At 47.6% G+C, this 62645-nt stretch overlaps 1 protein-coding gene across 1 annotated transcript; it reads left to right on the forward strand.

Annotated features, from left to right (window-relative positions):
* Positions 1 to 10742: 10742 nt before the first annotated feature.
* On the forward strand, positions 10743 to 53132 carry LOC132836136 (solute carrier family 22 member 6-A-like). The gene is made up of 10 exons (XM_060855446.1): positions 10743 to 11144; positions 21797 to 21900; positions 24873 to 25027; positions 26902 to 27070; positions 32946 to 33069; positions 35395 to 35510; positions 41087 to 41301; positions 46975 to 47083; positions 48797 to 49000; positions 52064 to 53132. The coding sequence occupies exons 1-10, from the start codon at positions 10743 to 10745 to the stop codon at positions 52155 to 52157; spliced, it is 1692 nt and encodes a 563-aa protein (XP_060711429.1). The 3' UTR covers positions 52158 to 53132.
* The last annotated feature ends 9513 nt before the right edge of the window (positions 53133 to 62645 follow it).

The following is a 62645-nucleotide window of genomic DNA, read 5'->3' on the forward strand; positions in this document are numbered from 1 at the left end:
TCTTTATTTTCCTGGCCTATAAACTGTGCTATAATGACATTCCTTTATCCAGAGGCCCCCAAGCTATGCTGTAAAGGTATTTAGATTCTGTTGCAATTCTTTCACCATTTGAAGGCGTGGCTGGCCCAGTCGGCATGTCCTTGGGGAATGGCTGATGAGTCACCTTCTTCGGTCCATCTGGAAGATGTTTGCAATCCTAACCGCCCTTCAAACAGCCCAGGTTTCCCAAAATGGGAACTCCATTGCTGTCTGGAATTAGGATGCATTACACTTAGCTGAACACTTATCCCTGAATGTGGAGTCGGTACTTGAGACTAACGACTCCGTAGCACAGGGTTTTAGGCACGACCTCTGCTCCCAGAGGTGACTTATTTAACTTATCGGTAATTTTCCAGGGCACTTTATCACAATCTTCACTGAGATTCTATCAACGTTTATTCTGGAACAACTTTGAAGGCCTCACCTATTGAGTACGTCATCAAACCATACAGCATGGAAACAGACCCTTCAGTCCAACTTGTCCATGCTGACCACATATCCTAAATTAATCTAGTCCCAACTGCCAGCATTTGGCCCATATCACTCTGAACCCTTCCTATTCATATACCCATCCAGGTGCCTTTTAAGTGTTGTCTTTGCACCAACCTCTACCACTTCCTCTGGCAGCTCATTCCATTCGTTCCCTCTGTGTGAAAAAGTTGCCCCTCAGGCCTCTTTAAAATCTTCGCCCCTCTCGCCTTAAATCTATACCTTCTAGTTTTGAACCCCCGACCCTGGGAAAAAGCCTGTGGCTATTCACCTTGGGCACATCCCTTTAAGGTCACCCCTCAACCTCTGATGCTCCAGGGAAAATAGCCCCAGCCTACTCAGCCTTTCCTTTATAGCTCAAACCCTCCAATCCCGGCAACACCCTGTATATATCTGTAAAATCCTTTCAAGTTTCACAACATCCCTCCTATAGCAGGGAGACCAGAATTGAATGCAGTATTCCAAAAGTGGCCAAACCAATGTCCTGTACAGCCACAGCGTGCTGCCCCAACTCCTATACTCGATGCACTGACCAAAGAAGGAAAGCATACCTTCTTCACCACCCTGTCTACCTGCGACTCCACCTTCAATGAACTCTGCATCCACACCCCTACAGCTCTCTTTATTCACCAACACTCCCCAAGGCCCTACCGTTAGCTATGTAAGTTCTGCCCTGGTTTTGCCTTCCCAAAATGCGCCATGTTACTTTGTTGGATGTTCCACAGCATTGACCAGAAGAAGGTAACCGCTTGGTTATCACCATCTTACTTGAGGATTGCAGGAGGTGTGGGAGGAGGACAGGACTGGGCAAGGACCTAGACAGTGGAGGAGACACCTGCTTGCCTATGGATCCAGCTCTCCTCTACTGGGTCACCTCTCTGGCAGACCTACGGTATCATTACTGGCAATCTGTATGGCCCCTCGCTCCTGAAACACCGCGAGTCCCACCGCACACTCCTCACCTTCAAACGACTCGAGTATCGCTGGAGCCTTTCATTTTGCACTCACAATTCCCAAGAATACCAATCTAAAGCGACACAATATTTTATACTGTCTGAGAAGAGTCATAGAGTCATACTGCACGGAAATAGACCCTTCGGTCCAACTTGTCCATGCCAACCACACATCCTAAATTAATCTAGTCCCAATTGCCAGCTTGTGGCCCATATTCCTCCCAACCTTTGGTCCAAACAGTCCACATCAACCATAATCCCAGACTAAACTAGACTCATTCACCTGCGTTTGGCACATATCTCTCTCAACTTTTCCGATTCATGAATTTATCCAAATGTCTTTTAAACATTGTAAGTGTACCCACATCCTCCAGAAGTTCATTCCACACACGAACCTCCACTACATTGCTCAGTTGAGTGCAGGATGGAGCCATTATGGACAATCTCACATAAAGCCCGCAAATTCAAATCTAACCTGAGCCTTTGAGACGGGGCAGTCAACCCCTTTCCTTTATATTGGCTTGAAGAAGGGCTTATGCCCGAAACGTCGAATCTCCTGCTCCTTGGATGCTGCCTGACCTGCTGCGCTTTTCCAGCAACACATTTTCAGCTCTGATCTCCTGTATCTGCAGTCCTCACTTTCTCCTTTATATTGGCATCTCTGGCAAATGTCCTGATGCGTTCAAACTGAAAATCCTTGACGAAATGGGTCTTTCTTTCAGCAAATGTCCTCAAAGCCAATGGCTGATGGAGCCGAGATATACCATTCCACCACATTGCGTCTGATCAGTATTACGCTTTCACTTCTCGGGTCTTGAATTCAAAGCAAAATCCAGTGTTGAAAAGGGTCAAGCCTTCCTGAATCGATCGCACTGCAACCATTTAGTGCCGGATCTCATCTGTGGCCCAAATCAGCTCTTGTGATCTTTCTTAAAGGGGACACGGGGAGGCTACTCATAGAGGTGGGACATTATTGCAGAACAGAGGATCAATGCTGGTGCACTTGGGGAATTACACACCGGACAGGACTTGGACAATAAGACAGAACACTGGCATATAAAAATATACATATTTTTATGGACCAGGCCAGACCCCCTCAGAACATTTCAAGAAAGGAGCCTGAACCCTAACTTTGCTAGTTGTTTGAAGCAAATATAAAGTGAATATTCCAGGAGGGTTTATTTGTAAGAAACACAAACAAAGGAAAACAAAATACAGCATAACTTAACCTATCCAAAAACCCAACAGATTATCCTAACTTAATGATGCTGTTACAAATACTTGCAACAAACCTCATAAACATCTCATTGCGAAAAAAAAGAGGATAACTCCAACACAGGCTCTTTCAGGAGAGATAGTGGAGACAGGGAGGATCAGCACGGACCTGTTTCTCTAGGTCCAGCTGCTTCACAACGGACTGCCTGCTTTCAGTGAACAACCAGACAGTGAAGACCAAACCAAACCAGAGAAAAGCTGAGCTGGGAGAACTGGCCACAACCCTTTCAATGTACAAGCGTTTTTTTTCAAAAACTTGAAAACATTCTCAAATAGTTGGTGGGCGGCACAGTGGCTCAGTGGTTAGCACTGTTGCCTCACAGCGCCAGGGACCCGGGTTCAATTCCTGCCTCGGGCGACTGACTGTGTGGAGTTTGCACATTCTCCCCGTGTCTGTGTGGGTTTGCCCCGGTTTCCTCCCACAGTCCAAAAATGTGCCAGTCAGGTAAATTGGCCATGCTAAATTGCCCGTAGTGTTAGGTGTCGGGGAATGGGTCTGGGTGGGTTGCGGGTCGGTGTGGACTTGTTGGGCCGAAGGGCCTGTTTCCACACTGTAAGTAATCTAATCTAGTTCAACCAAGATTTCTCGGAATTGCTGTTTTAATGACCTAGAGTCATAGAGATGTACGGCACGGAAACAGACCCTTCGGTCCAACCCGTCCATGCCGACCAGATATCCTAACCCAATCTAGTCCCACTTGCCAGCACCCGGCCCATATCCCTCCAAACCCCTTCCTATTCATAAAACCATCCAAATGCCTTTTAAATGTTGCAATTGTACCACCACATCCTCTGGCAGCTCATTCCACACACGTACCACCCTCTGCATGAAAAAGTTGCCCCTTAGGTCCCTAATCTCTCTGCAAAAAAAAAAAGCCAAGCACAGCATAACCTTGTTAAAGGAGCAATATTCTGTTGTTGTCACGTGTTCTATGACTGGAATACAGAAAATTAATTTAATAAAGTGCAATTTACCAAAGCTGGTGTTTGTGTGCTGTGATGGACACATTGTAGAGATGGAGTTACAGTTCAGCCAACATACCTCCATGTGCTTAGATTAGATTACTTACAGTGTGGAAACAGGCCCTTCGGCCCAACAAGTCCACACCGACCCGCCGAAGCGCAACCCACCCATACCCCTACATTTACCCCTTTACCTAACACTATGGGACAATTTAGCATGGCTAATCCACCCTGACCCGCACACCGTTGTGACTGTGGGAGGAAACCGGAGCACCCGGAGGAAACCCACGCAGACACGGGGAGAACGTGCAAACTCCACACAGTCAGTCGCCTGAGGCGGGAATTGAACACGGGTCTCTGGCGCTGTGAGGCAGCAGTGCTAACCACAGTGCCACCGTGCCGCCCACCGTGCTGTGCCCTCCAAGATGGAGTCTTAAGAAGGCTGAGGTCATTCAGCCAGACAGTATGGGAACAGACCCTTGGGTCCAACCCATCCATGCTGACCACATATCCTAGATTAATTAAGCTCCATTTGCCAGCATTTGGCCCACATCGCTCTAAACCCATCCTGCCCATTCAATTGCCTTTTCACTGTTGCAATTGTACTCGCCTCCTCTTGCAGTTCATGCCATACGCACGTCACCTTCTGTGTGAAAATGTTACCCCTCAGGTCCTTTTTAAATCTTTCCCCTCTCACCTTGAACCTAATGCCCTCTAGTTTTGGACTTTCCCAATCCTGGGGAAAACACCTCGGCTCCTCACTCTATCCACACCCCTCGTGATTTTATAAACTCCTATAAGGTCACCCCTCATTCTCCAATGGTCCAGGGAAGAAAAAGCCCTATCCTATTCAGTCTGGTTGCTCAGTGGTTAGCATCACTTCCCCACAGCGCCAGGGACATGAATTTGATTCCACCCTCGGGGGACTGGTCTGTGTGGAGTTTGCACATTCTCCCCGTGTCTGCGTGGGGTTTCCTCTCGGTGCTCCGGTTTCCTCCTACAGTCCAAAGATGTGCAGGTTATGGTGGACTGGCTGTGCTAAATTGCCCATCGTGTCTGGGGATGTGCAGGTTAGGGTGGATTGGCTGTGCTGGGGATATGTAGGCTATGTGGGTTACCCATGAGAGAAGTCAAGGGTTACAGGGATAGGATGTGACTGGTTGGGATGCTTTTTGGAGGGTTGGTTTCGAACTAATGGGCTGAATGGCCTGCTTCTATACTATCGGGATTCAATTCAGCCCTCCCTTATAGTTCAAACCCTCCAATCTCAGCAACGTCCTGATAAATCTTTCCTGCACCCTTTCAAGTTTAACAGCATCTTTCCTGTAGCAGGGAGACCAGAATTGAACGCGGTATTCCAAAAGTGGCCTAACTATTGTCCTGTACAGCCACGACATGACATCCCAGATCTTATACTCAATGCACTGACCAATAAAGGCAAGCGTACCAAATGCCTTCTTCACTGCCCTGTCTACCCGCAACTCCACTCTCAAGTTGCCACCCAGGTAAATAGTGCTGTGAGGAAGGCATATGGTGTACTGGGCTTTATTGGCAGAGGAATTGAGTTCCGGAGTCCTGAGGTCATGTTGCAGTTGTATAAGACTCTGGTGCGGCCTCATCTGGAGTATTGTGTGCAGTTTTGGTCGCCATACTATAGGAAGGATGTGGAAGCTTTAGAACGAGTGCAGAGGAGGTTTACCAGGATGTTGCCTGGAATGGTAGGAAAATCTTATGAGGAAAGGCTGAGGCACTTGGGGCTGTTCTCATTGGAGAAGAGAAGGTTTAGGGGAGATCTGATAGAAGTGTATAAGATGATTAGGGGTTTAGATAGGGTAGATACTAAGAACCTTTTACCGCTAATGGAGTCAGGTGTTACTAGGGGACATAGCTTTAAATTAAGGGGTGGTAGGTATAGGACAGATGTTAGGGGTAGATTCTTCACACAGCGGGTTGTGAGTTCATGGAATGCCCTGCCCGTATCAGTGGTGAACTCTCCTTCTTTATGGTCATTTAAGCGGGCATTGGATAGGCATTTGGAAGTTATTGGGCTAGTGTAGGTTAGGTAGGATTCGGTCGGCGCAACATCGAGGGCCGAAGGGCCTGTACTGCGCTGTATCCTTCTATGTTCTATGTTCTATATCTGGAACATTCAGGCATCACTGAAAATCTGAAACAAAGAACAGAAATACTGATCAGGTTTGTCCAGGGATGTGCAGGTTAGGGTGGATTGGCCGTGCTAAATTGTCCCATAGTGCCCAGGGATGTGCAGGTTAGTGTGGATTGGCCGTGCTGCATTGTCCCATAGTGCCCAGGGATGTGCAGGTTAGTGTGGATTGGCCGTGCTGCATTGTCCCATAGTGCCCAGGGATGTGCAGGTTAGGGTGGATTGGCCATGCTAAAGTGTCCCATAGTGCCCAGGGATGTGCAGGTTAGGGTGGATTGGCCGTGCTAAATTGTCCCATAGTGCCCGGGGATGTGCAGGTTAGGGTGGATAAGCCACAGCAAATACCGAATGGATGGGTAGCCTGGCTGGGATGTTTTCGGAGAGTTGATGTGGACTAGTTGGGCCAAATGGCCTGTTTCCACAGTGGAATAATTCTATGATGTTATGAGGGATTAGACTCTTCAGATAAACAATTATAAGCTATTGGTGTATAAGCCTCCAAATTAAATCTGTAGTCTATATAAACATCCCTCTGACACAGACAGACAAAGCACTATTGGTTATGGGTGGAGGATAATCAAGAAGGTATTTCAGTGGTTCCTACTCACAGATTACACTGATGCTGTTCCGAACATCTTTCTCTCGATTTTTCCCCTGGCTTGCAAGACAGACAAGGTGGCTGGTTTGTATTTTGTTCGGTGTTCCATTTGCCTTTCCATACCTTTGAGCATTAAGGCATTGTGGGATATGTTAGCTACATCATCTTGTCTAATATAGAACTCTGCATGTGTGCAATAAATCAAATGGTGCACTCCACTCCCTACCTCCTGGATCCCTCCTGTTTTATGGGCAAGATTGCCACGGTGGCACGGTGGTTAGCACTGCTGCCTCACAGCGCCAGAGACCCGGGTTCAATTCCCACCTCAGGCGACTGACTGTGTGGAGTTTGCATGTTCTCCCCGTGTCTGCGTGGATTTCCTCCGGGTGCTCCAGTTTCCTCCCACAGTCACAAAGATATGCGGGTCAGGTGAATTGGCCATGCTAAATTGATCCTAGTGTTAGGTAAGGGGTAAATGTAGGGGTATGGATGGATGGCGGGTCGGTGTGGACGTGTTGGGCCGAAAGGCCTGTTTCCACATTGTAAGTGATGTAATCTAATCTAATTGATGGACCAAAATGTAACAGTTTGCCCTTAAAAGGACTTATTAATTAAAAGGAACAGCTTACACCGACTGCAGAAAGAAAGATGAACTGGTATTTTTCAGGTTTTGACTGCAGAGAACAGAGAGACAGCTTTGGGGCTGGGTGTAGATGTAATCACATGTAGTTCCCATCCCCAAGCTGTTCCATCACACTGTTATGGGCTGACAAAAGGCTTTTGGCTTTTGTCACCAATAACTGGCCAGTTGTCCATAGACCAATAAACCTCTTGCTACCACTCTGAACTGCATCTGTACACACACTCCACAGCTCCATTTTGTTTACGATCCCAAATGCCAACTATGCTTAGTTGTGAGCCATGACTGTCAGATCACTTGCTTTACAAAACATGCAGCAATTCTTTCAAACTCTCCTCTTAAAAGCAGTCCTTCTCTTCCAGTTCTGAAAGCACAGAAATAGACACAATCTCTGCAGAACTTCCAACCAGGTTTCAATCTCACTCGCGACAGTGACACCTCAATTTGCCATGCTATTAGTTTGATATTATGACCTAATCTCCCCTCATTCAGCTTCCCACTCTCCCGTCTGTCAGATAGAAACTACATGTTGAGATTTCACAACATGACAAGCTAAGCTTGGAATCTGGCTGTATGGTTCTTCAGTCTAAACGATTTGGATGAGAATATGATTAGATTACTGACAATGTGGAAACAGGCCCTTCGGCCCAACAAGTCCACACCGACCCTCCGAAGAGCAACCCACCCAGATCCATTCCCCTACATTTACCCTTTTACCTAACACTAGGGGCAATTTAGCATGGCCAATTCACCTAACCCGCACATCTTTGGACTGTGGGAGGAAAGCAAGCACCCGGAGGAAACCCACGCAGACGCGGGGAGAATGTGCAAACTCCACACAGACAGTTGTCTGAGGTGGGAATTGAACCCAGGTCTCTGGCACTGTGAGGTAGCACTGCTAACCACTGTGTCACCATGCCACCTGGATAGTCCAGGCACCATCTCCAAATGACTGACCTCCCACCCTCTCTCTCTCTCCCCCCACACTTTCTCTGGAGTTCTCCACAGGGGTGAACCCTAAACCCACCTTCCCCAGATAAGCTTTCCAACATTGTCCTGTATAAGGCAATGTGTGTGTGTGTGTGTGTGTCTGTCTGTCTGTCTGTCTGTCTGTGTGTGTATGTGTCTGTGTGCATGTGTGTGTGTCTGTGTATGTTAGTCTGTGTGTGTGTGCATGTCTGCGTGTGTTTGTGTGTACGTCTGTGTGTGTATGTCTGTGTATGTGTGCGTATATGTATCTGTGTATGTGTCTATGTGTGTATGTCTATGTGTGTGTCTGGGTGTGTGTGTCTGTGTGTATGTCTGTGTGTGTGTCTATGTGTGCGTATGTCTGTGTGTGCGTGTGTATGTCTCTGTGTGTGTATGTGTGTCTTTGTACATGTCTGTGTGTGTGTGTATCTGAGTCTGTGTGCGTGTGTGTGTGTCTGTGTGTATGTCTGTGTGTGCGTGTGTGTATGTCTTTGTGTGTGTATGTGTCTGTATGTCTGTGTGTGTGCATGTATGTCTGTGTGTGTGCGTGTGTGTCTGTGTGTGCGCGCGTGTGTGTATGTGCATGTGCGTGTGTGTATGTCTGTCTGTGTGTGTGTCTGTATGTGTGTATATCTGTTTCTGTGTGTATGTGTGTGTGTATGAACCCTAAACCCACCTTCCCCAGATAAGCTTTCCAACATTGTCCTGTATAAGGCAAAGGTGGAACATGTGTGTGTGTGTGTGTGTGTGTGTCTGTGTGTGTATGTGTCTATGTGTGTCTGTCTGTGTGTGTGTGTCTGTGTGTGTGCGTCTGTGTGTGTGTATGTCTGCGTGTGTGCATGTGTGTGTCTGTGTGTGCGTGTGTATATATGTCTGTGTGTGTATGTGTGTGTATGTATGTATGTGTGTATGTGTGTGTCTGTATGTATGTGTGTATCTGTGTGTGTGTGTGTCTGTGTGTATGTGTGTATGTGTGCATGTGTGTGTATGTCTGTGTGTGTGCACGTGTCTGTGGGCAATTTGTTCACACAGAGGGTGTTGAGTGTCTGGAACGGGCTGCCAGAGGTAGTGGTGGAGGTGAGTACAGTTTCGTCATTTAAGAAACATTCGGACAGGTCCATGGATGGGATAGGACAGCAGGTCAGGCAGCATCCGAGGAGCAGGAAATTCGACGTCTCGGGCAAAGGCCCTTCATCAGGACCTCCATAAGGTCACCCCTCTCAACCTCCTACACTCCAGGGAAAGAATTCCCAGCTTAATCCAGGGCTTTGTCGAATTTCCTGTTCCTCGGATGCTACCTGACCTGCTGTGCTTTTCCAGCACCACTCTAATCTTGGCTATGATGGCCAGCCAATGCAGTTTTGCCCTGTGTGGATGGGACAGCTATGGAGGGATATGGGCCAAACACAAAGCAAATAGTTTAAATTGTGAAAACTCTGCTGCATGGACAAGTTGGACTGAGGGGGGTCTGTCTCCATGGCTGTAGACCTCTATGATTCTGTGAGGGTGTCTACAAATCGCACTTTGTGAAAGAGACAACAGAAAGAACTAACAAACTGCAGTAAGTCAATGGTCAGTGGCAACTATTTAACAGTCAAATAGATTGCAGGAGGAGTGGATGCAGGTAAAAAGTTTTACAATTTGTACACCCTTCTGGATCTTGTGGATGGACCCTCAATCTCTTTTCCTTATTTATTCAGTTGTGGGATATGGGTTGGCCAGCATTTATTGCCTCTGTCCCTAGTTGCCCCCTTGTGAAGGTGGGGGGTGAGCCGCCATCTTGAACTGCTGCAGCCCACCTGCTGTGAGTTGACCCACAATGCCCTGAGGGAGGGAATTCCAAGATTCTGCCCCAGGACAGCAAAGGAATGGCCGATATATTCCCAAGTTGGGATGGGGAGTGGAGGGAAACCCGAAAGCGGTGGTGTTCCCACGAATCTGCTGCCCCTTGTCCTCCTAGATGGAAGTGGTCGTGGGTTTGGAAGGTGCTGTCCAAGGAGCCTTGGTGAATTACTGCAGCGCACCTTGTAGATGGTACACACTGTTGCGACTGATGGCAATGGTGGAGGAAGTGGACATATGTGGTAAAAATTCCTGAAGAAGGGCTTATGCCCGAAACGTCGAATCTCCTGTTCCTTGGATGCTGCCTGACCTGCTGCGCTTTTCCAGCAACACATTTTCAGCTCTGATCTCCAGCATCTGCAGTCCTCACTTTCTCCTCCTACATGTGGTAAAAATGCCAATTATTATAATTTGATTTGAAATGCTTCTAAAAAGACAGGGGGGGGGGTTGCTGCGTACACCACTGCTAGAGAAAACTGAGAAGATTGTACCCCCTAAATATAAGGGACTGTTTAGCCAGACTTTTCAAATGTTGATGACTAATATAACATTGAGCAATAAACTCACCCAAGCCCCCACCAACCACAACTCCGTGGCCTTCCTTAGGCAGTGTTTAGACTTGTTCAACCAGGTTAGAGAGAAAAAGCAAGGTCTGTTATCACCAGCTTAAACATTACTTAAATTTATGCATTAATGATCAGTTCAGCCTCAAAGGCATTCCATCGCTGCTACAGCTTCTCTGTCAGTGTCATGATCTCTCCCTCGGCCACAGTCCGTCTCCTTCAGTGCTGACATCCCTAAGCCGCAACCATGGGGTTCGGAGATATCCTGGAGGATGTCGGAAGTATGGGCAAGTTCCAAATCATCCACGTTTTGTTGCTGGTGTTGCCATCGTTTCTCTCACCGAGTCACAACCTGCTTCAGAACTTTGTGGCTGTTGTTCCTGACCATCACTGCAGGATCCCTTTGGAAGTGAATGACTCGAGGTACGCCAACGTCGTGGGGAGGCTGCAGACGGAGGAACTTCTCCGGGTTTTCATCCCTCTGGACAGGAACCAAGAGCCGGAGAAATGCCTGATGTACTCCTCGCCTCAATGGCACCTTCTGGATCTCAACGGGACGCACGGAAACGTGACTGAGTACCACACGCAGAAGTGCACTGACGGGTGGACCTATGACAACTCTAAGTTCAAAGGCACAATTGTCACAGAGGTAACGCCTGAGGATTTCTATCTATTGAAGGTTTCAATGCCTCTGAATATGTTGTGAAATGGAAGGAAGGGATTTATCTGTGTGTGTACACACCTTTTCTCGATGAACGGTTTTTAACTCAATCAGCGGGTAGTGTTTGCAGGAGATGGACCACAGATAAAGGTGTGCCTTTGTCTGGTCTGAAGGGCAAAGTAATCCTGATAAAGGAGTGAAGTTTCAATGCTTATTTTCTGTCCGACATTACCTCATCTCAGTGTTGCATTTTGGTAAAACAAACAAAGACAGGACTCATACAATTAAAAGCAGGTCCTTGGGTAAGTTTGTAGAACAGAGAGAGAGATTTAGGGCTTCAGCTACAGAATTTTCTGGTGTTTGCATCACATGTGAACAGGGTGGTCAGGAAGGCCTTTAGCACGCTGGCCTTCATTACTGAGGCCTTTGGGTACAGAAGTTGGGATGGGCAGGACATTGGTGAGGCCCCTTCCAGATCTGGTCACCCTTTTATAGGAAGGATATTATTGAAGTCTTAGGTGCATTAGTCAGAGGCAAATGGTCTGGGTGGGTTATTCTTCGGAGGACTTGTTGGGCTGAAGGGCCTGTTTCCACACTGTAGAGGATCTAATCTAAACTGGAGAGGGTTCCGAGAGCTTTACCGGGATGTTACCGGGTATGGAGGGTTTGAGACATAAGGAGAGGCTGGATAGGCTGGGACTTTTTCACTGGGGTATAGGAGGTTGCGGGGTGAACTTATTGAGTTTAATAAAATCATGACAACTATAGATGAGTGGTAAGTATCCTTTCCCTATGGCATCAGGATGGGGACATGAATAGCAAGGGTTTAGAGGGATATGGGCCAAGTGCTGGCAAATGGGACTAGATTAATTTAGGGTGTCTGGTCAGCATGGACAAGTTGGACCGAAGGGTATATTTCCACGCTGTACAGTTCTGTGACTCTATCTCCGCCTTTAAAGGGCCTCTCCTTACTTTGAAACAGTGACATCTGGTTATTGACCCTCCCATAGCGGACAACATCGTTGCCACATCTTCCTCATCGGGATCTTAAATGTTTCACTCAAATCACCTTGTATTCCTCTTAGGTGTGGCAAATGCAAGTCTGTCAAGTCTTTCCTCATAAGACAACTTGCTCGGTCAAGGTTAATAAACCTTTACTGGACAGCTTCCAAAGCATCAACATTCCTCCGTTAGTCAGGTGACCAATACTGTAAATAGATGGGGTCTTCCCTATATAAGTGAAACACGATCTCCTTATTATTGTATTTCATTTCCTTTGTAATAAAATACTTGCATTCTATTAACTTTCCCAATTACTAGTACCTGCATAGCAGCCTTTTGTGACTCATGCACTAGGACACCCAGATTCCTCTGCTTCTTAGGGCTCTGCAATCTCTTACATGCATCTTTTTAGTCGTCTTGCTAAAATGGACACTTTCGCATTTTGTCACATTATACTTAAGAACAAAGAAAGTTTACAGCCCAGGAACAGGCCCTTCGGCCCTCCAAGCCTGGGCCGATCCAAATCCACTGTCTAAACCTGTCGGTCATTTCCTAAGCATCTGTATCCCTCTGCCCCCCACCTACTCATACATCTGTCCAGACGCATCTTAAATGAATCTACTGTGCCTGCCTCTACCACCTCTGCTGGCAACACGTTCCAGACGCCCACCACCCTCTGTGTGAAGTACTTGCCGCGTGTATCCCCCTTAAACTTTCCACCTCTCACCTTGAATGCGTGACCTCTCGTTATTGAACCCCTCACCCTGGGAAAAAGCTTCTCTCTATCCACCCTGTCTATACCCTTCATGATTTTGTAAACCTCAATCAGGTCTCGCCTCAATCTCCTTTTTTCTATTGAAAATAAACCTAACCTACTCAACCTCTCTTCATAGCTAGCCCCTTCCATACCAGGCACCATCCTCGTAAACCTTCTCTGCACCCTCTCCAAAGCACCCACATCCTTTTGGTAATGTGGTGACCAGAACTGTACACAGTATTCTAAATGCGGCCGAACCAATGTCTTGTACAATTTTAACATGACCTGCCAGCTCTTATCCTCAATACCCCGTCTGATGAAGGTAAGCATACTATATGCCTTCTTGACCACTCTATCCACCTGTGTAGCAACCTTCAGGGTACAATGGACCTGCACTTCCAGATCTCTCTGCCCATCAACTTTTCCCAAGGCTCTTCATTCATTGTATAATTCGCTCTAGAATTAGACTTACCTAAATGCATCATCTCACATTTGTCTAGATTGAAAGCCATCTGCCACTTTTTCGCCCAACTCTCCAGTCTATCTATATCCTCCTGTATTCTCTGACAGTCCCTTATGCTTTCTGCTACTCCACCAATCTTTGTGTCATCTGCAAACTTACTGATCAGACCAACAATGCCCTCTTCCAGATCATTTATGTATATCACAAACAACAGTGGCCCCAGCACTGATCCCTGTGGAACACCACTGGTCACCTTTCTCCATTTCGAGAAACTCCCTTCAACTACTACTCTCTGTCTCCTGTTGCTCAACCAGTTCTTTATCCACCTAGCTAGAACACCCTGCACCCCATGTGACTTCACTTTCTCCATTAGTCTACCATGGGGAACCTTTATCAAACGCCTTACTAAAGTCCATTTATATGACATCAACAGCCCTTCCTTCATCGATCAACTTGGTCACTTCCTCGAAGAACTCTATCAAGTTGGTAAGGCACGATCTCCCCCTCACAAAACCAAATTGCCCAACACCGATAAGCTCATTCCTTTCCAAATATAAATAGATCCTGTTTCTCAGTACCCTCTCCAGCAACTTCCCCACCACCGACGTCAGACTCACTGGTGTGCTGTTATACCCGGACTATCCCTACTACCCTTTTTGTACAGGGGGACAACATGACTAACCTTCCAGTCCTCTCATTTTTGCCCCTCACTTATTGAGTCATACAGCACGGAAACAGACCCTTTGGTCCAACCAGTCTATAATCCTAAACTAAACTAGTCCTACCTGCCTGCTCCTGGCCCATATTCCTCCAAACCTTTCCCATTCATGCACTTATCCAAACCTCTCTATAAACAGTGTGTGCACCACTTCCTCAGGAAGTTCACTCCACACGCGCACCACCCTCTGTGCAAAACAAAATTGCCCCTTGTGTCTTTTTTAAATCCTTCTCCTCTTACCCTAAAAATGTGCCCACTGGTCTTGAAACCCCCTATCCTAAAGTAAAGACAACTGCCCATTAACCCTATCTATGTCCCTCATGGCTTAGTGGTTAGCACTGCTGCCTCATGGCACCGGGGACCCGGGTTCAATCCAAGCCTCGGGCAATTGCCTGTGTGGAGTTGGCACATTCTCCCTGTGTCTATGTGTGTTGCGTCTAGGTGCTCTGGTTTCCTCCCACAGTCTAACGATGCGCAGGTTAGGTGGATTCGCCATGGGAAATGCCATTAAAGGGATGGGGTAGCAGGGTGGGTCTGGATGGGATGCTCTGTGTGGACTCGATGGGCCAAATGGCCTACTTCCACACTCTAGGGTTTCTATAAGTCAGGTACAAACCTTAGGTATAAAAGAGGAATAAAAAGAAAATTAATGGCATTACATTACAGAGTTTAAAGAATGAGTTAGAAATAAGATATAGTTACGGGATTGACATTACAGTCAGAAAAACAAATTGCAAATAAACACGACACTGTGATGTGACCGCCAGCATTGTCCCTGCTCCACTCCAAGCCTACAGTCCGCTCCGTACCAACTCTCAGCTGTTCCAAGAGAAGTTCCAGGACTGCTTCCCCCATGCTTCCCAGTGTGCTGGGCCTGCTTCCCCCATGCTTCCCAGTGTGCTGGGTCCTGCTTCCCCCATGCTTCCCAGTGTGCTGGGCCTGCTTCCCCCATGCTTCCCAGTGTGCTGGGCCTGCTTCCCCCATGCTTCCCAGTGTGCTGGGCCTGCTTCCCCCGCCTCTACAACCTCCCCACCCCCACCCCTGCTCCGGGTCTCGCCAGCTCCTCCATTCCCCTGCCGCAGATGGGGGAAGAAACAGAAGAGGAAAAAAAAAGAAAGATAAAGAAAAGTGATAGCAGAGGAGTGCTTACTCCGCCACCAGCTTGCTTTCGATCTCGGGGGAGCCCTGATGGCGCGTTGGGAATGCTGGTGGTCACGCTGACTGGTTGTTGTCAAGCGTACCAAGATACGGCGTGCTGTACAGGAAAATCACGTCACACAGACTGCATCGGGGTAGCAGAACAGAGTTCAGGACACAGTGTCACAGCCACAGGGGAGGTGCAGGGTCAGTGAGATCAGAACTAACATTCCTAAGTCTGATAACCTAGCGGGGAAGAAGCTGTTCTTGAATCTGTTAGTACGTGTTTACAAACTCTTGTCCCTTCTACCGGACGGAAAAGGGGGGAGGGATTAGAACCGGAGTGGGAGGAGTCTTTGATGATGTAGGCAGTGGGAAGTGTAGACGGAGTCAGTGGATGGAAGGTTGGTTTGTGTGATAGACTGGGCTGTATTCACAGCTCTCTGTAGTTTCTTAGAGTCCTGGGCAGGGCAGTTGCCGTACCGAGTTGTGGTGCATCCTGAAAGGATACTTCCTATGGTCTATCTATAAAAACCAGTCAGAGTTCGTGTGGGCATGCTGAACTTCCTTAGCCTCCTGAGGAAGTAGAGGCGTAGGTGCCTGGTCAGGAATTTGATCTCCGCGTGCCAATTTTGCAATGCCAAACTCTGCAAAAAAAAAAGGATTTGCAGACAAGAGGCAGTAAACTGCTGAATGAAATTGTCAGCATTCCTGCCGCATCTCTGAGTTAAGGACACCTTGGAGATTCCCCGTCACAATGCAGTAACTAACACTTGGCTGATGAATACCTAACCTCCTGATTTTCCACTCCATACGTCCTCTCCAACAACCAACTGTCCTATTTAAGTAGGACTTATAAAACTCACGTGTGTGTGTATGTGTGTGTGTGTGTGTGTCTCTCTCTCTCTGTGTGCTTGTGTCTCTGTATGCCTGTGTCTGTGTGTGTGTCTGTGTCTGCCTGTGTGTGCGCGCCAGTGTGTGTATGCATATGTGAGCGTGTGTTTATGTGATCATGTGAGTGAGTGTGTGTGAAAGACTGGGTGTATGTTTGTGTGTGTGTGTGTGTGTGTGTGTGTGTGTGTGTGTCAGGCTGTGTGTGTGTGTCTGTGTCTGCGCATGTGTCACTCTGTGTGTTGTTGTGTGTGCATGACTGTGTGTGATAGTGTGCGGTGACCTTTACACGATCCTAAAAATTGCTGAGGAAATAAGAGCTTTTTGCTCCTTGATAATGAAACAAAACTGCCAAGACCTACATAATGATCAGTTCCCAGCTCGCTGGGTCAGCATGAGTGTGGTCAAAACAATCGTTAACCTGTCAAAGAAGCAGAAATTCCACTTAAATCCACAATGAATAATCCATTCCCCACTGAACACCTAGAAATCATTGCACAGTAATGGAGTGAGTAAGCCATATTGTCATAGAGCAGGAGATTCGACGTCTCCTGTTCTTTGGATGCTGCCTGAGCTGCTGCGCTTTTCCAGCAACACATTTTCAACTCTGATCGCCAGCATCTGCAGACCCCACTTGCTCCTCCATATTGTCATAGACTTAAGGGAATGTCAACGCTATAACTCAGAATCGTTTTCATTCCCTGGTGAATTAATCCTCATTTGCTGGAGTTACGAGATGGAAAGATAAAATCTCCCTGCACCTTCTTGAAAACCCCAGAGAATATGGGCCTAAAGTGCTCAAGCTCTTCCCAAGACAAACCTTCCCATCCCTCAAATCAACTGAGTGAGTCTTCTCTGAACTGTCTCTGACTGAATTACACCTCTCCTCAAGTAAGGTGACCAAACCTGTCCTCAATACGCCAAGTGTGGACTCATTAATGCCTCGTACAGATGCAACAACACTTCCCTATTATTATACTCCATTCCTTTAGCAATAATTATCAATATTTCATTTTCCCAACTTATTAACAGCCAGACCTCCATGCTAGTTTTCCGTTATTCACATACAAGGACACCCAGATCCCTCTGCAAACAAAAGCTTCTCTCCATTTCAATAAGAAGTAAGTGACATTTGAATTCAATATTCTTAAACTGGAGAGCTTTCAGAAGAGATTTATCAGGATGTTGCCAGGAAGGGAGGGTTTGAGTTATAAGGAGAGGCTGGTCATTTTTCAGTCCAGCGTGTGACCCTTATAGAGGTCCATGAAATTGTGAGAGGCGTAGATATGAGAGATAGCCAACAGCTGCTCCCCATGGTAGGGGAGTCTAAAACTAAAGGGTGTAGGTTTAAGGGGAGAGGGGAGAGGTACAAAAGGATCCAAAGGGGCACTTTTTTCACACAGAGGGTGGAAAGGGCTGCTGAGGTAGTGGTGGAGGTGAGGACAGTTTTGTCACTTAAGAAATATTCCATGGATGGGATAGGTTTGGAGGGATAGGGACCAAATGCAGGTCAAATGGAGGTAGATTATGAGGTTGAGGAGTGACCTTATTGAGGTTTATAAAATCGTGAGGGGTATAGATAGGTTAATGGTAAGTGTCTTTTCCCAAGAATGGGGCATTTCAACACGAGGGGGCATATTTTTAAGGTGAGAGAAAACACAGTTAAAAAAGAAATGAGAGGCAATGTTCTTTATACAGAGAGTGGTTCATGTGTCGATTGAACTTCCAGAAGAAGTGGAGGATGCGGGTACAGTTACAACATTTAAAAGACCTTTAGATAAATCCATGAATAGGAAAGAATTTGGAGGGATGTGGACCAGGAGCAGAGGCAGCTGGGACTAGTTTAGTGGTCAGCATGGACTGGTTGGGCCGAAGGGTCTGTTTCTGTGCTGCACCACTCTACCACAAACTCTGGAATAAAGAGCTGAACTATTGTAATCACAAGCAATTTGGTTCACTAACATCCTGTAGGGAGGGAAATGTAGGTCAGTCTAGATCCCACAGCAATGGGTCGGCTGCCATCTGAGCAATTAGAATTGAGGCTATAAATATGATTAGATGTTAGATTTAGACTTTATTGTCATGGGTACAGGAGTAGAGTGAAAGGTTTTCAATGTCGCACACACAGTGCCATCTTAGGTACAAGCACTGAGGTAAAAAAACTTAAAAACAAGTTTCAAACAAATAAAGAACAAAGTTAGAAGTTGAGCATTACAGTCCTTCTCAATATTAATGAGGTGCAAGGGGTGGCAGAGTGACTAAGTGGTAAGCACTGATACCACATAGCACCCAGGACCAGGGTTCAATCCCACCCTCAGGCGACTGTCTGAGTGGAGTTTGCACATTCTTCTCCCCCCTGTGTCTGTGTAGGGTTCCCTCTAGGTGCTCCGGTTTCCTCCCACAGTCCAAAGATGTGCAGGTTAGGGTGGATTGGCCGTGCTAAATTGTCCCATAGTGCCCAGGGATGTGCAGGTTAGGGTGGATTGGCCAAGCTAAATTGTCCCATAGTGCCCAGGGATGTGCAGGTCAGGGTGGATTGGCCATGCTAAATTGTCCCATAGTGTCCAGGGATGTGCAGGTTAGGGTGGATTGGCCGTGCTAAATTGTCCCATAGTGCCCAGGGATGTGCTGGTTAGGGTGGATTGGCCCGTGCTAAATTGTCCCATAGTGTCCAGGGATGTGCAGGTTAGGGTGGATTGGCTGTGCTAAACTGCCCCATAGTGCCCAGGGATGTGCAGGTTAGGGTGGATTGGCCACGCTAAATTGTCCCATAGTGCCCAGGGATGTGCAGGTTAGGGTGGATTGGCCGTGCTAAATTGTCCCATAGTGTCCAGGGATGTGCAGGTTAGGGTGGATTGGCCGTGCTAAACTGTCCCATAGTGCCCAGGGATGTGCAGGTTAGGGTGGATTGGCCGTGCTAAATTGTCCCATAGTGCCCAGGGATGTGCAGGTTAGGGTGGATTGGCCATGCTAAATTGTCCTATAGTATGCAGGGATGTGCAGGTTAGGGTGGATTGGCCGTGCTAAATTGCCCCATAGTGCCCAGGGATAGAACATAGAACATAGAACAATACAGCACAGAACAGGCCCTTCGCCCACGATGCTGTGCCGAACATCTATCCTAGATTAAGCACCCATCCATGTACCTATCCAATTGCCGCTTAAAGGTCGCCAATGATTCTGACTCTACCACTCCCACGGGCAGCGCATTCCATGCCCCCACCACTCTCTGGGTAAAGAACCCACCCCTGACATCTCCCCTATACCTTCCACCCTTCACCTTAAATTTATGTCCCCTTGTAACACTCTGTTGTACCCGGGGAAAAAGTTGCTGACTGTCTACTCTATCTATTCCTCTGATCATCTTATAAACCTCTATCAAGTCACCCCTCATCCTTCGCCGTTCCAACGAAAAAAGGCCGAGAACTCTCAACCTATCCTCGTACAACCTATTCTCCATTCCAGGCAACAACCTGGTAAATCTTCTCTGCACCCTCTCCAAAGCTTCCACCTCTTTCCTAAAGTGAGGCGACTAGAACTGCACAGAGTACTCCAAATGTGGCCTAACCAAAGTCCTGTACAGCTGCAACATCACTTCACAACTCTTGAATTCAATCCCTCTGCTAATGAACGCTAATACACCATAGGCCTTCTTACAAGCTCTATCCACCTGAGTGGCAACTTTCAAAGATCTATGTACATAGACCCCAAGATCCCTCTGTTCCTCCACCTGACTAAGAACCCTACCGTTAACCCTGTATTCCGCATTCTTATTTGTTCTTCCAAAATGGACAACCTCACACTTGGCAGGGTTGAACTCCATCTGCCACTCCTCAGCCCAGCTCTGCATCATTTCTAAGTCCCTTTGCAGCAGACAACAGCCCTCCTCACTGTCCACAACTCCACCAATCTTTGTATCATCTGCAAATTTACTGACCCACCCTTCGACTCCCTCATCCAAGTCATTAATAAAAATTACAAACAGCAGAGGACACAGAACTGATCCCTGCGGAACTCCACTTGTAACTGGGCTCCAGGCTGAATATTTACCATCTACCACCACTCTCTGACTTCGACCGGTTAGCCAGTTTTCTATCCAATTGGCCAAATTTCCCTCTATCCCATGCCTCCTGACTTTCCGCATAAGCCTACCATGGGGAACCTTATCAAATGCCTTACTAAAATCCATGTACACTACATCCACTGCTCTACCCTCATCCACATGCTTGGTCACCTCCTCAAAGAATTCAATAAGACTTGTAAGGCAAGACCTACCCTTCACAAATCCGTGCTGGCTGTCACTAATCAAGCTGTGTCTTTCCAGATACTCATAAATCCTATCCCTCAGTACCCTTTCCATTATTTTGCCTACCACAGAAGTAAGACTAACTGGCCTGTAATTCCCGGGGTTATCCCTATTCCCTTTTTTGAACAGGGGCACAACATTCGCTACTCTCCAGTCTCCTGGTACCACCCCCGTTGACAGTGAAGACGAAACGATCATTGCCAACGGTACTGCAATTTTCTCTCTTGCTTCCCACATAATCCTAGGATATATCCCGTCAGGCCCGGGGGACTTGTCTATCCTCAAGTCGTTCAAAATTTCCAACACATCTTCCTTCCTAACAAGTATCTCTTGTAGCTTACCAGTCTGTTTCACACTCTCCTCTTCATCTTCATGTGCAGGTTAGGGTGGATTGGCCATGCTAAATTGTCCCATAGTGTCCAGGGATGTGCAGGTTAGGGTGGATTGGCCACGCTAAATTGTCCCATTGTGCCCAGGGATGTGCAGGTTAGGGTGGATTGGCCATGCTAAATTGTCCCATAGTGCCCAGGGATGTGCAGGTTAGGGTGGATTGGCCATGCTATATTGCCCCATCGTGCCCAGGGATGTGCAAGTTAGGGTGGATTGGCCGTGCTAAATTGTCCCATAGTGCCCAGGGATGTGCAGGTTAGGGTGGATTGGCCGTGCTAAATTGCCCCATAGTGCCCAGGGATGTGCAGGTTAGAGGGGATTGGCCGTGCTAAATTGTCCCATAGTGTCCAGGGATGTGCAGGTTAGAGGGGATTGGCTGTGCTAAATTGTCCCATAGTGCCCAGGGATGTGCAGGTTAGGGTGGATTGGCCATGCTAAATTGTCCCATAGTGCCCAGGGATGTGCAGGTTAGGGTGGATTGGCCATACTAAATTGTCCCATAGTGCCCAGGGATGTGCAGGTTAGGGTGGATAAGGCATGCTAAATTGTCCCATAGTGCCCAGGGATGTGCAGGTTAGGGTGGATTGGCCGTGCTAAATTGTCCCATAGTGCCCAGGGATGTGCAGGTTAGGGTGGACTGCCGTGCTACGTTGCCCTGTAGTGTCCAGCCATGGGAAATACAGGATAGGGTGGGGGGAGATTCTGTGTGGACTTGTTGGGCCAAATGGCCCGTTTCTACACTGTAGGGATTCTATGAAATCAAAAAAAGTTAAAAGGTCAGCAGTCTTGCTTAAGTGCTGAGCCATGCCCGGCCCAGACTTTCAGCAAGACATCGGTCTCCTCCTCAGTGGTCCGTTTCCCCTCACTGGCTCAGTCTCGCCTATCCTCATCATCGGAGGAATCGCCATTGCCGTGTTGGGCTTGTTCCCTGGATTTCAGACCGCCACTATGACGATATCTGTTCTTGTCATGACAGTGGGACCTTGTCTGCGACTGGAAATCCCTGAAGCGTATCGCACAATCGATCTACATGGCCGGATTGCTGGTGGGAGCCATCGTCCTGGGCAGGCTTTCTGACAAGTAAGAGGGGGCGGAGTATTGCGACGCCAAGCATTATGTCAGCTCAGTGTGTTTCCCGGGGAGGCGATGGCCAATCGGCAATATTGCTGGACTGTTAACCCAGAGACCCAGGAAACGTGCTGGGGACCTGGATTCAAACTTTGCCACAGCTCAATGTGAACTCAATAAATATCTGGAATTAAGAATCTACTCTTGACCATGAATCCATTGTCAATTGTTGGGAAAGTCCCATCTGGTTCACTAATGTCCCTTTAGGGCCTTCCTTAACTAGTCTGGGCCTACACGTGACTCCAGACCCACAGCAACGTGGTTGGCTCTTAACTGCCCCTCTGGCAGGGGGGACGGCTCAGTGGTTAGCACTGCTGCCTCACAGCACCAGGGACTCAGGTTCGATCCCATCCTCGGGCGACTGTCTGTGTGGAGTTTGCACATTCTCCCCAGTGTCTGCGTGGGGTTTCCTCTTACAATCCAAAGATGTGGCGGATTGGCCATGCGAAATTGTCCCATAGTGCCCAGGGATGTGCAGGTTAGGGTGGATTGGCCATGCGAAATTGTCCCATAGTGCCCAGGGATGTGCAGGTTAGGGTGGATTGGCCATGCGAAATTGTCCCATAGTGCCCAGGGATGTGCAGGTTAGGGTGGATTGGCCATGCTAAATTGTCCCATAGTGCCCAGGGATGTGCAGGTTAGGGTGGGTTGGCCGTGCTAAATTGCCCCATAGTGCCCAGGGATGTGCAGGTTAGGATGGGTTGGCCATGCGAAATTGTCCCATAGTGCCCAGGGATGTGCAGGTTAGGGTGGATTGGCCGTGCTAAATTGTCCCATAGTGCCCAGGGATGTGCAAGTTAGGGTGAGTTGGCCATGCTAAATTGCCCCATAGTGCCCAGGGATGTGCAGGTTAGGATGGGTTGGCCGTGCTAAATTGTCCCATAGTGCCCAGGGATGTGCAGGTTAGGGTGAATTGGCCATGCACAATATCCCCATAGTGTCCAGGGATGTGTAGGTTAGGGTGGATTGGCCATGCTAAATTGCCCCATAGTGCCCAGGGATGTGCAGGTTAGGATGGGTTGGCCGTGCTAAATTGTCCCATAGTGCCCAGGGATGTGCAGGTTAGGGTGAATTGGCCATGCACAATATCCCCATAGTGTCCAGGGATGTGCAGGTTAGGGTGGATTGGCCATGCTAAATTGTCCCATAGTGCCCAGGGATGTGCAGGTTAGGGTGGATTGGCCGTACTAAATTGTCCCATAGTGCCCAGGGATGTGCAGGTTAGGGTGGATTGGGCGTGCTAAATTGTCCCATAGTGTCCAGGGATGTGCAGGTTAGGGTGGATTGGCCGTGCTAAATTGTCCCATAGTGCCCAGGGATGTGCAGGTTAGGGTGAATTGGCCATGCACAATATCCCCATAGTGTCCAGGGATGTGCAGGTTAGGGTGGAGTGGCCATGCTAAATTGTCCCATAGTGCCCAGGGATGTGCAGGTTAGGGTGGATTGGCCGTACTAAATTGTCCCATAGTGCCCAGGGATGTGCAGGTTAGGGTGGATTGGGCGTGCTAAATTGTCCCATAGTGTCCAGGGATGTGCAGGTTAGGGTGGATTGGCCGTGCTAAATTGTCCCATAGTGCCCAGGGATGTGCAGGTTAGGGTGGATTGGCCGTGCTAAATTGCCCCATAGTGCCCAGGGATGTGCAGGTTAGGGTAGATTGGCCGTCCTAAATTGTCCCATAGTGCCCAGGGATGTGCAGGTTTGTGTGGATTGGCCGTGCTAAATTGTCCCATAGTGCCCAGGGATGTGCAGGTTAGGATGGGTTGGCCGTGCTAAATTGTCCCATAGTGCCCAGGGATGTGCAGGTTAGGGTGAATTGGCCATGCACAATATCCCCATAGTGTCCAGGGATGTGTAGGTTAGGGTGGATTGGCCATGCTAAATTGTCCCATAGTGCCCAGGGATGTGCAGGTTAGGGTGGATTGGCCGTACTAAATTGTCCCATAGTGCCCAGGGATGTGCAGGTTAGGGTGGATTGGGCGTGCTAAATTGTCCCATAGTGTCCAGGGATGTGCAGGTTAGGGTGGATTGGCCGTGCTAAATTGTCCCATAGTGCCCAGGGATGTGCAGGTTAGGGTGGATTGGCCGTGCTAAATTGCCCCATAGTGCCCAGGGATGTGCAGGTTTGTGTGGATTGGCCGTGCTAAATTGTCCCATAGTGTCCAGGGTGTGCAGGTTAGGGTGGATTGGCCATGCTAAATTGCCCCATAGTGCCCAGGGATGTGCAGGTTTGTGTGGATTGGCCGTGCTAAATTGTCCCATAGTGTCCAGGGTGTGCAGGTTAGGGTGGATTGGCCGTGCTAAATTGCCCCATAGTGCCCAGGGATGTGCAGGTTAGGGTAGATTGGCCGTACTAAATTGTCCCATAGTGCCCAGGGATGTGCAGGTTAGGGTGGATTGGCCGTGCTAAATTGTCCCATAGTGCCCAGGGATGTGCAGGTTAGGGTGGATTGGCCATGCTAAATTGTCCCATAGTGTCCAGGGATGTGCAAGTTAGGGTGGATTGGCCTTGGTAAATTGCCCCATAGTGCCCAGGGATGTGCAGGTTCGGGTGGACTTGCCATGGGAAATTGTCCCATAGTGTCCCAGGAATGTGCAGGCTTGGTGGATCAGCCATGGGCAATGCAGGGTTACAGGGTGGGTCTCTCTTCAGAGGGTCGGTGTGTGACTCAATGGGCCGAATAGCCTGCTTCCACACTGTAGGGAATCTATAATGTAGTTGACATATGGGTTGGAGAGAACACGCACTTAAATGTAGACAAGCTATAAAAGTTCTGCGCAACATCAATTAAAAGCTGAATTGAGCGTGTTCCAGACATTGACCATATCACCAGGGAGGTGAATGACTAACCCAAGACTATTTCGTAACAGTTAACTGCCTTGTTATTTTTATTTTGAGTTCATGTTTACTGTGTGCTTGTTACAGGTTCGGGAGACGGACCCTTCTGCTGTGGTCTCACTTCCAGTTAGCTGTCTCCGGAACCTGTTCTGCGTTCGCCTCCTCCTACCCCTTATTTTGCTTTTGGAGGTTCCTCTGTGGAGTGGCACAGTCAGGGATCATACTCAACGTTTTCTCCCTCAGTAAGTGAAATGGCGTGTACGTTTGTCAGCTCAAGACCATTCCAACAGAAGAGAATGTAATCATCCGCCTTCGATGTTCATTTTTGAATCTCCCCAAGCATTACCATCGTTCTGGAACGTAACAAAGCCAACTGTTGAGGCCTGTTGTGGTAGCATCCATACCTTGGGACCAGAAAATTGGGTTTGAATCTTACCTGCTCCTTGTAATACAGGTCGATTGAAAATAACTACACCAACTATTATGAATGCTACGAGAGCAAGTAAGAGGCTGGGAGTTCTGTAGTGAGTAACTTATCACCAATTCCCCCAAAACTCTGTCCATAACGCAGAGTTCTCAACATTTCTCAGCATCAACTAAGAGAATCAGATCAAGGCTTGTGCTGAATATCGTCCCCTTCATTCTTTAAGCAAGCTGCCCAGCTCCTTGTTTTCTCTCTCTCTTTCTCCCACTCAGAAGATCTCACTAACTTATGAAGGTTACGAAGGTGTTTAGCATGAGATTAGATTAGATTCCCCTACAGTGTGGAAACAAGCCCTTCGGCCCAACCAGTCCACACTAACCCTCCGAAGAGTAACCCTCCCAGATCCATTTCCCTCTGACTAATGCACCAAACACTAGCACGCTTGCCTTCATTACTCAGACCTTTGAGTGTAGGAGTTGGGACGTCATGTTGGGGTTGTACAGGACATTGGTGAGGCCTCGTCTGGAGTACTGTGTCCCGTTCTGGTCTCCCTGTTTTGGGAAGGATAGTATTAAGCTGGCGAGGTTTCAGAAAAGATTTACCAGGATGTTGCTGGAAATAGAGGGCTTGAGTTATAAGGAGAGGCTGAATAGACCAGGAAGTTTTTTTCACCAGAGCATGGGAAGTTGAGAGGTGACTGTATTGAGGTTGTAAAATTATGAGGGTTGTAGATAAGGTAGGTGGCAGGTGTCTTTTCCCTCGGGTGTGGGATTTCAAGACCAAGGCGCATATTTTTAAGGTGAGAGGAGACAGATTTTAAAAAGACAACTCGGAGAGTTTTTTTATACAAGAGTCGTTTGTGTGTAGAATGAACTTTGACCTCAATTCTAAACTTAAAACTAGTCCCCCCCTGCCTGCACTTGGCCCATAACCCTCCAAGCCTTTCCTATCCACTACATATCTTAACATCTTTTAAATGTTGTAACTGTACCTATATCTACCACTTCTTCTGGAAGTTCATTCCACATACAAACTCCCCCAGTTATCTTTTTTAAATCTCTCTCCTCTGGCCTTATAAATATGCGCCTTAGTCTTGAAATCTCCCACCCTAGGGAAAAGACACCTGCCATCTATATCCTTCATAATGTTATAAACCTCAATAAGGTCATCTCTCAACCTTCCATGCTCCAGGGAGAAAAGTCCCAGCCCATTCAGCCCCTCCTTTTAACTCAAGCATACCTGGCAACAACCTGGTGAATCTTTTCTGAACAATCCCCAGTTTAATAACTTCCTTCCTACAACTGGGCGACCAGAACTGGGCACAGTACTCCAGGACAAGCCTCACCAACGACCTTAACATGACGTCCCAGCTCCGAAACTCAAAAGTTTGAGAAATGAAGGCAAGCGTGCAAAACGCCTTCTTAACTTTCATACGTTATGGATTCCTTGGGCTATGGGATTAATGTCAACAGCGTAGGGTTCAGTTTGCAACTCCAGATGGGTTGAATTTGGGAGTTGCCTCCTTGCCCCTACCCATGGAAGGTATCATCGTTGCTGTGGGTTGGGTAGGCAAGTGAAGAAGTAGACCTAAAGGAAGTTCCTTAAATGTGCTCTGATGAGGCTCATGATTTTCCAAATCAGTATTGGCTCCGATTCGTTCAGCTTCTTCCACCTGTCTTTATGCTTCTGCAGAGGTCGAATGGATCCCAACAAGATTTCGAACGCCTGTTTCAATGCTGAGCGGTTTTCTTTACACCTTTGGTCAACTACACCTGGCTGGTTTGGCGTATGGAATCCAAGACTGGCGGTGGCTTCAGTTCACAGTGTCTCTACCTTATTTCATTTTCTTCCTCTATTCTTGGTACGTTCATATTCTACTGGTCTCCTTCACAGATTGCACCATCGATCAGTACATGCGAGGGAAAAGGTTAGGAGAGATGGTGGAACTAACTCTGGTAGGATTCTGGGTAATCCAAGATGGAGGACAGGCGAAAATTGTGGCTGTGGCAGCTGCTCCTTTTCTGAGGTACTTTCAGTGTTGGAGCTGATTGTCTCGAACGCTTGGAGCAGTAATTGCCTTTTTATAAGCTGTTGCGTTGTTTTGGAACGTGGGGTAAATAAAAAGAGATCAAACAGTGGCATTTTAAAATGGTGGGAAAGAGTGAGGGATAGAAAGAACAGCTACCAAGAAAGATCAGTGAACCTTCATAATAGTCTGACCAGGCAGTGATCCTTCACAGCTGACTGCCTCTGCTGTTAGTTTCCAAGTATCTTTAGACATTGGAGTTCTTTCTAAGAAAAATAAACAGACAACAAAATTCACAGTTGATCTTGGAGAAACCTTTGTGGGGGAGCTCAAGGTAGAGGAACAGCTAAATGTTTTTTTTTAAAAGTGTAACTTATTGGTTTTTGTTTGTAAATCTATAATTGGGAGTAGAGCGAGTGTTTTTGATTATATGTTTTATTGAGATGGAGTCATAGGGTTACAGAGATATACAGCACGGAAACAGACCCTTTGGTCCAACCCGTCCATGCCGACCAGATATCCCAACCCAATTTAGTCCCTTCTGTCAATACCCGGCCCATATCCCTCCAAACCCTTCCTATTCATGTCCCCATCCGATGCCTTTTAAATATTGCAATTGTACCAGCCTCCACCACTTCCTCTGGCAGCTCATTCCATACACGTACAACTCTGTGTGAAAATGTTGCCCCTTAGGTCTCTTTTATATCTTTCCCCCTCACCCTAAACCTATGCCCTCTAGTTCTGGAGTCCCCCACCTCAGGGAAAAGACTTTGTCTGTTTATCCTATCCATGCCCCTCATAGTTTTGTAAACCTCTATAAGGTCACCCCTCAGCCTCTAATGCTCCAGGGAAAACAGCCCCAGCCTGTTCAGCGTCTCTGTAAAGCTCAAATCCTCCAACCTTGGCAACATCCTTGTAAATCTTTGCTGAACCCTTTCAAGTTTCACAACATCTTTCCAATAGGAAGGAGACCAGAATTGCACGCAATATTCCAACAGTGGCCTAACCAATGTCCTGTACAGCCGCAACATGACCTCCCAACTCCTGTACTCAATATTCTGACCAATAAAAGAAAGCATACCAAATGCCTTCTTCACTATCCTATCTACCTGCAACTCCACTTTCAAGGAGATATGACCCTGTACGCCAAGGTCTCTTTGTTCAGCAACACTCCCTAGGACCTTACCATTAAGTGTATAAGTCCTGCTAAGATTTGCTTTCCCAAAATGCAGCACCTCACATTTATCTGAATTAAAGTCCATCTGCCACTTCTCAGCCCATTGGCCCATCTGATCAAGATCCTATTGTATCTGTGTCTTGATTAAACTTTTTTTAACAAAAGTATTAAGTTATTCTAGGGCAGTGTTTTCAGAGCAGTAAGAATGGGCTATTTTCTGGGTCTGTAGATGGTTAAAGTGCAAGACGGCCTTTAGTAGAGTGATGTGGGAGATTATGGAGAGTTTCCACGTTCCTGATGATTACGTCTGCAGGAAATGTGTTTGGCTGCGAATCCTATCGGATCACATGGATTGGTTGGAGCAGTAGCTAGAGGCAATGAGGAATTTACAGGAGCTGATGGGTGGTACTTGCAGGAAGGTAGAAAAATCGCAGATCCAGTCAGGTAGATGGGTTATCTTGATGAAAGGTGAGAGAAGTAGGCAGGAGTCTCCTGTGGCTATCCCCATCTCAAACAAGTACAAATGATTATCCAAACGAGATGGGCGGCAGTATGTCACTCGTATAACTGATTATTCAGATAACTGATTTGACCTTAAACAAGGGAAGCCATACTGATCTAATGCTGTGCTCCACCGGGGAGTTTGTTTAAATCTATAATTTTGATGAGCTTGCTATTTAAACAAACTAACTTCTGCAAACTGCAGGTTAAACTGAGAAGGGCTAAACCCTGACCATCACATAAGTATATGAAATCTCAGCATTAAGCAAGGTCCCGCACAGTTTCTACAATTGCAACAGCATTTATCAGTTTCTGCTGAACTCAGTGTCGCGACAGAAAGACATAAGTGCCGCCTTACGCATATGTTTACTTTCCCTGTCATTTTTTTCATGAATGGTCCAGTAAAGTGATAGGAATAAAGCATTTGCTTTTGCAAAGGGCTGGGTAACTAACCCTTACGTAAGAAATATCCAGTTGCTGAGGTGCATGTGTACATTTGGTTTTTTGCCAGCGTTTTCACATGTTCTTCAGTACAGGTTATCCAAATTCACTTCGATGTCATGTTTTTAACGGGACCTTGAGATCTTATTTGGATAATCCGAAATTCGGATAATCAAGGTACTACTGTATGCTGTTTTGGAAAAGGTAGGGAATGATGGACTCTCGGGGGAATGTAGCACTGACACCCAGGTTTCTGTGAGTGACACTGATTCTACATAGTGAAGGGCATGTCAGGAGCAAGTGACTGATTGTGACAGGGGACACTCTAGTCAAAGGGACTGACATTTCTGCAGCTGCATCAGAATGGTGCCAGCATAAAGGGTATGTCAGAGAGGGTGCGGCGGGGAGAGAGACCAGCAGGAGATCGTTTACACATTGGGATTAATGACACCAGAAGAGGAAAGGACGAGATTCTGAAGAGAGAATATAAGAAATTGAGCAGGAATTTAAAAAGGAGGCCCTCGAGATTAGGAAGAACTGATTCCTCCCGGTGCCATGAGGGTAGAAATAGGAGGTTGGAGCAGATGAATGCGGGTAGCTGGTGCAGGGGAGAAGGATTCACATTTTTGGATCATTGGAATCTCTTCCCAGACCTGTATAAGAAGGACAGGCTGCACCTGAATTGGAAGGGGATTAAATACTGCTGGAACTGCTCAGGACGATTTAAACCAGTATGGAGAGGTTGGGATGGGGAGCCCAGAGAGATAGTGAGAAAAGAGATCAGTCTGAGGCTGGTACAGTTGGGAAAAGGAGGTAAAATTGATAAATTAAACTGCATTTATTTCGATGCAAGAGGGCTGATAGGTAAGGCAGATGAACTCAGGGCATGGTTGGGAACATGGGACTGGGACATCATAGCGATTAGATTCTGGATCAGTGGTGCTGGAAGAGCACAGCAGTTCAGGCAGCATCCAACGAGCAGCGAAATCGACGTTTCGGGCAAAAGATAGCGATTAGAGACATGGCTCAGGGATGGACAGGACTGGCAGCTTAATGTTCCAGGGTATAGATGGATAGATAGGCAGGAGAGGAGAAGGTGTGGTATTTCTGATTAGGGTTAACAATACAGGTAGTACTTAGGGAGGATATTTCTGGGAATACGTCCAGAGAAGTTATTTGGGTGGAACTGACAAGTAAGAAAGGGTGATCACCTTATTGAGATTGCACTAGAGCACCCACTGCTCTTCCCTCCCACCCTCCCAATAATCAGCGGGAAATTGAGAAGCAAATTTGTAAGTTCTCAGCTATCAGGAAGAATAATAGGGTGGCAATGGTAGGGGCTTTTAAGTTTCCAAACATAGACTGGGACTGGCACAGTGTTAAGCGCTTGGGTGGAGAGCAATTTACTTAGTGTGTAAAAAATTTCTGATCCAGTAAGTGGATGTACCTACTAGAGAAGATGCAAAACTTGACCTACTCTTGGGAAATAACGCAGTAGAGGGAGCACTTTAGGGCCAGTGATCATAATTCTATTAGTCTTAAAATTGTTATTGGAAAGGATAGACCCGATCTAAAAGTTAAAGTTCTAACTTGGAGAAAGGCCAATTTTGATGGTGTTAGCCAAGAACTTTCAAGAGCTGATTGGGGGCGGATATTCGCACACAAAGGGACAGTTGGAAAATGGGATAACAAGAGTCCAAAGACAGTATGTTCCTGCTAGGGTAAAGGGCAAGGCTGGAAGGTGTAGGGAATGCTGGATGACGAGAGAAATTGAGGTTTTGAACCAGGAAAAGAAGGAAGCATATGTCAGGCATGTACCAAGTGAATCCCTGGATGAGTACAAGGGAAGTAGGAGTATACTTAAAAGGGAAATCAGTAGGGCAAAAAGAGGACATGAGATAGCTATGGCAAATAGGGTTAAGGAGAATCCAAAGGGCATTAAGGACAAAAGGGGGAACTAAGGAGAGAATAGGGACCCTTAAAGATCAAGGTTGGAGGGATTGAGCTATGGGGAGACACCTTTGGAGGCTGAGGGGTGACCTTCTAGAGATTTATAAAATCATGAGGGGCATGGATAGGGTGTATAGCCAAGGTCTTTTTTCCCAGGGTAAGGGAGTCCAAAACTAAAGGGCATAGGTTTAAGGTGAGAGGGGAAAGATTTAAAAGGGACCGAAGGGAGCAACATTTTCACGTAGTGGGTGGCGCGTGCATGGAATGAGCTGCCAGAGGAAGTGGTGGATGCAACATTTAAAAGGCATCTGGATGGGTACATGAATTGGAAGAGTTTAGAGGGATATGGGCCAAACTCTGGCAAACGGGACTAGATTAATTTAGAATATCTAATAGGAATGGACGAGTTGGCCCAAAGGGTCTGTTTCTGCGCAGTAACAGCTCCGTGACTCTTTGAGCTTGTTAGAAAGGTTAGACAAGATGATTAAACTAACTAGTTCGTTAGAAAGGTTAGAAGAGATGGTTGAACTAAATAGTTAGACAAGTTAGACGAGATGGTGCGACTCACAAGCTAGTTAAGAAGGTTTGAGAGATGATGGAACTAACATGTATTGCCAATCCCTAGTTGCCCAGAGGACCAGTTAAGAGTCTATCACATGGTCTGTGGGTCTGGAAATATATGTAGGCTAGACCAGGTAAAAGGGGAGCAGATTTTCTTCCTTAAAGAACATTAGTGAACCAGGTGAGCTTTTCCAACAATTGACACTTAATTACGTGGTCCTCATTAGACCAACTTGTTTGTTTTAAATTCAAAGATTTTAAATTGAACTCAAACCTCACCATGGCAGGATTCCGGACCCATGTCACCAGAACATGAGCCTTTCTCGGTCGCATTTACGTTTTATTTTTCTTCTTTCACTGCTTTCGTTCCTTTCTTTAACGTACTGGCTCTCTGTGGAGAGCGGGTCCGTGCAAGGCAGAGGGGAGAATGAGTCCAACCTGATGGTGAGAGCAAGGCACTCCCAGGTCACCTGGAGTCTGAGTCAAAATGGAGGAGATACAGGGAGTGCAAACTCAGCATGACTCAGCACTTCAGAAAAACTTTTGAACTTTTAACTTTATTTCTTTATTTTTTTCTACTTAATTCTAAGAATAACTGTGATGTCTAACTTTTAACTTCTTTATCTTTCTACTTTATACTAAGAGGGACTGTAATGTTTAACCTTTTATTGTTTTTTCTACTTTGTACCCAAGATTTTGCACCTAGGTACTTTTGTGCCTAAGATAATGCCGGGAATGACTACGTTGTATACTTTTCACTGTACTCCTGTACCTGAGTACACGTGACAATAAACTCTAATCCCCATTCAACGTCCTGTTCATGTTTACGTCCAAAATGGGGTACTTGCAAAAGCTTAATGTGTAGTTGTTACCTGAACAACTACTCAGTTAGCAAGTAACCCTGTGTTAAGGAAAAAGAATTGTGAAAAATAGGATGTGGTATCGAGAATTTATCCTTCTTTTCCATCTCTGTGCTGTGGCACCCTCCTAAATGATCAGAAGTTGCCTGAAAGATTTTTTTTCCCCCCACTGTTGCGATAATAACCTCTGTGTGTGTGTGTGTGTGGTCGTTCTCACAAGGTGGTTCCCGGAGTCTGCTCGCTGGCTCATTCTGAATGACAAGGCTGAAGTCGCCCTGAAACAGCTCAGGAGGGTGGCAAAAATGAATGGCAAGGAGGAGGAGGGGGAAAAACTCACTATTGAAGTAAGTGATGATCTTAAAAGTGTGCGTTTTACACTGAAACTCACCCCACCTTGTTCCATCACTGAACTGATGGTCTTTACCCTAATCTTGCAGAGACATCTTGTTAGGGTAGCCCTTCCTGATGAAGGGCTTATGTCCGAATTGTCAATTCCTCTGCTCCTCAGATGCTGCCAGACCTGCTGTGCTTTTCCAGCACCACACTCGACAAATTGTTTCCAAACCTCGGAAAGGCAGCCAACATCATCAAAGGCTCCTTCCACCCCCAGTTATAATTAGATTAGATTACTCACAGTGTGGGAACAGGCTCTTTGGCCCAACAAGTCCACACCGACGCGCAACCCACCCAGACCCATTCCCCTACGTTTATCCCTGTACCTAACACTACAGGCAATTTAGCATGGCCAATCCACCTGACCTGCACACTTTTGGACTGTGGGAGGAAACCGGAGCACCCGGAGGAAACCCACGCAGACACGGGGAGAACGTGCAAACTCCACACAGTCAGTCGCCTGAGGCGGGAATTCAACCCGGGTCTCTGGCGCTGTGAGGCAGCAGTGCTAACCCACTGTGCCACCGTGCCGCCCACTAATCTCTTCCAACCTCTTCTGTCAGGCAGCACATCCAAAAGTTTAAATACACGTCCCCACAGATTCAAGAACAGCTTCTTCCCCGCTGTTATCAGACTCCAGAGTGGACCTCTCAATTTTCAAACTCATGTTGATCTCGCTCTCTGTACACCTTCTCTGGAGACATAACATTGTATTCCTTGCTCTGTTCTAACACCCGATGCACTTTGTATAGTATGATCTGCTTGTACTGCACACTTAAAACAAAACTGTCCCTCAGTACATGTGACAATAATAAATCAAATCAAATCAAAATATATTAACATAGCCTAGATCCTAACGTTTCTTGATTTTAACAGTAAGTGTAAGATGTTGTGTTCCAGATGCAATTCAATTGGTCAAACTACTCGACTTTAACACTTTACTTTTACACTACAGTTAAAATACAGGCAAAATAAAACTCAAAAGAAAAGAAATAGCTTAATTGTAACTATTGAAATGCTTAACAAAATAATATATATATATATATATATATATAAACTACTACTAAGTAACTGTTCCAACAGAGTTACATCCTATAAACACACCCTTGGCAAAGGCAAATTTAGTAAAATAGATTGTCTCACAGGCAATTCAAGCAGCAAGACCAGAACCCCAGTTTCTCACTGTAACAGATAGAGGAAGAAGAGCTTCCACATCCAGCTTCAAGACCCCAGCAACTGCTACTGAAAGCCCGGGTTCTGTGGGAGCTTGACCCCACCCAGCCAGGCTGCTTCTATTGTTCCAACTTTTAAAATCAAGCCCCCAGGCCTCACAGGCTGCTTGCTTCATTGGCTTTGAGCAGACTGCTTGTCGCAACCTTTCTTCATTAAAAAAGAAAGAGGGCAAAACAGACCTCGCGAAGATACGCGATATTATTGCAGTATTTCAGTTGTTTGACATTCTTAGGATCCTGTTAGAAGATATTGCACCTCAATGTTTCGAACAGAAAGGGCGGGAGATTGAAGAGGTTAGCCGGGTTCGAAGGTTTCGCTTCAGACCAGCTTGCTCTGGTGTACATTTGGAAGAAACTGGCAGCCTTCCAGCCATGCTGGCGCCATCCAACTAGGGAGGAGAGATGGTATTTTACATCCGCTACCCTCAGACTAACCTTATCTTCTCCCGCACTCAGTCATGTTGGTGGCTCCCTATACACTGGACTTCAGTTTCATGTCCATGGTTTATTCATCACCCTTGTTTGTTGTAATACTCTTTAAAGAGCACTAAGCTATGGATCATTTATGTCATACAGCACAGAAACAGACCCTTCATTCCAACTAGTCCATGCCGAACATAATCCCAAACAAACCTAGTCCCTGGCCTATGTCCTCCAAACCTTTTGTATTCATGTACTTATCTCAATGTCTTTTAAATGTTGTAACTGTATTTGCATCCTCCACTTCCTCTGGAAGTTCATTCCACACGTGAACCGCCCTCTATGTAAAAACAATTGCCCCCTCATGTCTTTTTTAAACGTCTTTCCTCTCACCTTAAAAAATGTGCCCCCTCGTCTTGAAATCCCCCCACCCAAGGGAAAAGACACCAAGCATTGACCCTATCTATACCCCTCATGATGTTATACACGTCTATAAGGTCACCTCTGAACTGCCTACACTCCAGTGAAAAAGGTCCCAGCTTTTCTTTAAGGCACAAACGTATAGGAGAAGGGAACACACATTTTAACGACATTATGTCATAGCCTTACGTGTGTGTTTCACAGACTCTGAAGTCAAATATGGAAAGTGAACAGTTGGTCAATAACAACAGGCGAAGTGTGTTAGACCTGTTCCGGACTCCTGTCATGCGCAAGATAGCCTGCTGTACCATGCTTGTTTGGTAAGTTGTTGGGAATTATTTGTTTGCTTTTTTAACTTGGATCATGATTTTTCCTTAACTATGGCTGAAAATTGGCAGATGGAATTAAATCTGGATAAATACAAAGTGTTACATTTTGGTACAGGGTGGGGCTGATGCAATTAATGGTTGGAATTTGGGAATGGTTGTAAAACAGAGGGACCTCGGGTTTCAGGTACGTAATTCCTTGAAATTTGCATCACAGGGTGGTTAAGAAGGTTTTTAGTACGCTTGCCTTCATTGCTCAGGAGTACAGGAGTTGGGACGTCACGTTGGGGTTGTACAGGACATTGGTGAGGCCTCGTCTGGATCACTGTGTCCAGTTCTGGTCGCCCAGTTACAGGAAGGATGTTATTAAACTGGAGAGGGTTCAGAAGAGATTTACCAGGATGTTGCCGAGAATGGAGGGTTTGAATTATAAAGATAGGCTGAAACATTTTTTACAGGAACATAGGAAGTTGAGAGGAGACCATATAAAACTTTATAAAAGTCATGAGAGGTATAGGTAGAGTTAACAGTAATTGCCTTTTCCCTAGGGTGGGGGAATTTCAAGACTCGGACATATTTTTAAGGTGAGAGGAGAGAGATTTATAAAATATATGGGGGCAAATACTTTTAAACAGAAGATGGTTCCACATGTGGAATGAACTTCCTGAGGAAGTGGTGGATGCGGGGACAGTTACAAAGTTTAAAAGACATTTGGATAAGGACATGAATAAGAAAGGGTTTGGAGGGATATGAGCCAGGAGCAGGCAGGCGGGACTAGTTTAGTTCGGCGGTTTTGTTCGGAATGGACTGGTTGGACAACATGGTGTGTTTCCGAGCTGTATGACTCTGTGAGCAGGAGATGTCGATGGGCATTATGTAGCAGATAGACAAGAAGAAGAGGCAGCCAGGGAAACACTGTTATACTCAATGAGTCGTCAATGTTGATTCCAGATTCAGGAATCTAAGATCAGGCTTGACTGCATGAACTCCTGATTCCAAGGGGTAAGTTTCAGCCGGTCTTATACTCAGAAACCAATATTTGCTCATTTGAGACTTTAGCCAATCAGACAACAGGAGGCAGACAAGTGCAGAAACTCAGGAAACTTTGCTGAGGCTGTAATTCATACCTGGGAGGAGAAAGTGAGGACTGCAGATGCTGGAGATCAGAGCTGAAAATGTGTTGCTGGAAAAGCGCAGCAGGTCAGGCAGCATCTAAGGAGCAAGAGAATCGACGTTTCGGGCATGAGCCCTTCTTCAGGAATTAATTAATTAATTAATACCTATTAAAACACGGCAGCCACGTTATGGGCACACTTACTGCTTTCTGGTTCAGTTCGAAGAGTAGAGTCACAGCATTTTGGAGATGTATAGCATTGGAACAGATGCCTTTCATTTGCCAGCACTCAGCCCATATCCCTCCAAACCCTTCCTACTCATATACCCATCCAGATGCCTTTTAAATGTTGTCATTGTACCAGCCTCCACCACTTCCTCTGGCAGCTCATTCCATACACGCACCACCCTCTGTGTGAGACAGTTGCCCCTTAGGTCCTTTTTAAATCTTTCCCCTCTCACCCTAAACCTATGCCCCTCTAGTTTTGGACCCCATTACCCTGGGGAAAAAGACCTTGGCTATTCACCCTAATCATGACCCTCGTAATTTTATAAGCCTCTATAAAGTCATTCCTCAGTCTCCAACACTCCAGGGAAAACAGTCTCAGCTTATTCAGCCCCTCCTGATAGCTCAATCCCTCCAACCCTGGCAACATCATCATTAGAGGGCGGCACGGTGGCACAGTGGGTTAGCACTGCCGCCTCACAGCACCAGAGACCCCGGTTCAATTCCCGACTCAGGCGACTGACTGTGTGGAGTTTGCACATTCTCCCCGTGTCTACGTGGATTTCCTCTGGGTGCTCCGGTTTCCTCCCACAGTCCAAGAATGTGCGGGTCAGGTGAATTGTGCAGGTCAGGTCAGTAGTATTAGGTAAAGGGGTAAATGTAGGAGAATGTGTGGGTGGCGGGTCGGTGTGGACTTGTTGGGCCGAAGGGCCTGTTTCCGCACTGTAAGTAATCTAATCTAATCTAAAAAAAACTTCCAGGTGACTCAGTGGTTAACACTGCTGCCTTACTGCACTAGAGACCCCGGATCGATCCCAGCCTCGGGCGACTGTCTCCTCGTGTTCTGGGTGGACTTCCTCCCACAGTCCAAAAATGTGCAGGCCAGGTGAATTGGCCGTGCTAAATTGCCCATGGTGTAAGGTGCATTAGTCAGAGGGAAATGGGTCTGGGTGGGTTACTCTTCCCAGGGTCGGTATATACTTGTTGGGCCGAAGGGCGTGTTTCCACGCTCTAATCTAAATGTTTTCTGTACCCTTTCAAGTTTCACAACACTCTTCTTATAGCAAGGAGACCAAAATTGAACGCAGTATTCCAAAAGTGGCCTAACCAATGTCCTGTACAGCTGCAACATGACCTCCCAACTCCTATACTCAATGCACTGACCAATAAAGGCAAGGATACCAAACTCTGACTACCTATGTCATGATGTTGGAGTACTAAGGTCCAGGTTGGCTACTGTTAAACAAAAAACGATAATATTAGATTGATCTATAAATTATTACCTTTAATGTGTGATTATAACTAAACTGAAATCAACCATGAGACATTACTTAGTTCCCGCCTCATCCTTCAGAGGTGAGGATGTCACTACTGAACCAAGGCTGGCCTGTCATTGGGTAATAACAGAATACCAGAGAGTTACTGCCTGTCTGTACATGTGGTCATGGGGGAGCCAGTCCTTCGGGTCATGAGCAGAGAAGCCATGATTGTGGAGGTGCCAGGGTTGGGACTGGGGTGGACAAAGTCAGAAGTCACACAACATCAGTTCATAGTCCAACAGGTTGGTTTGAAATCACAAGGTTTCAAATACGCTGAATAGGGTGGGGCTGCTCCTGCGTCAGGTGAAGTGGTACACGATGGCCTCATAATGTTACGACTAGACCGTTAACCCAGGGAAGAAGTGAGGACTGCAGATGCTGGAGACCAGAGTCAAAAAGTGTGGTGCTTGGAAAAGCACAGCCACTCAGCCAGCATTCAAGGAGCAGGAGAGTCGACGTTTCGGGCATACGGGATTCCTGATGAAGACCTTACCCTCGAAATGTTGACTCCCGCCCCTCAGATGCTGCCTGAGTGGCTGTGCTTTTCCAGCACCACGACTTTTTGACTGTTAACCCAGAGATCCAGTAAATGGTTCCGGGGACCTGGGTTCGAATCCAGCCGTGGCCAATGGTTGAATTTAATTCAATAAAAACATGTGGAATCAGTTAAGAATCGGCCATGTTGCTATGGTCTGGAGTCACAAGTAGGCCAGGTAAGGATGGCAGTTTCCTTCCCTAAAGGACATTAGTGAACCAGATGGGTTTTTACAGCAATTGGCATTGGATTCACAATCATCATGAGACTCTTAATTCCAGATTTTGTATTGAATTCAACGTGCACCATCTGCTGTGGTGGGATTCAAACCCAAGTGCCCAGAACGTTACCTGGGTCTCAGAATTAACAGTCGAGCGATAGTTCCACTAAGCCATTTCCTCTCCCAATCAGCACTGAGACAGGCCTCCCACTGAGAACTAGAGTCAGAAGGATTATCTTCGAGGAGAAAGTGAGGACTGCAGATGCTGCAGATCAGAGCTGAAAATGTGTTGCTGGAAAAGCGCAGCAGGTCAGGCAGCATCCAAGGAGCAGGAAATTCGACGTTTCGGGCATAAGCCCTTCATCAGGAATGAATGAAGCTTATGCTGCTGCACTTTTCCAGCAACACATTTTCAGCTCAGAAGGTTTATCCTCAAAACAACACCCTGAATGGATTACAAATTAAAGATGTGACTAGGCAATTGCATGGCAAAGTGTTACACAGATATCAAAGGATCCCTACAGTGTGGAAACAGGTCATTTGGCCCAACACGTCCACACTAAACCTCTGAAGACCATCCCATTCTATCCCTGCAGCCCCAACACATCCCATGGCTAATCCACCGAGACTGCACATTCCTTGGACACTGTGGGATAATTTAGCATGGCCAATCCACCCTAACCTGCACATCCCTGGGCACTATGGGACAATTTAGCACGGCCAATCCACCCTAACCTGCACATCCCTGGGCACTATGGGACAATTTAGCACGGCCAATCCACCCTAACCTGCACATTCCTTGGACACTATGGGATAATTTAGCACGGCCAATCCACCCTAACCTGCACATTCCTTGGACACTATGGGATAATTTAGCACGGCCAATCCACCCTAACCTGCACAGTCTGGCTATTGAGGGAGTGCAGTGTAGGTTCACGAGGTCAATTCCTGGAATGGTGGGGCTATTTTATGTTGAAAGAATGGAGCAACTGGGTTTGTATACCCTTGAGTTTAGAAGACTGAGAGGGGATCTGATTGAGACATGTAAGATTATTAAAGGATTGGACACTCTGGAGGCAGGAAACATGTTTCCGCTGATGGGTGAGTCCTGAACCAGAGGACACAGCTTAAAAATACGGGATAGACCATTTAGGACAGAGATGAGGAGAAACTTCTTCACCCAGAGAGTGGTGGCTGTGTGGAATGCTCTGCCCCAGAGGGCAGTGGAGGCCCAGTCTCTGGATTCATTTAAGAAAGAGTTGGATAGAGCTCTCAAGGATAGTGGAATCAAGGGTTATGGAGATAAGGCAGGAACAGGATACTGATGAAGGATGATCAGCCATGATCATGATGAATGGCAGTGCGGGCTTGAAGGGCAGAATGGCCTACTCCTGCACCTATTGTCTATTGTCTATCTTTGGACTGCGGGAGGAAACCGGAGCACCCAGAGGAAACACACACAGACACGGGGAGAACGTGCAAACTCCACCCAGACAGTCGCCCGAGGCTGGAATTAAACCCAGGTCCCTGGCGCTGTGAGGCAGTAGTGCTAACCAATGAGCCACCATGCTGCTCTCTTAAAGGTACATGCTTTACTTGCATCACAGTGTGGCACGGCAACGGCTCTGCCCAAGACTGCAAGAAACTACAAAGAGTTGTGAACATAGCCTAGACTATCCTGAAAACCAGCCTCCCTTCCAGTGAATCTCTAGAGTCTTTTCCCAAGGGCGGGGGGCTTTCAAGACTTGGGGCATATATTTTTAAAGGTGAGAGGAGAAACATTTCAGAAGGACATAAGGGGCAACTTGTTTATACAGTGGGTGGTTCATACATGGTATGAATTTCCTGAGGAAGTGGTGGATGTGGGGACAGTTACAACGTTTAAAAGACATTTGGATAAGGACATGAAGAGGAAAGGGTTTGGAGGGATATGGACCAGGAACAGGAGGTGGGACTAAGTTATGGACGGCACGGACTGGTTGGACCAAAGGGTCTGTTTCCATGACGTATGACTCTATTCCATGCATAGTGACTGACATCAGCATGCTATCACAGCACTGACGTCCGATCCCAAAAGTCGCTGTTGCAAGCACATCGGAGGCAATTACCAGTAAGGAAAATTAAAGGGAATGCTGATCCTTCTCTTTGTTGTCATAGGTTTTCGACCAGTTTTGCCTATTACGGGTTGGCGATAGACCTACAAGGGTTTGGCGTTGACATTTACCTCATCCAGCTGATTTTCGGAGCCGTTGACATCCCAGCGAAACTGCTCGCCTTTCTCTTCATGAGCCTGATCGGAAGAAGGTACACACAAGCCGCTTCACTTATCCTGGCAGGGAGCCTGAACCTGGTGAACATCTTTGTCCCGAAAGGTAAGGGTTGATAGTCACAGAACTTGGTCAATTTTTACCCCAGTTGAGAAATGTTCCGCCCCCCCCCCCCCGAGGGATGTTCCACAGGTAAGATGTAAGAACTTATGATTGAAGATGCTATAGCAATGGCATGTTGATGAGTAAAAGGTGATTGGGCAGAGTCTACATGGTTTAGAGAAAGGACAATCATGTTTATCGAACAATCCATTGAAGTTCTTCAATGAAGTAATGTGCATTGTGCATAATGGGGGATCATTGGATTTATGTTTTTAGTTATTCATTAGTGGGATGTGGGTGTCGCTGGTTGGGCCCAGCATTTCTTGCCCCTTGAGAAGGTGGTGTTGAGCTGCCTTCTTGAACCGCTGCAGTCCCCCTGCTGTAGGTTGACCCACAATGCCCTTAGAGAGGGGAATTCCAGGATGTTGACCCAGCGACAGTGAAGGAACGGCTGATATATTTCCAAGTCAGGATGGTGAGTGGTTCGGAAAGGACTTACAAGGGGGTGGTGTTCCCATGTCTCTGCTGCCTTTATCCCTAGATGCTTATCCTTTGGATAATACCACATTTAAATTGCTGCAAGGTTATTGTTAAGGAGAGCTGAAAATGTGTTGCTGGAAAAGCGCAGCAGGTCAGGCAGCATCCGAGGAGCAGGAATTGTTAAGGAGGCACATCAAAGGTCATTGGAGAAATTAAAAGCTCATGGTGTCAGGGTTAACAAATTGATGCAGATCAAAGATTTGAGCAGACAAAAATCAGACAGGAGGAAGCGATGAGAGTTGGCATAGACTAATGAGTGGGGTGCCACAAGGACCAGTGTTGGGCTCTCAACTTTTACAATGGGCATTAATAACTTGGATGAGTGGACTGGAGATATGGTTGCCAAATTTACTGATGACACAGTCAAAAGGAGAATATAAGATTGTGGAAAGGACATAAGGATATTGCAAAGAGATCGAAACAGATGAAATGAATGGGAAAATGGAGTATAATGTTGGAAAACATGAAATTGCCCTCGGAGAAAAATGACTTCACAAGGGAGCTTTCTGCACCACAGAAAGTGTCCTATCCAGATGCATCACAAACCAACAGCCACGCTCAGACAACAACTTACTAGAACAAAGGAGCCAATACCCAACATGAGCAAAACTAATGTAGTTTATAAAATACCATGCAAAGACTGCACAAAACACTATATAGGACAAACAGGAAGACCGCTAACAATCCACATACATGAACACCTACTAGCCACGAAACGACACGACCAGCTATCCCTAGTAGCCACACACTCAGACAACAAGCAACATGAATTCGACTGGGAAAACACTACTATCATAGGGCAAGCCAGACAGAGAACAGCCAGGGAATTCCTAGAGGCATGGCATTCATCCACAAACTCCATCAACAGACACATCGACCTGGACCCAATATACCAACCACTACAGCGGACAGCTAAAACTGACACCCGGAAGCGGCAAGGACAGACCATTATAAATGCCAGAAGAAACATCAAAGAAGCGCTTCGCAGGAGGCTCCAGAGCACTGATGATGTCTCCTAGCCAGGGGACGAAACGTTTGCAACAAAAACTTCCAGCTCGGCGAACAGAACCACTACAACAAGCACCCGAGCTACAAATCTTCGCACAAACTTTGAAGATGCATCACAGCTTGGTTGGGGGAACTGCTCTGTCCAAGATCACAAGGAGCTACAGAAAGTTATGAACACAGCCCAATCCATCATGAAACACCAGCATTCCATCCATTGACTCCTGCTACATTTCCCAGTGCCTGGGGAAGGCAGCGGACATCATCAAAGACCCCTCCCACCCCGGTTGTAATCTCTTCCACCCTCTTCCATCGGACAGAAAATACAAAGGTTTGAGGACACGCACAGTCAAGAACAGTATTTTCCCCCCCCCCCCCCCGTTATCAGATTTATGAACAGACGTTTTGTACATTAGAGTTGAACTTTCTCTGCAACTCCTCTGTATCTGTAACACGACATTTTGCATTCTGTTCTATTACCCCAATATACTTATGTAAGGTTTGATTTCATAGAGTCATGCAGCATGGAAAAAGACCCTTTGGCCCAACCAGTCCATGCAGACCATAATCCCAAATTAAACTAGTCCCACCTGCCTGCTCCTGATCCATATCCCTCCAAACCCTTTCCTGTTAATGTCCTTATCCAAATGGCTTTTAAATGTTGTAACTGCACCTGCATCCACCACTTCCTCAGGAAGTTCATTCCACACACGAACTGCCCTCTGTGTCTTTTTAAAATCTTTCTCCTTCTCATCTTAAAGATATACCCTCTAGTCTTGAAGTCCTGCACCTTAGGGAAATGACAGCTGCCATTCACCTTATCTATACCCCTCATGATTTTGTAGACCTCTATCAGGTCACCCCTCAACCTACCACTCTCCAGTGGAAGAAGTCCCAGCCAATCCAGCCTCTCCTTACAACTCAATCTCTCTATTCCCAGCAACATCCTGGTAAGTCTCTTCTGAACTCTTTCCAACTTAGTAACTCAGATTTCTCCAGTTTCCTCATTTCCCCTCCCCCCACCTTGTCTCAGTTGAATCCCTCGAACTCAGCACCGCCCTCCTAACCTGCAATCTTCTTCCTGACCTCTCCGCCCCCACCCCACTCCGGCCTATCACCCTCACCTTGACCTCCTTCCACCTATCACATCTCCATCGCCCCTTCCCAAGTCCCTCCTCCCTACCTTTTATCTTAGTCTGCTGGACACACTTTCCTCCTTCCTGATGAAGGGCTTATGCCCGAAATGTTGACTCTCCTGCTCCTTGGATGCCGCCTGACCCGCTGCGCTTCTCCAGCAACACATTTTCAGCTCTGATCTCCAGCATCTGCAGACCTCACTTTCTCCTCCAACTTAGTAATCTCCTTCCTGTAACAGGGCGACCAGAGCTGGGCACAGAACTCCAGAAGAGGCCTCACCAATGTTCTCTGGTTAGCACACAAAACAAAACTTTTCACTGTATCTCAGTTAGTTGCCAATAAGATTGCAGCTCTCTGATTCACAGCGATCCAGTTGTCCTAATGCGAGAATATCAAAAGGCGACGTGCAAGTACAGCAAGAATATTAATAGGATGGAATTGTGTATTGCGAGGGCAATTGAAGACAAAATAAGGGAGATTATGATTCAGTCAGATTGGCCACTAGTGAGACCACATCTGGAGTTCTATGTACAGCATTAGATTACTTACAGTGTGGAAAAAGGCCCTTCGGCCCAACAAGTCCACACCGACCCGCAACCCACCCATACATTTACCCCTTATCTAACACTATGGGCAATTTAGCATGGCCAATTCACCTGACCCGCACATCTTTGGACTGTGGGAGGAAACCGGAGCACCCAGAGGAAACCCACGCAGACACGGGGAGAACGTGCAAACTCCACACAGTCAGTCGCCTGAGTCGGGAATTGAACCCGGGTCTCTGGCGCTGTGAGGCAGCAGTGCTAACCCACTGAGCCACCGTGCCACCCTCTAATTGACCTCCTTATTTAAGAACGAATATAAATGCCTTGGAGGCAGTTCTTACACAAAGTTTACCAGGCTGATCCCTGGAATGGGTGCTTTACCTCATGAGAGAAGGTTGGACAGGTTCGGCTGCTGTCCGCTGAGTCTAGGACAGCCAGAGGTGGTTTGATTAAAGTGTAAGATACTGAGGAGTCCTGACAAGGTGCCGTGAGGTGGCATGTTACCTCGTCTTGAAGAACCACCGTTTGGAGTAAAATAGCCACCCAGTTCTCACAGATTCTCTGGAAATCTCCTACTCGGTGGAAATGGAGCCTTTGAATTTTTTTGAGGCAGAGGTACTTAAGTTCTTGTCTTTCTTTTATTTTGGTGAGCCTAATCAACCTGCTCAAGGATATTATTGCACACCTCTGGACCAGGTGGGACTTGAGTCCAGACCTCCCAGTCTGCTGTGGTGACACTACTACTGTCCCACAAGAGGGCCCCTCCTTAATTTTTTTTTAACCTATTTCTTCAAAACAACCCATTCAGAGATATCATTACACACTTTAGATTAGATTACTTACAGTGTGGAAACAGGCCCTTCGGCCCAACAACTCCACACCGACCCGCCGAAGCGCAAACCCATCCAGACCCCTACATTTACCCCTTACCTCACACTACAGGCAATTTAGCATGGCCAATTCACCCGACCCGCACATCTTTGGACTGTGGGAGGAAACCGGAGCACCCGGAGGAAACCCACGCAGACACGGGGAGAACGTGCAAACTCCACACAGTCAGTCGCCTGAGTCGGGAATTGAACCCAGGTCTCAGGCGCTGTGAGGCAGCAGTGCTAACCACTGCGCCACCTCTGGAGCAAGTGTGATTTGAACCTGGACCTCCCAGACTGGAGTAGGGATACTACCGCTGTAGGAGGGTAGGAGGGCCCCTTCTTTTGTTTTACTTAACCTATTTGTCTAATCAACTTGTTCAGTGATGTTATTACACACCTCTGGAGCCAGTAAGACTTGAACCCCTGGCTTTGCAGTCCAGGGGTAGGAACCCGACCAACCTACCACAAGATGGCACCCTTCTTAGACTCTGGTTAAGTAAAGGAGTGAAATGAGAACAGGATGAGAAATGTGGGGTAATCAGATCTCATTGAATGGTGGATCAAAGGCTGAGAGACATGCTCTCACTCCTGACTTATATGTCCTTGTCTATGTAGAAATACTGCAAACCTTTTGTTAACCTTATCATCTGGCACTCTCGATAAACCGGGAAAAATTATATACCATGAATATTCTGTCCAACAATTATAGCTTTTCTACTTTATTTACCTGAATATAAATAATACTTGTTCTTCAATCAAATGGCCACATTGACAGTTGAGTCAACTTTGAGTTAATTTCTCCTCAAATACCACAGTTGGGTTGGGATATCTGGTCGGAATGGATGGGTTGGACCGAAATGTCTGTTTCCATGCTGTACATCTCTATGACTCCATCTCTGAGCAGTCTGCTGAGGTGTGAGTGCGAAGGGTCCCTGAATCATAGAATTCCCACAATGTGGAAGTAGGCCTTTCAGCCCATCGAACCCATACTGACCCTATCCCCGTAACCCTGCGTTTCCCCACGACTAACCCACTTAACCTGCACGGGCACGGATGTTACAGGGTAATTTAGCATGGCCATCCCACCCTAACCTGCACACCTTTGGAAAATGGAGCATCTGGAGGAAACCCACGCAGACACAGGGAGAAAGTGCAAACTCCACACAGACAGTCGCCCGAGGGTGGGATAGTCCCATGAGGCAGCAGTGCGAGTCAGTAATCCACCATTTTGCTGTTAAGTTTTATTTAATTCAATGCTGTAGTGATGTAAGCTGTTACTAAAGTGATGTGCATACCCCTGAATTACATTTCTGTTACTCAGTGTGTGTTCTTACATTGATTATGTGAACCTCTTGATTATCTGGAATATCCAATCAACTGATGTAACCCTTTATATAGCTGCCGATTAATAAAACATTTGCTGTGCTTCTGTTTGTAACCAATTGGTAAATACTCCAGTGGAATTTCTGCCTGTACAGCACAACACGTCACCTCAAAAGGTCGACGCCTTTCACCCCACAGTCAATTTGTTCAAAATATTAGTCAGTAAACTTCGAGCTGTTCTGTTTTTCCTACAGAGATGCAGTCCTTGCGAACGTTATTCGCTGCCCTTGGGAAAGGGTGTCTGTCCGCAGCCTTCAGCTGTTGCTATCTCTTTTCAGGCGAACTCTACCCTACAGTGGTCAGGTGAGTACACACACACACACACACACATACATACACACACACACCACACACACACGCACACACATACACACACACACATACATACACACACACACAACACACACACACACACAAAACACACACACACACCACACACACACACACCACATACACAACACACACACACAACACACACACACACAACACACACACACACAACACACACACAAACACACACACATACACACAACACACACCCACACACACAACACACACACACACACACATACACACACACACATACATACATGTACACACACACATACACACACACAACACACACACACACCACACACAACACACACACACACACACCACACACACACAGACACACCACACACACAGACACACACCCACACCCACACACACACAACACACACACAACACACACACATACACACACACATACACACACACACACACACACACACACACCCCCACACACACACACCCACATATTTTTTTTCCTTCAGCTGCTGTAGTTCAGCAAGTTCATCTTCTGCCTTTACTAGAACAGTGAGTTAAGGCTCTGTCATAAACACAGCCCAAAACAGACCAGCCTTATCTCGGCTAATCCAGCAGTTGAGGTCACTTTAATCACCCAGGGTTAATGAACAGTCAAATATCCCAGCATGCTTCGGTTCTTTTTTCTGCTCCACAATCACTGAGGTGTGTCTCTGAGGTCGTGTTTAGCGCACATTAATTGCCCAACAGTATCAGGCGAATTTATCTGAGGTTTCTTCTTTCTTTGTACAGCAGCTCAGTTGGCGCTGCAGCCTCACGGCGCCAGGGACCCTGGGCCCGATTCCACCCTCCGGTGAAGTCTGTGTGCAGTACTTCCCATGTCTGTGTGGGATTCTGCCAGGTTTCCTCCCACAGTCCAGGGATGTGCAGGTTAGGGTGGATTGGACACACTAAATTGTCCCATAGTGCCCAGGGATGTGCAGGTTAGGGTGGATTGGCCGTGCTAAATTTTTTAGATTAGATTAGATTCCCTACAGTATGGAAACAGGCCCTTCGACCCAGCAAGCCCACACCGACCCTCCGATGAGTAACCCACCCAGACCCATTTCCCTCTGACTAATGCACCTAACACGACGGGCAATTTAGCACATCTTTGTGACTGTGGGAGGAAACCAGAGCACTCGGAGGAAACCCACGCAGACACGGGGAGAATGTGCAAACTCCACACAGACAGTCACCCAAGGCTGGGATTGAACGTGGGACTCTGGTGCTGTGATGCAGCAGTGCTAACCACTGAGCCACCGTGCCGCCCCATTGAAACGTGGGCTCGTCCGGGATGATTGTCCCATAGTATTCAGGAATGTGCAGGTTAGGGTGGATTGGCTTGGCGAAATTGCCTCTTGGTGTGCAGGTTAAGGTGGGAAATGCAGGGTTGGGGGGTGGGGGGATTCTCTTTGGAGGGATTGGTGTGGACTCGATGGGTCGAATGGCCTGCCTCCACACTGTAGGGATTATGTGGTGATTCTAATGAGAGAGTGGGACTGTGGTGACTTTACCTTATATGGGAAGTAGCATGTGATGTAGTAGACTATTACAGTCAGAGCCTGTATTTTCATGGGAAGAGGAAAGGACGTCAGAAAAATTGTAACGAGGTGAAATGTTCCGTAACCATCTCCTCCCTCTCGCTGTTCTCTTGTGTATCCCGCGCAGGCAGACGGGAATGGGGCTTGTGAGCACAATGGCCCGCGTGGGCTCCATGTTAGCGCCCATCGTAAGGATGAGTGGCGACTACGTCCCGTTTCTGCCCATGACCATATACGGCGGGATGGCAATAATAGCGGGAATTACTGCCTTTCTCCTGCCTGAAACACGGAACACCCCTTTACCGGAAACTATCGAAGAAACGGAAAACAGGTTTGTAACGTCGGAAATTCCCACTGACCTGAGACACATGTTAAAAACAAAATGGCCGAAAGGATCTCAATGGATGCCAAGCAATGAGCTCTTTAGTAAGAGTTTGGGTTTGGGCTCTAAACTATTTAAATACTTTTAAAATAGTTTATTAGGCTTATGTTTTCAATTTAGGTGTGAAGCATGACCTAAATAGGCAGAAAAGGTGTACAACCCGTGAAAAGGTGAGAGGTGATCACTGATCCCAAAGATTGGCATAGAGTGTGCTGTATGTGATTACCAGAACTCTTCCCTTAGTTTTCTTACACTTTTCCTGGTCAACCTATCATCTCAGGGTGTCTATCTGACAAGGGCTGATCCTTGCCTCCAAACATTCATTAATCCTCGCCCTCATGTTTCAAGGTAGTACACAGGGACAGCAGGTAATCATGAAGGGTAATGGAAGGTTGGCCCTTATTTCAAGGGCTTTGGAGTTCATTTTTGTTATTCACTCACGGGATGAGGTCATCACCGGCTAGACCAGCATTTATTGTCCGATCCCATCCCTAATTGCCCAGAGGGCCGTTTAGAGTCAACCATCCCACTGTGGGTCTGGAGTCACATTGGTAAGAATGCCAGTTTCCATCCATAAAGGGCATTAGTGAACCAAGTGGGTTCTTTCCCCAAGAATGGATTCACTGGTCAGCATTAGGCTCTTAATTCTAGATTTTTCGTGAATTCAGATTCCCCCATCTGCTGTGGCGGGACTCAAACCCAGGGCCCCAGGACATTACCTGGGACTCTGGATTACTGGTCCAGCGATAATATCGCTAGGCTGTCACCTCCCCCTTAAGAATAAAGGATGGCACTGCTACCACACAGAGCCAGGGTTCGATGCCACCCTCGGACAACTGTCCGTGTGGAGTTTGCACGGTCTTCCCCTGTGTCTGCGTGGGGTTTCCCCCGGGAGATCGGGTTTCCCCACACAGTCCGAAGATGAGCAGGTTAGGGTGGATTGGCCGTGCTAAATTGTCCCATAGTGCCCAGGGATGTGCAGGTTAGGGTGGATTGGCCGTGCTAAATTGTCCCATAGTGCCCAGGGATGTGCAGGTTAGGGTGGATTGGCCGTGCTAAATTGTCCCATAGTGCCCAGGGATGTGCAGGGTTAGGGTGGATTGGCCGTGCTAAATTGTCCCATAGTGCCCAGGGATGTGCAGGTTAGGGTGGATTGGCCATGCTAAATTGTCCCATAGTGCCCAGGGATGTGCAGGGTTAGGGTGGATTGGCCGTGCTAAATTGTCCCATAGTGCCCAGGGATGTGCAGGTTAGGGTGGATTGGCCATGCTAAATTGTCCCATAGTGCCCAGGGATGTGCAGGGTTAGGGTGGATTGGCCGTGCTAAATTGTCCCATAGTGCCCAGGGATGTGCAGGTTAGGGTGGATTGGCCATGCTAAATTGTCCCATAGTGCCCAGGGATGTGCAGGGTTAGGGTGGATTGGCCGTGCTAAATTGTCCCATAGTGCCCAGGGATGTGCAGGTTAGGGTGGATTGGCCGTGCTAAATTGCCCCATAGTGCCCAGGGATGTGCAGGTTAGGGTGGATTGGCTGTGCTAAATTGTCCCATAGTGCCCAGGGATGTGCAGGTTAGGGTGGATTGGCCGTGCTAAATTGCCCCATAGTGCCCAGGGATGTGCAGGTTAGGGTGGATTGGCTGTGCTAAATTGTCCCATAGTGCCCAGGGATGTGCAGGTTAGGGTGGATTGGCCGTGCTAAATTGCCCCATAGTGCCCAGGGATGTGCAGGTTTGGGTGGATTGACCGTGCTAAATTGTCCCATAGTGCCCAGGGATGTGCAGGTTAGGGTGGATTGGCCGTGCTAAATTGTCCCATAGTTCCCAGGGATGTGCAGGTTAGGGTGGATTGGCCATGGGAAATTGTCCCATCGTGCCCAGGGATGTGCAGGTTAGGGTGGATTAGCCATGGGAAATTGTCCCATGGTGTCCCAGGGATGTGCAGGTTAGGGTGGATTGGCCATGGGAAATTGTCCCATCGTGCCCAGGGATGTGCACGTTAGGGTGGATTGGCCATGGGAAATTGTCCCATAGTGCCCAGGGATATGCAGGTTAGGGTGGATTGGCCATGCTAAACTGTCCCATAGTGCCCAGGGATGTGCAGGTTAGGGTGGATCGGCCATGCTAAATTGTCCCATAGTGCCCAGGGATGTGCAGGTTAGGGTGGATTGACCGTGCTAAATTGTCCCATAGTGTCCAGGGATGTGCAGGTTTGGGTGGATTGGCCATGCTAAATTGTCCCATAGTGTCCAGGGATGTGCAGGTTAGGGTGAATTGGCCATGGGAAATTGTCCCATAGTGTCCCAGGGATGTGCAGGTTAGGGTGGATTGGCCATAGGAAATTGTCCCATAGTGCCCAGGGATGTGCAGGTTAGGGTGGATTGGCCGTGCTAAATTGTCCTGTAGTGCCCAGGGCTGTGCAGGTTAGGGTGGATTGGCCGTGCTAAATTGTCCCATAGTGTCCAGGGATGTGCAGGTTAGCTGGGTTAGCCATAGCAGTTACAGGGATAAGGGTGGGTGTGGGTGGGATGCCATTCAGAGGGTCAGTGTGGACTCGATGGGCCGAATGGCCTGCTTTCATACTGGAGGGATTCTCTACTGGGAGAGAGAGCTCCCAGCCACATTTCTGAACAACATTTAATCCAGGAAATACTGACCAGAGCAGGAAGACGCTTAATCTCGCAAGGAACTAAGGGTTACGGGGAGAATACGGGTTAGTGGCGTTGAGCCGTAATTGAATGGCGGAGTGGACTCGATGGGCTGAATGGCCTTACTTCCACTCCTATGTCTTATGGTCTTATGGAGATGTGCCAGAAGGCATCAGAAATTCATAGGGTTCCCATTGTCTTCACAATCCAGCCAGCACCTGCTGGGAGGCGTGTGAGATTCTGGGCGAAAACAGGACTTGGTTTAGACCTGGGAGTGAGGCGAACGTAGGAAAAATGGTCAAGGAATTGGAGAGAGTTTGAGCGTTTTTGAATCACTGTTCCCGATTTTCTAACTCATTTATTTCCAGAACAATAAAAGCTGCTGAAAAGGCCAAGGACTCCAAGAGGGCTGATGTTGCACTCCAGGAAACATACCTATCATTGATGAAACAGACTGTGTAACCGAACACAACAACAACCAGCTTTCTTCAGTGTCCACGTGACAGATGTAGTGTAGCCGAAGAAAACAGAAAGTGTAATTAATACTCAGCAGAGAGAAAGAGAGACAGTTAAGGCTTGAATTTGGAACATTAACTCTGTTTCCTTCTGCACAGTTGCTGAGTTTCTCCAGCACTTTCTGTTTCTCCTGCAGATCCTCAGCACCCTGTGTATGTTGCTTTTATTATACTGTGTGGCATGTGTCTCTTAAAGAGTCATCGAGTCATACAGCACAGAAACAGACCCTTTATTCCAACCAGTCCGTGCCGACCATAATCCCCAAACTAAACTAGACCCACCTGCCTGCTCCTGGCCCATCTCCCTCCAAACCCTTTCCTGTTCATGTCCTTATCCAAATGTCTTTTAAATGTTGTAACTGTGTCCACACTTCCTCAGGAAGCTCATTCCACACACGAACCACCCTCTACGTACAAACTTTGCCCCTCAAATCTCTCTCCCTCACCTTAAACATGTGCCCCCTCATCTTGAAATCCCCACCCTATGGAAAAGACAATTACCATTAACCCTCATGATTTTATAAACCTCTAAGGTCGCCCCTCAACATTCTACTCTCCAGGGAAATAAGTCCCAGCCTTTCTTTAGAATCCAAATCTTCCATACCTGGCAACATCCGAGTAAATCCCTTTTGAACCATCGCCAGCTTAAGAAGCTCCTTCCTATAACAGGGCGACCAGAACTGGATACAGAAGAGGCCTCACCAATGTCCTGTACAACCTCCACATGACGTCCCAGCTCAAAGGATTAAGCCATGAAGGCAAGTGTGCCAAACGCCTTTTTAAACACCCTGCGACGCAAACTTCAAAGAACTATGGACCTGAACCCGCCCTCGGTCCTGCTGTCCTACACCACTACCCAGGGCAAAAGTGAGGTATGCAGATGCTGGGGATCAGAGTGTGCTGCCGGTCAGGAGCAGGAGAATCGACGTTTCAGGCAAAAGCCCTTCATTCCTGATGAGGGAGTTTTGCCCAAAACGTCAACACTACCCAAGGCCCTACCATTAATTATGTAAGCCCTACCCTTATTTGTCGTACCAAAATGCAATACCACGCATTTATCCAGATTGAACCCCATTTTTCGTCCCATTGACCCATTTGATCAAAATCCCTTTGCAATCTTAGAAAACCGTCTTCACTGACTGCTACGCCACCAATATTGGTGTTGTCTGCAAACTTACTAACTACACCTTCTCGCAACAACTCACTCAATAATGCATTGACATACAGTAGCTCTCAGATGCATTACTAAGGTAGTAACACAGATTTCTCAAAACTTAAAAAAAAATCCTCAAACGTCATGCCAAAGATGGTCTCAATCCAGATTTCATAACTTTTCATTTATTTTCTCTGGAGTGTCAGTGGTTGAGGGGTGAACTTGTAGAGGTTTGTGGGTGGCACGGTGGCACAGTGGTTAGCACTGCTGCCTCACAGCGCCTTAGACCTGGGTTCAATTCCCGACTCAGGCGACAGACTGTGTGGAGTTTGCACGTTCTCCCCGTGTCTGCGTGGGTTTCCTCCGGGTGCTCCGGTTTCCTCCCACAGTCCAAAGATGTGCGGGTCAGGTGAATTGGCCATGCTAAATTGCCCATAGTGTTAAGTAAGGGGTAAATGTAGGGGTATGGGTGGGTTGCGCTTGGGCGGGTCGGTGTGGACTTGTTGGGCCGAAGGGCCTGTTTCCACACTGTAAGTAATCTAATCTAAAAGGTTTACAAAATCATGAGGGGGCGTGGGTAAGGTGAATAGACAAGGTCCTTCACCCCAGGGTGGGGGAACTCCAGAACTAGAGGGGCATAGGTTTAGGGTGAGAGGGGAAAGATTTAAAAGGGACCTAAGGGGCAACTTTTTCACCCAGAGGGTGGTGCGTGTGTGGAATGAGCTGCCAGAGGAAGTGGTGGAGGCTGGTACAATGACAACATTTAAAAGGGATCTGGATGGGGACAGGAATAGGAAGGGTTTGGGGGGATATGGGCCAAAGGCTGGCAAATGGGACTAGATTAATGTAGAATATCTGGTTGGAATAGACGAGTTGGGCCGAAGGGTCTGTTTCCGTGCTATACATCTCTATGACTCTATTGTGCATCTCCAATGATTCCATTGTTAAAATGGCATGTTGGCTCAGTGGTCAGCACTGCCTGCCTCACAGCACCAGGGTCCCAGGTTCGATCCCAACCTCGGGTGACTGTCTGTATGGAGTTTGCACATTCTCCCCGTGTCTCTGTGTGAGTTTCCTCCCACAGTCCCAAAGATGTGCAGGTTAGGATGGATGGGCCATGCTAAATTACCCATAGCGTTGGGTACATTAGACAGAGGGAAATGGGTCTGGGTGGGTTACTCTTCGGAGGGTTGGTATGGACTTGTTGGGCTGAAGGGCCTGTTTCCGCCCACAATAGGGAATCTAATGTGAATTGAACTGGGATCAGCCTTGGGTCCGTATTAAATACCTTTATACTGCTGAGGCCAAATGCCAGCTCGCGGACGCCTCCTCCTATTGCCCCCTTGACCATGACCCCACCTCCCACCACCAAACCATCATCTCCCAGACCATCCATAACCTCATCACCTCAGGGGATCTCCCATCCACCACCTCCAACCTCATAGTCCCACAACCCCGTTTCTACCTCCTGCCCAAAATCCACAAACCTGACTGCCCCGGCCGACCCATTGTCTCAGCCTGCTCCTGTCCCACCGAACTCATCTCCGCGTACCTCGACACGGTCCTGTCCCCCTTAGTCCAAGAACTCCCCACCTACGTTCGGGACACCACCCACGCCCTCCACCTCCTCCATGATTTTCGCTTCCCTGGTCCCCAACGCCTTATCTTCATGATGGACATCCAGTCCCTGTACACCTCCATCCCCCATCACGAAGGACTCAAAGCCCTCCGCTTCTTCCTTTCCCGCCGCACCAACCAGTACCCTTCCACTGACACCCTCCTTCGACTGACTGAACTGGTCCTCACCCTGAACAACTTCTCTTTCCAATCCTCCCACTTCCTCCAAACTAAAGGAGTTGCCATGGGCACCCGCATGGGCCCCAGCTATGCCTGTCTCTTTGTAGGATATGTGCAACAGTCCATCTTCCGCAGCTACACTGGCACCACCCCCCACCTTTTCCTCCGCTACATTGATGACTGTATCGGCGCTGCCTCGTGTTCCCACGAGGAGGTTGAACAGTTCATCAACTTTACTAACACCTTCCACCCCGACCTCAAATTCACCTGGACTGTCTCAGACTCCTCCCTCCCCTTCCTAGACCTTTCCATTTCTATCTCGGGCGACCGACTCAACACAGACATCTATTATAAACCGACTGACTCCCACAGCTACCTGGACTACACCTCCTCCCACCCTGCCCCCTGCAAAAACTCCATCCCATATTCCCAATTCCTTCGTCTCCGCCGCATCTGCTCCCAGGAGGACCAGTTCCAATACCGTACAGCCCAGATGGCCTCCTTCTTCAAGGACCGCAGATTCCCCCCCAGACGTGATTAACGATGCCCTCCACCGCATCTCCTCCACTTCCCGCTCCTCCGCCCTTGAGCCCTGCCCCTCCAACCGCCATCAAGACAGAACCCCACTGGTTCTCACCTGCCACCCCACCAACCTCCGTATACAGCGTATCATCCACCGTCATTTCCGCCAACTCCAAACAGACCCCACCACCAGGGATATATTTCCCTCCCCTCCCCTATCAGCGTTCCGCAAAGACCACTCCCTTCGTGACTCCCTCGTCAGGTCCACACCCCCCACCAACCCAACCTCCACTCCCGGCACGTTCCCCTGCAACCGCAGGAAATGCAAAACTTGCGCCCACACCACCTCCCTTACTTCTCTCCAAGGCCCCAAGGGATCCTTCCATATCCGCCACAAATTCACCTGCACCTCCACACACATCATCTATTGCATCCGCTGCACCCGATGTGGCCTCCTCTATATTGGGGAGACAGGCCGCCTACTTGCGGAACGCTTCAGAGAACACCTCTGGGACGCCCGGACCAATCAACCCAACCACCGCGTGGCTCAACACTTTAACTCTCCCTCCCACTCCACCGAGGACATGCAGGTCCTTGGACTCCTCCATCGGCAGAACATAACAACACGACGGTTGGAGGAAGAGCGCCTCATCTTCCGCCTGGGAACCCTCCAACCACAAGGGATGAACTCAGATTTCTCCAGTTTCCTCATTTCCCCTCCCCCCACCTTGTCTCAGTCGATTCCCTTGAACTCAGCACCGCCCTCCTAACCTGCAATCCTCTTCCTGACCTCTCCGCCCCCACCCCACTCCGGCCTATCACCCTCACCTTGACCTCCTTCCACCTATCACATCTCCATCGCCCCTCCCCCAAGTCCCTCCTCCCTACCTTTTATCTTAGCCTGCTTGGCACCCTCTCCTCATTCTTGATGAAGGGCTCTGGCCCGAAACGTCGAATTTCCTGTTCCTTGGATGCTGCCTGACCTGCTGTACTTTAACCAGCAACACATTTTCAGCTCCGTACTAAATAACCTTGACAGGGAGGCTAGTACACTTGACCTTAGTGCCTTGGGACTAGGAAGCCATAATGTGTAAAAATATCCTCCTTTTGTGAGGTGAAGATCTATCATTTATTGCCCATGGTCTTGGCAGAGGTGATCTATTCAGCCAACTGGAGACAGACATGCACTGCCTCTTCCAGTCAAAGCCCACTGAATCGAACATTAATTAGATTGTTTGTTGAGGCCCAAGCAGTGCCCAACCACTCACCAGTGGCTGCTCCCAGAATGATGCACAGGAGAATTGTTTCTGGTTTGACCGCAGTGAGCAAGACTGTCACCAGTCACCACCTTCCCCCTCCACCCTATGTCCGATCTCTCAACCGGGTACTGATCGCCAAAGATTGAAGGACTCCCTCCCCTCTCCCCAGCCAACAGGCAGCCCATACTGTTCTACCCGGGCATGGTGACTTCCCCAATGCAACTGGGTAACCAACAGCGGATAAGCTTTGAGCAGGCCCAAACCTAATACTGGCACAGACGGGAAAGGGGTCAAAGTTCAGGCGTGACATTACACCATCTGTTTATGTGCCTTCCCACTTTGAAAGCTCCGTCCTGTGTGTCAATGTGACATTATTAAACAAGAGGGGGAGATGACAGCCGAGCAATATTATCGCTGGAGGTTAACCCGGATACATGCTCTGGGGACCCAGTTCAAATCCCGCCACGGCAGATGGTGGAATTTGAATTCAATGTTTTTAAAAATTAGATTACTTACAGTGTGGAAACAGGCCCTTCGGCCCAACAAGTCCTCCAAAGAGCAACCCACCCAGACCCATTCCCCTACACCACAGGCAATTTAGCAGGGTCAATTTGCCTAACCTGCATATTTTTGGACTGTGGGAGGAAACCCCACGCAGAAGAACGTACAAACTCCACACAGTCAGTCGCCTTAGGTAGGAATTGAACCCGGGTCTGTGGCGCAGCAGTGCTAACCACTGTGCCACCGTGGCTTTTGCGAGTTTTTAAAAGCTGGTATTACAAGTCTAATGATGACCGTGAATCCATGATTGATTGCCGGAAAATCCTATCTGGTTCACTAATGTCCTTTAGGGAAGGGAACCGCCGTCCTTACCTGATGAGGGCCAACACGTGACTCCAGACCCACAGCGATGGCGTTGACTGTTGGGCAAACAGAGATGGGCAATAAATACTGGGCCTAGCGAGTAACACCCTCATCCAGCGAATGAATTAATAATGTGGCAATTATGTTGATTAATGCATCATTTAAATAGCCAACTGGAGCCTTTAATGAAAGAATTCCCGGGAACGAAACGTGTATCAGCTCCAGCTCTGAAGCTTATAACTTGTCGGTGGAATTTATCAATGCTGGCCCAGCTGAAGTTCCATTTATTAAGGATCCTGATTTTGTTTATGAGTAGAACCAGTTTTCTTCTGTATTAATCAAACCGCACCATGTTAAACATCCTTTGCAAAGGTTTTAACAATAAAAATTACACTCTGAAATGCTCTCTGACATTCAAGTCATGTACAATTCTACCCTTGGGGTTATGCAAACAAACTCGTGAAGGAACTCGAATCACAAAATCAATATGGAGAACAGTTGCAATCCTGTGACAGATTTTATGACAGCAATCAGACAGCTCCTGCACACATGAACGACAGAGTGCTGAACTGGGGTCAGCAATCGAACACCTCACCAGTATCATGGACATCAAGCTGACATTACTCATAAAAGTCCCCATGGTGTGGAAAAAGGTCATTCAAGTCCACACCAATCTTCCAAAGAGAATCCCATCCCTATAACCCCACATTTCCCATGGCTAAACCACCTAGACTGCATGTCCCTGGACACTATAGTTAAGTTCTCATGGCTAATCTGCCCTAACCTGTGCTTCTTTGGATTGCGAGAGGAAACCAGAGCATCCGGAGGAAACCCCACACAGACACGGGGAGAACACACCAGCTCCACGCAAACGGTCACCTGAGGAATCGAACCCGGGTACCTGATGCTCTGAGGGAGCAGTGCTAACCACTGAGCACACCAGGCCGCCCTACAAGTGATGACCTTATCAGTGACCAAAACTGTCGCGTTGCCCACTGCGTGGTTTTGGATGTTGGATGAGAAACTGTTTGGGAGTGCTTGAAATCAGGAAGCCACCCAATAGTAGAGAAAAGAAGGACATAGCTACATGTTGCTGCAGACTCGGGCGATGAGATAGTCAGGATCTGTGTGTTTGTGATTTGTTTTGACTCTTGTTTTCTTGAGACTGCCATAATAAATAAGGTGAGAAAAGGGCAGGAAGGGTTTGGACTGGAGGCCATGCATGACTGCCTGTCCATGGCTGTTTCAGATGAGGTCCTGACCTGTACACCTCTCCTCAAACTTGTACTGCTAATGAATCACCTTCAGCCAAGCAGTCACTCATTGGCCATCCCATACATAAATCTGCAGAGACAGGGAAAGCAGACCCCATTGGAAAATTCCGGGCCTCGGGCGACTGTTGACATGGAGTCTGCACCTTCTCCCCGTGGGCTTCCTCAGGGTGCTCTGGCTAGCCAGCACATCTCTAGACACTGTGAGAAATTTAGCATGGCCCAACCTGCAGGTCTTTGGGACGAAACCCACACAAACACAGGGAGAACATGCAAACTCCACACCAGATGGTCACCCAAGGCTGGAATTGAACCCAGGTCCCTAGTGCTGTGAGGCAACAGTGCTAACCACTGAGCCACCATGCATGCGCCTGACTGCAACCCAAGTGGAGTTTTGATATGGGCTGGATACTGGACAGAGGAGTAGAGAAGATAGGGTAATTTAAGGACTATCTGGATCAGTGGTGCTGGAAGAGCACAGCAGTTCAGGCAGCATCCAACGAGCAGCGAAATCGACGTTTCGGGTAAAAGCCCTTCATCAGGAATAAAGTCAGAGAGACTGAAGCGTGGAGAGAGAGGAGGAAAACTTCTTCAAGGCAGGCACCTTGCAAGAGGATTCGCAGTAGGGTTAAAATCAACGAGGTAAAAACAATGACAAAAATAATTTAAGGAGTAATCATTTTAAACTTCAAAAATGAATTTTATTCATAAAAATATTTATACATAGTCACAGAAGCAGTTCAATTCTGAATATGAAAAAAAACAAACAGTGGAGTGTGACTCTATTCAATAAACAAAACCAACATAGCCTGTACCAGATTATGCAGACATATGTTTGAGGCACTAGGGGGGTCCAATAACTGAGTAGGCCCCCATTTACCTTCAGCAGGAAGACCTCAGACAGTGCTCTTTCCCCACTGCATCTTGGCAACAGCTGCCCCAGGCTTTTGTACGTCCCTCAGTGCGTAGCCCTGGACCTTGGAATGTGCCAGTCTGCAACACTCGGTCAGGGTCACCTCCTCACTCCGGAAGACCCGACAGGTTTCGGGCAGACCAAAGGGCACCTTTCACCGAGCTGATGGTACTCCACATCGGAAGCAATGGATACAGCAAATGATATTGGTGGAAGTGCAGGTAAAACTTTGATGGATGTGGAAGGCTCCTTTAGGGCCTTGGATGGAGGTGAGGGAAGAGGTGTGGGCACAGGTTTTGCACTTCCTGCGGTGGCAGGGGAAGGTGCCAGGATGGGAAGCCCCCCTACAACCCACCCTCCCATCCTGGCACCTTCCCCTGCCACCGCAGGAATTGCAAAACCTGTGCCCGCACCTTCTCCCTCACCTCTATCTAAGGCCCTAAAGGAGCCTTCCACATCCATCAAAGTTTTACCTGCACATCCACCAATATCATTTATTGTATCCGTTGCTCCCGATTCGGCCTCCTCTACATTGGGGAGACTGGACGCCTCCTAGCAGAGCGCTTTAGGGAACATCTCCGGGATACACGCACCAATCAACCACACCGCCCTGAGGCCCAACATTTCAACTCCCCCCTCCCACTCTGCCGAGGACATGGAGGTCCTGGGCCTCCTTCATCGCCGCTCCCTCACCACCAGACGCCTGGAGGAAGAACGTCTCATCTTCCGCCTCGGAACACTTCAACCCCAGGGCATCAATGTGGACTTCAACAGTTTCCCCTTCCCCCACCTCACCCTAGTTCCAAACTTCCAGCTCAGCACTATCCCCATGACTTGTCCGGACTTGTCCTACCTGCCTATCTCCTTTTCCACCTATCCACTCCACCCTCCTCCCTGACCTATCACCTTCATCCCCTCCCCTACTCACCTATTGTACTCTATGCTACTTTCTCCCCACCCCCTCCCTCCTCTCACTTATCTCTCCACACTTCAGGCTCACTGCCTTTATTCCTGATGAAGGGCTTTTGCCTGAAACATCGATTTTACTGCTCCTTGGATGCTGCCTGAACTGCTGTGCTCTTCCAGCACCACTAATCCAGAATCTGGTTTCCAGCATCTGCAGTCATTGTTTTTACCTAGAGAGAGAGAGATAGAGAGAGAGAGATAAAGAGGTCGAGATAGAGAGCTAGATAGTTACAGACAGATAAAGATAGAGATTATGAGAGACAGAGAGAATGAACCAGCAAAGAGAGAGAGTGAGATCAAGTGAAACAACAGAATGGAGGCTATTTTTCTGTCACTACGCCACCCTTTATTTACATGTGCAGAGTATATGCACTCTGACTGGCCAGCTCAGAGCCAGTCCCTAGAGTGAGGACACTGTCTGAGACTCCTGTTTATATTCCAGGGCTCCCTCATTCCAATCACTACCGAAAGGAACGGACCAAAGAATTCAACTAATTAGCGAAAGCTACACATTTTGGGAAGTATTTAAGTTTCTAAAGAATCGAGTAATTACAAGTCGAGTTGTTAAAGTTAAAATTGTCAAGTTTAATCCTGACCTTGGTTGTTGTCGAATAAAATTGCGACCTGACTGCTCGTGTGCATAGTCCTTTCCCTGAGAGACAGAGAGGTACCTGAGTAAATTCATCTCCTGGTCGAGTGAGTCAGCAAGGTGCTGGGGATACCCTGAACCTAACAACAGCGGGCACATAAATCTCTACGCATTTCCAAATCTGCACGGTTTAAAAAATCGGGAAAATGCTCTTTGTGATTTATCTTTCCCAGATCCAAAGAATGAACCACCTTTCTCTAGGTTGAAGTTCTTCTTCTATTGTTTTGCAGTCATTTAATCTGCCAATGACCCCCTTGGGTTGGCCCAGCAGTTATTGTTCGTTCCTTGTTGTTTTGAGGAACTGGAAGTCAGCAGCCTCTTGAACCACTTGTGGCGCTTAGGCCATAGGTATATCCAAAACCAAAATGCTGTTAGGAAGGGAACTCCAGCACTTTGACCCCATTGATAGCGGAGGAATGGTAATACGGTATCAAGTCAGGCTGGTATGTGACTGGGAGTGGAACCTTGTAGGTGTTGGTGTGCGTTAGCTGTCTTTGTTCCACTGAGTTTGAAACTCGCTGTCAAAGAAGCCTCATTAAGATCAACTGAACTGCATCTTGTAAATGGCTCACACAACTGTGAATGCTCACCGGTGATGAAGGAAGTGAGGGGGAAGAGGGTGTTGGGATGGATAGAGTCATACAGCACGGACACAGGGCCTTCAGTCCAACCAGTCCATGCCGACCATAATCCCAAACTAAACTCATCCCGCCTGGCTGCTCCTGGCCCATATCCCTCCAAACCCTTTCCTACTCATGTCCTTATCCAAATGGTATAACTGTACCCACAATCCACCACTTCCTCAGGAAGTTCTTTCCAGACATGAACGGCTCTCTGTATTAAAAAAAACACTGACCCCTGTGTCTTTTTTAAATCTCTCTCTTCTCACCTTAGAAATGTGCCCCCTAATTTTGAAATCCACCTCCCCCCACCCCCCAGGAAAAGACACCTACCATTCAGCCCATCTATACCCCTCATGATTTTATAAACAGCCATAAGGTCACCTCCTCAACCTCATACATTCCAGTGAAAAAAATCCCA

This window comes from Hemiscyllium ocellatum, chromosome 46, assembly GCF_020745735.1.
Source record: "Hemiscyllium ocellatum isolate sHemOce1 chromosome 46, sHemOce1.pat.X.cur, whole genome shotgun sequence".
Classification (NCBI taxonomy): Eukaryota; Metazoa; Chordata; class Chondrichthyes; order Orectolobiformes; family Hemiscylliidae; genus Hemiscyllium; species Hemiscyllium ocellatum.

What these genes read in the sequence shown, in the direction of transcription:
- LOC132836136 (XM_060855446.1), top strand. Translation starts at nt 10,743, where the DNA reads ATGGGGTTCGGAGATATCCTGGAGGATGTCGGAAGTATGGGCAAGTTC. An exon ending in GGGAAAAACTCACTATTGAA is followed by an intron (nt 33,070 to 35,394) that starts GTAAGTGATGAT and finishes TGTGTTTCACAG; the next exon opens with ACTCTGAAGTCAAATATGGA. An exon ending in TGCTGTACCATGCTTGTTTG is followed by an intron (nt 35,511 to 41,086) that starts GTAAGTTGTTGG and finishes TTGTTGTCATAG; the next exon opens with GTTTTCGACCAGTTTTGCCT.